This window comes from Nesoenas mayeri, assembly GCF_963082525.1.
Source record: "Nesoenas mayeri genome assembly, chromosome: 7".
Taxonomy (NCBI): Eukaryota; Metazoa; Chordata; class Aves; order Columbiformes; family Columbidae; genus Nesoenas; species Nesoenas mayeri.
Window position 1 is genome coordinate 35,552,626 of NC_137551.1, and position 56,258 is coordinate 35,608,883.

The 56,258-nt window shown below is 42.2% G+C and overlaps 2 protein-coding genes across 2 annotated transcripts in view; both read left to right on the forward strand.

Moving 5' to 3' along the window:
* LOC308042678 (scavenger receptor cysteine-rich domain-containing protein DMBT1-like) overlaps nt 1-4,774 on the forward strand; it is a gene marked incomplete at both ends in the record, with an annotated part of 5,718 nt that extends 944 nt beyond the window's left edge. Inside the window, 6 exons of the mRNA XM_080348273.1 lie at nt 1-81; nt 293-501; nt 1,560-1,732; nt 2,130-2,527; nt 3,667-3,938; nt 4,602-4,774. The exon at nt 1-81 is cut by the window's left edge and continues 73 nt beyond it. Of these exons, the coding sequence (XP_080204399.1) occupies nt 1-81; nt 293-501; nt 1,560-1,732; nt 2,130-2,527; nt 3,667-3,938; nt 4,602-4,774 (1,306 nt within the window). The remainder of the gene's footprint in view (nt 82-292; nt 502-1,559; nt 1,733-2,129; nt 2,528-3,666; nt 3,939-4,601) is intronic.
* An 8,310-nt stretch (nt 4,775-13,084) lies between these two features.
* LOC308042679 (scavenger receptor cysteine-rich domain-containing protein DMBT1-like) lies at nt 13,085-55,333 on the forward strand (the record flags this gene model as incomplete). Its single annotated transcript, XM_080348274.1, has 17 exons — nt 13,085-13,460; nt 14,019-14,330; nt 15,518-15,829; nt 16,873-17,301; nt 18,388-18,699; nt 19,653-19,964; nt 20,924-21,235; nt 21,730-21,771; nt 22,215-22,526; nt 25,004-25,176; nt 25,708-26,096; nt 27,097-27,368; nt 46,689-46,769; nt 48,145-48,240; nt 49,223-49,321; nt 53,076-53,399; nt 54,993-55,333. The coding sequence occupies 17 exons, from the start codon at nt 13,085-13,087 to the stop codon at nt 55,331-55,333; spliced, it is 4,494 nt and encodes a 1,497-aa protein (XP_080204400.1).
* Between the last annotated feature and the right edge of the window lie 925 nt (nt 55,334-56,258).

The following is a 56,258-nucleotide window of genomic DNA, read 5'->3' on the forward strand; positions in this document are numbered from 1 at the left end:
TTATCCAGATAATGCAGAGTGTTTGTGGCAAATACAAGTAGTGAATAATTTCCGTATTATGCTCACATTTGGACAAGTTGAGTAAGTAAACCACTTGCTGCTTGGGCAATAAACGGGTCCCAAATCTCAACTAAACCCACAGTAGCCAAGCACATTTCCAGTGCTTATAAGGGAATTATAAATACTACATGGAAATTGTGTCAGTGCACTATATTAGTTGATTGGTTGTTTGGCATTTAAAAAACTAAGTTTACCAAATGCATTTTAATATATATTAACGTTTCTTCCTCAGGTTGCAAGGTGGATGCCAGAATGACTATATTGAGATCTATGATGGGCCACCCAATTCTTCTCCTCTGCTTGGAAGAATTTGTTCTGGTTCTTATCTCACATACACATCATCCTCAAATTTTATGACTGTCATATTTAACAGTGACTCCAGCTATTCCAGTCGAGGGTTTTATGCTGAGTATCACACTTTTCTAGCAGACCAGAACATCAGTAAGTTTCTATTCAGTTTGTAATGCTGTCTTTGCTTAGAAGAATTACACCCTGATTTTATTTTCCAAACTAGCATTTCTTAATGTTGTTGAACAGCTTGTACGTGGCTGACATTCCTACTTTAATTTCATAACTGGTTGTTGACCAGTCACTTTCAGACGATATTTTATTTATTTAAAAAAATCTTCAAGTATGAAATTAATTGCCTTTAGATGTTTTCTACAATGGCCAGTCTAAATCCTTATTTCTTCTCATCACATTATTATGTATATATATTTTTTTTACCTTTTCAGCCAGTTTTTCATAGAACCATAGAAATATTGGTTAGAAAAGACCTTTGGAGGCTTCCTACCCCAACTATTCAAAGCAGAGCTATTGCCAACACCAGATCAAGTCCATTATGACTTTGTCCAGCTGGGTCTCTAGAAATGTTCCAAGCCACAATTTCTCTGTATGACCTGTTCCAGGACTGGCCTGCAGCCCTAGTGAAAAAGTTTGTCTAGCATGCACTCACAACCTCCCCAGGCACAAACAATGGCCATCGTCTTTGGCTATGTTATCTTTGTAACTTCTTTTAAAGAGGCTGTGTGTTGCCAGTCGGCCCCTGGCATCAGATATCTCTCTCTACCAAAGGCCTAACATTCCCTGGGATCATTGCTTTTCATGCCATGGACTCAGTCAACCATCATGGAGATGGTTTCAGGATCCATTCCCACTCAAGTAATGTTTCTGCAAGCTAGAGTGCAAAATAGCTTTTGGATTCTTATTCAGGAAAAACTCCCACTTCTTAGCATTTTTGTGTGAGTGCTGATACACGCTCAAGGTCTCAGTAAAAGCCTATTGTAAGTTATATGTTTTTGTAGGAAAGTAACTTAAGGTCAGCTGAAGTTTGTCAGAGACTGTTGCTTATTTGTATCTACGTCTAAGGTGTAAAACTATGTGGTTTGGCTTATGAATCCTCTCCCCTAAGTGGCAGTAGCTATCACATTTGTGAAGTTGTAACATGCAAACGTTATCAAGTACCTGAAATGACTAATAATTCGTATTTTCTTCCCTAGCCCTTGTGTGCTCACCAGCCTACATGCGTGTAGTTGTAGACAGACGCTATCTCCAGTCACAGGGCTACTCAGTGTCGAACATCAGCTTGTCTGACTCTTACTGTAGACCAACAATTACATCAACTGAAGTTATATTCAATGTTCCATACAACAGCTGTGGTACACGTAGACAGGTTGGTGTCAACACATTTTGGAGAGCTCTCCAACTCTGGGCATGGATATTGAATAGACTCTTGGGAAATTGTCATGAATTGCAAGGGGTGTTGTAGCTCACAGATATTCAAAACACAGAAAAGCAACATGTGTTTCTGGAGGCAAATATTCGTTAAGCATTCCTAATTATCCTTCCTATGGTCTAGGTAATCCCTGTATCTGTTTCAGGGGGATGCTTTAGAGAAAAAAGTACAGAAGACAGTTAAGTGAACAAACCTATCCAGGAAGTTTGGAACTTTTGAGTATGACATGTTCTTACTGACTAATACTAGGACCTGGCAAATACAGAAGTTTGTGGTACAGATTGTGAACATGACTACCTGTGATAACCATGTACTTGTCTAATGTGTCAAATAGGTCGACAGTGAAACCATCACCTACTCCAATGTGATAAAAGTACTTGCTTCTGATTACATCATCAAGAGGCAAAAGGACCTTCGCTTGCTCATCAACTGCAAAATGCTCCAGAACACCTGGGTGCAAGCAGTGTACATTGCTGATGACAACAATAATGCTGTTAATGTCACTGAAACCCAGTATGGCAGATATGATGTAAACCTGACATTCTACAATTCCTCGTCTTTTGTGTGGCCAGTGGATGACTTTCCATACTATGTTGACCTGAATCAGAATTTGTTCCTTCAAGCTTCTCTTCACAGCTCTGACCCGAATCTGGTGCTGTTTGTGGACACGTGTGTGGCATCGCCAGATCCTAGCGATTTTAGAACAGTGGTCTATGAATTGATCAGAAGTGGGTAAGAAATTTCCAAAGAATTATTTTAAAAGTATTTCTATGCATAGTTCTGAAAGAGCTCCATTTAGGAAAGAGGTGATTTAGGGTCAGCGTACATTGGTTGCAATTCTCAATACAAATAGACTTCTAAGAAAGACATTTTTGCAAAGCCTGAATAAAATATATGTCAAAGAAATGCCATTCAGAAATTGTAGTCAACACTGGAGATTTCACTCAAGGAGGCAGTGGAGAAACTGCGGCCTCAATTTGTTTCTGAAACAGATGCATTAAATGTAGGGATGTCAAGGGCTCTGTATTAAAAGCAAACTTATTTACAAAATCTAAAATCAGTAATATCCATCTATAAATTTCATATGTGTTCAAATATCACTGCAGTATAAAATAAACTTAAGTATAAGAGGACTTAAAATCCTTGGGGTCTTTGTTAGGGAAATGAGCACAATGTATTCAAACACAATTAATGACAACTTTGAGATATTCTGGGGAGGGTGAATTATTGTGATATTTTTGCAGGGTACTTAAATTAAACCAGAATGACCAGGATCTAAGTTAGGTAACTTCTGAAACTAGTAATTGTCAGGAAGTGAATCTCATTGACAGGAAAGTTAATCTAGCAACTTGCTCTGTGAAACATCTGGAAATCTGACAGATGTGATCACTCAAGCAAGGTACTCTGCAAACATTGAAGGACTAAAGAGCAGGTTTATTGACCCAAAATAGATGTCTATTAGAATTAGTTTTGTCCTTCCAGAGTAGAAAGGGGCCCTTTCTACTTCTGCAACAACCTGCAGGGGCCTCTTTGCAAACAGGTAGACCAGTTTGGAAATGCAAACCAGGTCCTCACCTGGAACACAGAAACCGGCAGAACCACTGATTATTTTTCAGTTATTTGTGTTTACACAAATTTCATTGAGCTATGAAATTTCTGTGCTGTATACATGATTGTGGTAGAAATCACTGCCACTTTCCCTTATTTTTGTCTCTTAATTTCCCTTCTCACTAAAAACACTTTTAAAAAATCCTTTTGTCTTGTACTCTAACCTTCTATTTTTATATTTGAACTCAAAGCATATTGCACAGAGATAGTGTAATGCTGTTTTTATTCACAATAGATAACATGTCAATTTTGTCTCTTTCCAGGTGTCCTAAGGATCCCACCTACTCTTCTTACTATTCACCATACAGCAGTGTTTCCCGATTTGCATTTAACGCTTTTTCATTTGTTAACCACTATCCATCAGTTTACCTGCAGTGTGAGCTGGTGGTGTGCAGGCACAACGACTACTCATCCCGCTGCTATCAGGGCTGCATTAGTCGGTTCAAGAGGAATGCAGGTTCTTCCCAGGAAAATATGAATGTTGTTATTGGACCTGTTCAGCTTCGAGAAGCTCAGGCTGAGAACAGGAATGTTGGTAAGTTTAAATAACTTCAATAGGTGTTTATTAATATGTGTATGTTTGTGTCAGTTCAGACACAAAATCCAGTTCTGTAATATGCCTCAGCTCATTTATTCACAACTCTATTACAATTCTTACAGGGAATTTAAAAATTAATTTTTATAATTTTGTTTTATGGTGTTTTAAAATTACTTGCCTTCTGTCATAATTTAGATCCAATATTTGTTCTGCACACTTCAAATGGCGATTGGTTTGGTTCTGTGGGAACAGGGATAAGATAAAACTCATCTCCCTGCAGGATTTATGTTAATTTTTCAAAGGTCCCTGTGCCTTGTTGACATCTCTGATTTTTTAGCAACCAATCAGTAGGTCCCCTTGGAAATGTGGTTTTCCAGTGTCCAGTATCTGCTGTTTCCACTATCAGAAAGCAGCACCTTATGGTCTTAAGAGTGTAGTAATTGCAAATTCTTAGTTCCTCTTTTATTTCTTGTCATAATCTTTACTTGTTTGGCACAACCACAGAACCATTTGTGAAATAAATGTGCAATAAAGCAGTTTGGCTTCTGATCAGATCCAGATTGCAACATTTTACTTCAAGTCCTCATTGCCTAATTGGCTTTGAGATGAACCAGCCTGCGAAAACAAACATAAGCCTCTCTCTTTCTCTTTTTTGCACAGAGCTGGCCTCTGACATCCAGGTGAAAGAGGAGTCCCAGAGCCCAGCGCCTGCTGCCAGCTCCCACGTTCCTCTGGCTGCGACCATCGTGGTGCTGGTAGCTGCTGTTCTCATGGTGGGAGGATTCCTTTTGAAGCGTAAACTGCAGGAACCCATCCCATACCAGATAATGTGAGAGGCAAGCCAAGACTTGCAGGTAGAAGGATATTTTCACCAGCCATCTGCTTCATTATTTGGTTTTACAATCTGTGTAGAGGGTAACTCTTACCTGACTATTCCACCATCCAGATCTTGTTTGAAGAATGTGCTGCATCAAGATAACAGCCAGTGTTACCATGAACTGAACTTACAAAGGAGACTGACTTTAAAATCCGCAAGTCCAAATATACCTGGTCTAAAGAAAGGCTGATTCTTCCATCCCAGCATTCAAATGAGCTGCCATCTTCAGTGTGGGACATTTCAGAGCATCTCAGTTGAGTTTCTAGTTGAGTGTTTGTGTGAGAAGACTGATTTAGGTGACTTGAGAAAGAAGAACTGAGTTCTTTTGCCCTTGCTGATATGCAGATAAAACACCTGTGTAGCACCATGAGTTACCCTGGAAAGTAGTCCAAGAAAAATGTTACTTTTCACTTAAAAATATCTCAATAATAATCCATAAGCAAAAAGACACAGGGACTGCACATAAGGAATTGCTCCTGTAGACCGTTCCTTATTGTTGGGGGGTATGGTTCTTCTCAATTACATGTTTCTCTGAGAAATTGAAGGCCATTTATAAGTTTTGGTATAGAGGATGGATATAATCAAATCTGTTATGTAAATGTGTCATTAAAAAAAGTGGGAAAGAAAATGTTTTTTTGAGCAATACATTTGTTCTGTACTTGCAAACATGCAATGTATGTGTCTGAACTTCCACCTAACGTATCATCAGGTTGGAGAACCTGGCTTCTGACGAAATGACCTTGCCAAACCATGCTTGTGATCTTCTTACACATTTCTACACCCATAATGGGGAGGGAAAAAGAGAATGTATGTAAGTTGCCATAAGGAAGTGTGACTTGTCTCTTATCCCCATGCAAAATCAAAATTAAAAAATTAATAAAGAAAGAGCCTGCTTGGAAGAAACCACTTAGTACAGGTGGAAAGGTCACTGTTATTTGATTGAGAAATGTGCCTCTTCATATTTTCTTGTTTTCTAGCCAGCGGTGAAAGAGGAAGGTTCATTGGGAACAGTATAATGTACTATGTGTGAGGTGAGCCAGAGATAACGCAGTGACGTGTGAGGAAGGTGAGCTGTACTCTAGGGTGACATTGTGTCCTGACAAGGAGGATGTGGGCAGCTCTGACAGGAATCATCACTGCAGCTTGTATTATACCATTTCTTCATGCAAGCTGCCTTTTCCCGGTGACTCCACGCAGACATCTCATCACCTCTCCATGCTGTGGAGAATGGACCATACAGGAGGGACTGGCATTGCCCACAGAATCTAGAAATTGAATTTTGTTGCCCACACATGAGGAATAAGGATTGAGGAGGGTCTTCTCTTCCTCTCTGTCTAAAGCCACCTTTGAAGGGCAGAGAAATCCAGGAGGCTGAACTGGGTTTCATCTAGTGCTGTTGTGTGGCCCAGAGGTTGTCCAGGCTTGGAGGAATCCAGTGACCTTTTCAGCCCAGGAAGACTTGCCTGGACCTGAGCTTTCCTGTCTCTCTAGAAGAGGACCTTCTCCTCTTCTGTTTCCAGACCTACTGTTTTCTCTCCTGCTGTGGCTTTGCTGCTGTGGTGTTACTATCCCACCATTTTTCAGGGCATAGCTTGATGGCACCTTTTCTACTTCTCCTAGTCTCTGAATATTATTGTGATCAGACCAGCAGAAAGATACTAGACCTAGGATGTTGGTGCCTTCAATCTGCAACCTGCTTATACTGTTCAGAGCTGAGTCAAGTAGCTGGTGTCTCAGAATCATCCTCCTTGTTTTCTGTCACCTTCCTTGATCCACAAGTATTATAAAAGTGCAGGATTTGATAAAACTGGATGTGGTGATGAGGAAAGGGTCATACTCTAAAGTACATGTGCCTGGTGAATGGTGTCTCTGCCAAGAACCTTCCTTCCCACCCGCTGCCCCAGCCACCCTCGGGAAAGCTTCCACCGCTAAATCCGGTGGATTTGACTCTCAGTAGTAGACAGTTCTGATCCACTTGGATTCTCACCATGAAACAAATGCAAATTGATATTCAAGGACTTGCTTCACATGACACATGCAACAGAGCCCAAGAGGCCATCAAGGAACTCAGCAAATTAGACTAAGTTGCCTAGTTACATCTTAATGCATGGATGGACTATTGTTTCTTTGTCCAGAAATCTGCGAAAACCCTCATTCCACTCTAGATACTTCCTTATAGACACAGATGAAAGCTGATGAATCTTCTGTGTCCTTTCAATCATTTTCATTTGGACATCACAAAAGCAGGTATGTCTGCAGAAGTGTCCTTACAACAGTCGGTAGAAAATAAAGTGTTTTCAAAGTTCAGTGGAGCTTCTGTCACAGACTAAGGTGCTGAGAAACACTTCAAGCTGCCAGAAGAAGCTGTATAGAGCAGAAATTATTACTGCGAGAGACATAACCTAGCCAAAGGGAAGGATGAAAAATGTGCTGTATGGTATCTGCATGAATTAATTAATTGAAATATAATATTTACCTGTTCCTACTCTGCAGAGATTGTCTGATAAACAAAATCTCTAGAAATATCCAGATCTTTGAAGTTTGTGGTAAAGAATTAATTATTGAAGGATATGGGGAAGAATTAATCAATCAGTGTTGGTCATTTACGTGGACAGTTTGATAGGTTTGTTTGGTTTTTTGTTTTGTTGTTGTTGTTGTTGTTTTTTGCTTGAACCATCCAGGAATCACTTTCCTGTTCCCCTCACTCTCCATTCTTTTCAGTTATTACGAGAGTTTGGAGAATCACTATCCATCACTTACTTGTGCTTCACCGATTGCAGTGTTTGATTGGTCAGTCAAACATACTGGATTTTCTCTACTTCTTGCCAAGATGTCAAATCCAGGAGAATATGAATAGTGAATACCAGGTGTTGCGTACATTTCCTTATTCATGTGCAAATGTGGTTGTTTGTGTAGAGAAGAAACATATTTACCCTTCTCAGTGTTCACTTTCAAAGCTTCCAACATTATCTTTGGCCTCTTGTGTTTTCCTTCTTCCATTCCAATAATGCTGGCCTTTGTGGAAAGGCCTTCAAGCCATTTTCCCTTGGTCTTCATCCTTGATGGCTATCCCTGGAGGCAATAAATCTGTATGTGATATATATTGTGCCTCAAATTTTAACTCCTGGTGATGCCAGCCAAGCCATGATGGCTGTAGAGGCTGGAATCAGATGAAGAACAATATCCTGGCTCTTGAGTGTTAGGATGGTCATCAGCCTTTTCTCATTAAGTAGTTAAAACACAGAAACACAGGAAAGCAACCACCCTGGCAAGAAAATGATGAATGACAATTAAGCATTGTTTCACATTGTAGGAAAACTTTGGATTCGTTCTTCAAAGAATGACATGTCTGTAATTGTCACTATGCAAAATTAAACACGGAATATGTCAAGAAAGATTCTTAACAGAAATCTGAACCTGTTTTCTTCTCATTTTGTGGTTCAAAGGATCAAAGGAAATTTTAGAATAAAGCTAAGTTGCAACTTATGGAATTTACTTAACTATGCATAAAATCCACCCATTTTTCTGCACAGTTTTCACAAAAAGTTATCAGCTGACCCTGATTCTCCTGGCACTTTCTTGAAATGTAACAATCTCTCTGTGAACAGAGTGTGGACTTGAACTTGTAAGTATCAAAAGGGTCTTATTGGGGCTGGAGGTGTTGATTTCAGCTGCAGGGTTCTTCAGATGTCTCACAGTGATTTGTTTACAAATCTTTGCTCAGTCTCCTTAATTATCTGGAGCAAATTACCCATGTGTTGAGGCAAAGTTATCACACACACTATGGTGTGAGCTCCTCTGCACTTAGAGCTGTGGCTCTCAGCAAAGAAAGTGGCAAGCAATATTTCACACCTCTCTCAAGTCAACTCCTCTTGCTGACACTCCAGCTCTTACCCTAAGGTCCTGGACTGGTATCTCAGCCCAGGACCACTGATTGCCTCCTCTCCTTTCCTCACATCTCCAGTGGCTCCTACATCCATCAAGTGACTGCATCACCGTCTACCTTAACCTTCTTGTTGTTGTTGGCTCTGCTGCTGACAGCAAAGGTAGTGATGTTGTGGTGGAGCTGGCAAATTTGATGGGATGCAACTGTCTCGATTAAGTGTCTCTCAGGTATCTTCACGTTTCATTCAACAACCACAGTTCTGGTGGGTTATGTTCAGAGACCCACTAGTCATACTTGAATAGGGCCACCAGGTCTCATCTCATTTTATTTGAAATATGCTAAAGCTGTGAGGAACTCTTGGCTACCCAGGGAGTTGGAATCAAGTTATGAAGCTCTTTTATTAGTTCTTTGGAGGAAATACGTTTAAGTTTCAATATTCCACCACCTTCCCCAGACCTGTGAAGGAATCTTCCCATAAAACAAAAATGCTGAGATTCATCATCCAGAATGAAAATGTATATCTTTGGATAGGTGCTCATTTGCTTTCTGCAATAAGATGATTGTGAAACCTATAGTGACATAAATATTTCCTTTCAGGCAATGGAAAATTACACTCTTGGGATATAATCCTTCTTCAAAACCCAGGAAGTTACAAAATCTTGAATAACAAATCAAACATATTTTTCTTTCGGATCATAGGACTGTGGTTGGTTTATTCTCCTGTAGAAAGAGAAACCTATAGAGCCACTCCCCTTCAGAAATAGAGATTATATATTCTGACAGTCCTTTCTATCAGCAGAACTGGATGAGATGGGTACCACTATGATTTTGACATGGCTGCTCTTGTTAGGTCCAGCAGTTCTGGAGGTCAAAACAGGTAAAGCACTTAGACTTGTTCCAGGGCACATAAAATACATCTAAAAAGACTGCTTGGGTTTTTTTCTGTTGGTTCGGTGAATAGAAATCATATTCATGCTGCTATCAGTTTGGGCAAAAGTTTAAAGAGGAAATAGGATGAAAGAGATAGCACAAGGTTTTTTCTACTAAAATTATTAACTAATCATGATAGTGAATAAGAATTATTTAAACCATGTAGTGGAGTTCATTCTGCTACCACATGATAATACTTGTCTTAGTGCCTTGTATCATTATGATACCTCTGTCTGTGAGTAAGTTATGAATGAGTCATTCTTCCAGTTCCAGAAATTTGATCTAAGAATTATGGAAGAATTTTTTAGAAAAATTTAACTATATATATATATATATATATATATATATATATATATTTATTCCAGAGTATATGCACGCATACATGCTATATTTTTAATATTGCTTGTATTATTTGATTCTTATTAATTTAATGAAATATAACAAGAAGTTGGTTTTCATATTCTAGCACTGCAGATAATTGAGGGACATCTAAAAATAATTAAAGACGTGAACCGCATTTACTTAAATTTTTTTTTTGGTCATTGACATTTTCATTACATCATTATTTTCTATCTCCTTAGTGACTTAGGTGACTTTGAGCTAAATAATTCTATGTATATCCTAGAAAAATTGCCAATTATTTTTTAATGAGTTATTTAAACATGACTGTGAGGACTTATATTGCCATCATCCAACTCAACCAGTTTTCTTCATCTGTCCTCTGCTTGCCTGGCCATAAGTCACCTCACTCTTGCTGCTCCAGTTCTTCTCTCTGCTCTTGGCTCCGTTCCCCACCCTTGCCTCTGTTTCCTGGGTCAGAGCAAGTGCTGTATTTGTATTTTCACAGGCTGTTGGCTTTTTGACACCTTCAACGTGGGAGGCAGGACACAACCTGCTTAGTTACATGTCCAGCTCTCACAGGGATGACAGACCCTGAATGAAAGCAAATAAAACTGATTCAGATCGGCTTTAATTTCCTAATCCCATTCTGACTTTTTGCCAGGTTTGCTGTTTCACTTCCCAAAAATCCTATGAGTATGGTTCAAAAATGTCCAAATAGATATTTGAAGAAACAAATAAGATATAAGTCAAGGGGCATTTTTGTATCTTCTCCCTGGCAGTTAAATGCATACAAATAGCGACAAATTTAATTTGGACACTGCTTTGACTCTTCTAGTCCAACAACAAAAAATTGGACATGGTGAAAAAATCCAGAGATGTTATCTTCTTAGATTTGTTTTGCTTTGGGTGACTTAGTGTTTAATAACAAGCTAAACATGTACTTGGCAGAAAGGCAAAGTATAACAAGTGTAGTGTGTGTGTTTTAATTTCCAAAGTCTAAATACTGCAGGTCACAAGTTACAACATTTATTTGCTCACTTAGTGGCAAAGTCTTCAGTAAACTTCTTCATAAAAAACGTATCTCTAAAATCAGTATTTTCATACTGTTCACTGCAGAATGTCTAAACAAGATAGCTCAAACTGGTAGGCAGATGAGCTTTACCTGAATGAATGAAGTAATCAGATGTATACATGATAGATCATGAGGTATTTCTCTATTTCAAACTCTAATAACATTTTACAGGCATATAAGAAATAAAGCCAGTGGATTTCTATTGTATTTTTAATAATCCTGCTGAAAGCACTGTCCATTCTGTTGAAAACTTAGTGGAATTCTCCCACTAAAATTCCTCTTAAAAACTGCAGCATTTGATTGTGATGTGTGGACTCTAGGTCCTTGAAATTCTCCAAAAATTTTAGAGGAAAAAGATAAATTCTACTTAAATTGAATAAATCAAGGAGAAATATAAAGAATAGCTATTGTTTCCTCTAAACTTCTGTAGTTTTTCTGAAGGATTTGTTTGGCCTGATTCTGAGATAACTTGAAACACTGCTAACAAGCAGTCCGTCAGTAGTGCATAATATCTTGTGAATTGCCGTTTACTTGCCTGGTAATTTTGATATGGCAGCACTGTTGCAGCCCCATGAGGTTTAGGTTTCCTAAACCTAAACCTTGGCTGTCCAGGGTCCATCTTGTAGTGTCCCCGAAGCCTCAGTGATCTGGTTGAGCCACCGTTCTGCTTCCCATCCTGCACCCAGGTCAGAAGAGGCTTTGTACATCATATAGAATTGTTACCTGTATGTAATTTTGATAGGACACAGGTTGAGGGCAGGAAAACTATGCTGTGTGGTCTAAATTACAGCAAGATTCAATATAAATTGCTACATCTCCTTGGTCTTTAACATTTAAAAAAAAAAAAAAAAAAGAATAAAAGAAGTACATCAAGATGAAACGTGTTCTTCAAGCATGTAATTTTCTTCCTGCTAACAAACTGAAAAAAATTACTGCTATTACTGCTTTTTTTTAATACACTCTCACATTTCATTCAGATACAGAAAATATCAATAGTACCACCATGCTAATGTCTTGAGTTGTATCTGTGTTTCCATGTTTTCTGTCTATGTGTTACTTTTGGGATGTACTAGTTCATATCTCAGCTCAGGGGTCTGAAGCTGCCTGGTGGTAGGTGGGACACATAGGAGCACGGTGCTATGAACCACATGCCCAGGGCATGGCACTGGTCTGCCAGTTGTGCCCTTGGTGCTATCGGGCTTCTGCCATGAAAACCCAAAGACAGCAAAGCTCCAAGGTGGATTGCACCAGGTCCCAAAAGATGTACCTCTCCAGGGAAACCATAGCTCACCTGTGTTTGTTTGTCACTTGCATTGTCCAATTTAGTCACTCACTAAAACCAGCCATTTAACACAAGACGCATAGAATCATGGAATCAGAGCATGGTTTGGGTTGGAAAGGACCTTTAGATGACATTTGGTGCAAGCCTCCTGTAACGAGGAGTGTTATTTTCAACTAGAGGATGTCTCAGAGCACTGTCTAACCTGTCCGTGAATGTTTCCAGGGATGGGACATGTACAACATGTCTAGGCAACCAAGAAATAAGCACTTCATTGCCTGAAGACAAAAGGTTTTGGAGATGTGTTCGAACACCGTGTTTTTCTTTCCTCCCACCATGGAAGAATACCTTGCAGAGAACCCCAAGCTCCCCACTATCCATGTGTCTGTGTGGTAGGAATATCCCCATGGCTGGGAGAAAACCTGTCCATGCTCCTTCATACACAAGATCCTCACTTGATTCTTTCTCTTCCTCCGCTACAGATGCCACAAGCGTGAAAACTGTTCCCCCACCACTACCTACACCAGAAGACACAAAAATGGCTGCAAGGGCCTTAGTCATGACTGATCTTCCAGGTGGGTTTGAATTTCTCATGGTTTTTGTAGCTACTTTTCTTTTGGTGGTACCAGTTATTGGCTCCCCTTTGGGGTCTTGATCTTATCCTTGGGAGAATACAGCCTGGGAAATACACAGTCTAATTTAGCAGAGGGTAACAGTCCTGGTGGCCTAATACTCCTAGAGCATTACCAACGCCCCAATGAGTGAAGGTGCTGGGCTGCTAGAGGATTTTCTCATGTGTTCTCTGTCTCCTCCTTTCCAAGGTGCAACCCTGAGCCTGGTGAACGGCAGGAACCGGTGTGAGGGACGCGTAGAGATTGATTACTACGCGGGCACGGGCACTGTCTGTGATGACAGCTGGGACCTGAACGATGCCCAGGTCGTGTGCAGGCAACTGGGATGCGGCTCTGCTGTTTCTGCACCCTCAAATGCCTACTTTGGACAAGGCACCGGCACCATCTACCTGGATGATGTGCAGTGCATAGGGAATGAGTCCTCCCTCTTCCAGTGCAGCCACCGTGGCTGGGGTGTCCACAACTGTGGCCACAGTGAAGATGCTGGTGTTGTGTGCTCAGGTACCGTTGCTTCTCCTTCCTAAATACCAGAACACTTTCCAAAAGTGGCCCTTGTTGGCTGCAGTTAGCCATGTCTTGGAGGCACAGTCAAAGACCATGCTTTTCTTTGCGTCTACCATGGAAGACCATCCTGCATAAACCCCCAAGCTCTCCATCACCGATGTGTCAAGGTGGCACCAACATCCCCAGGGCTGGGAAAAAAAAAACCTGTCCATGACTTTTCATCCACAATGTCCTCACTTGCTTCTTTCTCTTCCTCCCCTACAGATGCCACAAGCATAAGCACAACCAGCTTCCCAACAACCATTCCTCCAGGTGAGTCTGTATTTGTCTTGGTTTTTGTAACCACTACTTTTGGTGGAACCAGTTAGTGGCTCACATGCTGGGTCTTGTCTTCTCCATGGGAGAGCAGACCCAGGGAAATACACAGCCTAGTATAACACAAGGTGGCAGTCCTGGTGGCCTAGAACACCTAGAGCATTGCCAACGCTCCAGTGAGAGAAGGTGCTGGACTGCTAGAAGATTTTCTCATGTGTTCCCTGTCTCCTCCTTTCCAAGGTGCAACCCTGAGCCTGGTGAACGGCAGGAACCGGTGTGAGGGACGCGTAGAGATCGACTACTATGCGGGCACGGGCACTGTCTGTGATGACAGCTGGGACCTGAACGATGCCCAGGTCGTGTGCAGGCAACTGGGATGCGGCTCTGCTGTTTCTGCACCCTCAGATGCCTACTTTGGACAAGGCACCGGCACCATCTACCTGGATGATGTGCAGTGCACAGGGAATGAGTCCTCCCTCTTCCAGTGCAGCCACCGTGGCTGGGGTGTCCACAACTGTGGCCACCATGAAGATGCTGGTGTTGTGTGCTCAGGTATCATTGCTTCTCCTTCCTAAATAGCAGGACACTTTCCAAAGCGGCCCTTGTTGGCTGCAATTAGCCATGTCTTGGAGGCACAGGCAAAGACCATGCTTTTCTTTGTGCCCACCATGGAAGACCATCCTGCACAGACCCTCAGGTTGTCTGTCTCCCATGTGACAGTGTGGCTCCAATATCCCCATGACTGGGAGAAAACCTGTCCGTGCTTCTTCATCCACAATGTCCTCACTTGCTTCTTTCTCTTCCTCCTCTATAGATGCCACAAGCACAACCACTGTTAGCACTCCACCATCAACTAACTACACCAGGTGTATCTTCTTATTTCACTTTTCAGATGCATTACTTTGGAGGTGTATTAGTTACTAGTTTATACATTGGAGTTGTATCATTTGCATATTGTTATGCTTTTGGACAAATCATTATTGTACTAAATGTTTAAATCCTACATACAGCTCCTCTGTGTCTTTCTGATTCTTTTCATGGGGCTGGATTTCAGCCTACATTGATATTGTGGGAAATCTTTTCTTCTTTAGATTTTATGTTATTTGGGCTAGATCCTCTTTCATTCCCTCATACACACATATCAATATGAAATATATTCTTCAAACATGTCATTTTCTTCCAGCTAACAAAGCGAAAAAAAATTTATAGCTGTTTTCTTAATACAGTTTTGCTTATATTTTGTTTAAATACAGAAATGCATTTTCTCTCCTTTGCTTTGATAGAATCATCATAGAATAGTTGGGATTGTAAGGGACATTCAGAGTTCATCTAGTCCAACCCCTGCCATGAGCAGAGACATCTCCACCCATATCAGGTTGCTCAGAGCCCCGTCCAGCCTGGCCTGGGATGTCTCCAGGGATGGAGCATCAGCCACCTTTCCTGTTATGCTTTTATTATTCTTTATAAATTTCCCTTCTTGCTGAAATATTTTGTGCTTAGCCTGCCATCTAAATTTTATGTAGAAATTTTGCATTAAATATATGTAGCTGATTTTAAGATCTGGAAGACAGGAAGAAAAAAGGTGTGTAATCACCTCTGTCCTCACAGACATTTAATATTGGGCTAGGCAAAATCCTGCTAGGATTGATGGGGTAAGAGGACCAAATAGATGTCTTCCTATGGTCATTTCTAGCTTATTTGTTCAACTGTGCTTGTGCTCAATTCCCTTTCTCCCAAAGAGACCTATCTCCAGCTGGTGAATGGAAGGCACAGATGTGAAGGTCGCGTTGAGGTCTATTACAGAGGAAGCCTGGGGACAGTTTGTGATGATTTCTGGGACCTTCGTGATGCCCAGGTTGTGTGCAGGCAGCTGGGATGCGGCCAGGCCATCGCAGCTCTTGGAAGTGCTTACTTTGGCCAAGGCTCAGGTGACATCCTGCTGGACAATGTCAACTGCAATGGAACCGAGGACTCCTTGGAGCATTGTGCTCACCTGGGCTGGAGGAGGCACAACTGTGCCCACTACGAAGATGCTAGTGTTGTCTGTTCAGGTGCTGTCAACATTTTTATTTTCTAAATACTTTTGCTATAAATTGCACTCAATTTACTTGAGTCAGCATGTGGGTATGCAGACGTTCTTCTGAGATACCATTTCATTCATTCAAGAAATGTGGTACAAAGTTATACCAGATGTAACACATGTGCATGTATAATCTTTCTATTTCATTATGAAGAATTTTCTATCTGTGGAAGGTTGTGCACCCTCTGAAAAGGCCTGTTCTCAGGAAGCAGAGTCTGATCTTCCAACAATCCAGTCTTTTTACTCCACTGACCCTGCAGAGCCAGGACAGACTCATGATTTTCTCGTTAAATATACAAATTGTGCTCACTCACTCCATGCAAAGCAATTAAAAAACCCAAGGATCAGAGATGCATTGCAATAAGCAGAACTTTTGTTCTGTCTAATCACCCAGGAGTGACAAGGAGAATAAGGAAACAAGTTGAAATCAGAGGCAAAGCTATGTCTGGTAGGCAATTTTAATCGGGGAGGAATGGGGCTACGTGACACTCGTCACAAGCCTTAATGCATTCATTATGAGCAATAACAGTTTGAGTCACAACCCAAACTGTCATAGCTGACAACTCACTTTGCATTGTTTCTGTATTTTTCAAGTTTTTCTTCAAGTTTAGGTCCATCAATATTCTTTTCCTTTACAAATATCCATCCTTTTTGAGTACTGTGTCATCTTGCTGTTTTCTGATTTTACTTTCCCCTTACTTTTTAAGAAAAGGTAATTCATTTGTAGGTTATTTTTTCCTGTATTAACAACAGATCGTTATAAATTGAGAAATCACTGATGATAACAAAACTTGCTCCGATACCTCTATTACCATATGTGTGCTATGTTCAATGTCTGTTTAGGTGCCATTTATTTCTTGCTTGCATCCGTAGCTCCATTAGCTACAACAGACTGACCATATTCAACATGGCCATGTTCATGCTGGTCTGATCCATAATCATAGTTAACACACAGATGTACCCATTGCACAAGCTGATCCTCATGTGGGTGATGTTTTTCTTCCACATTCATAGGAGAGACCACCACAGCACCGACAATCTCCACAGGGCCAACAGACTCAACACTGGACACAATCTTCACAGCACAGGTGACCTCCACAGAGGACTCAACCACTGCAACACTAACAACCTCTCCTGCAGAGACAACCACCACAGCCCCACTGACCACCACAGTGGAGATGTCCACCCTAGCAGAGACGTCCAGCGCACCACCACCAACCACCACAGTGGAGATGTCCACCCTAGCAGAGACATCCAGCACACCACCACCAACCACCACAGTGGAGACGTCCACCCTAGCAGAGACGTCCAGCGCACCACCACCAACCACCACAGTGGAGACGTCCACCCTAGCAGAGACGTCCAGCGCACCACCACCAACCACCACAGTGGAGACGTCCACCCTAGCAGAGATGGCCACCACAGCAGAGACCAGCACAACAGGTAACTCTGTCCACTGTCACTCACTGATCTTCTTAGTGTACTGGAGGGATTCTCCCATTCCTGGGTCACTCCAGTTAGGACACTCCTGACAGCCAAGTCCACAGAGAGGATGCAAGCAGAGCATGGAGAAGAGCTGGTAAACTGGGGGGCTGAGGCTTGGGGCCAGAACCTCTGTAGCCATTCCTGGTGAATGAGACTGTTCAGTGAGGGATTTCCTCTCGCTGCAGCTGGGGAGACTGTGACAAGGGACCATTCTGCCTTTGCCCCTGCAGTTTCTGCACGGATAGTACCATAGGTATTTCCTAGACGTGCTCTGGGATTTGGGATATGACTGGAAAAGAGAAACCTGCTGCATCAAATGTTTTGTAATGCAAGTTAGACCTCTATGGGTCTGAGAATCCTGGCTAAGGAGGACAAGGCTCTGTGAAACAGAGAAGTCATAATGCTCATTTCAATCAAATTAAAAACCTCCACATAAGTGCCATGGAACAGGGATTTCTTGAAGATGGGCTACTACAGGGTACGTGACATGTGCTGAGTGTCTTCAGAGCCTTTTTCATTGACACCAAATTTTTACTTGCATCCGTAGCTTCAGAAACCACCACAGACTGGACAGATTCAACAGGTAATTTTTGCCCACCAGAGCCATCCCTGGCCATGCAGCAATCATGCAGGTTCCCTGTGGCAGGGCCCCGTCTGGCCACTGTGAGTGCTGTGCATTCTCATCACTCATTAGTTCTCCAGCCTTGTTTTTCTGTTTCTATGTTGACATCTATGTCCATTACCACAAACCTGCTGCACTTGCTGCACTTTCCTTTACACCCTCTTCTTTCTTCATGCTTCACATTCAGCCCCTCCTGAATGGCCATATGCAACATGAAATTCATGCCCAAAAAGCTTGTTCCCAGCCTTGCAATGAGCCCCAGGCCAGCATGACAGGGGAGGAGGGGGGACAAGCTGGACTGATTCTGCCCAGCACAGGCTGCTGCTCCCCTCTGTCTGTGACATATCCAGGGAAAGAGGGAGTGAGGACCATGAGTGCTGTGTGGGAGGGACCCTGACCCAGCACCACTTGCCTCCCCACAGGCACCAGCCTGCGCCTCTCCGGTGGCAGAAACAGCTGCGAAGGACGTGTGGAGCTGTACAAGGACAGCAGCTGGGGGACTGTGTGCGATGACTTGTGGGACCTGAGTGAAGCCCAGGTGGTGTGCCGGCAGCTGGGCTGTGGCCAGGCCATGGACGCCCCAGGCAGCGCACACTTTGGCCCCGGCTCTGGGCCCATCTTCCTGGACGATGTGCAGTGCAGTGGGGACGAGCCCTCCCTCCAGATGTGCAGGCACAGGGGCTGGGGTGTGCACAACTGTGGGCATGGCGAGGATGCCAGCGTCATCTGTGCAGGTGTGTGGGCAGCAGAGGACACACCAGCTTTCCCAGTGATCCCACTGGGCATGCTTGGGTGCCGTCCCTTGGGAGCAGCCGTGCTTCCCTCCCTCGGTAGCGCTGCGGCAGAGCAGTGAGGTTGGTGTGTTCCGCTGCCTGGTGCTGGGAGAATGTGTCACACAGAAGACACCTTTTTTCACACAGAGGGCACAGCAGGCTCTCCATGCTTGCAGGTGTAGGCACTTGCTGTGGTGGTGAAGAGCAGGATTGTGGTGTGTGGAGGACGGGCCAGCCCTGGGGGCACATCCAGTTTGAGTCTGGATGGGGGATGGAAGGAGAGAGCTTTGTGCTGTCATTACCATTAGTACTCCATCCAGCCTTGATTTTCCATGTCCTTTGCCATTGCTATGTCTACCTCCCTCTCCATGTCCATTGCCATCTCCATTGCCACAAACCTGCTACATTCACTGCACTTTTATTCACAGCCTCTTCTTCCTTGCAGCTCCACATTCAAACCCTCCTGTTGAATGGCCGTACACACCAGGTAATTCATGCCCCGCCAGTATGTTCCCAGCTATACACTAAGCCCTAGCCCAGCTGGGCTGTGTCTGCCCAGCAAAGGCTGCTGCTCCCCTCTGCCTGTGACATCTCCTGAGTGCATGGTTCGTCTCCCTTAGGGGATGGGGAAGACTCCAGCCATACAAAGGCTTTTTCTGCAAATGTCCCCATACCCCAAGCACCTCTGTCCCCAGGCAGCTCCCAGAGATCCCTCAGCATGTTCCTGATCAGATGCACCTGCTCTCTGAATTCCCAAGGTCATTGCTCTTTCACTGGCCTCCACTGGTCTCTGTGGGTCTACCCCACACCACCTCATGGTCACTGTGAACAAATCTCCAAAATGGACAGGGTGATAGGGACCGTGGGTGTTGGGCTGCAGGGACACTGACCTAGCACCACTTGCCTCCCCACAGGCACCAGCCTGCGCCTCTCCGGTGGCAGGAACAGCTGCGAAGGACGTGTGGAGCTGTACAAGGACAGCAGCTGGGGGACAGTGTGCGATGACTTGTGGGACCTGAGCGAAGCCCAGGTGGTGTGCCGGCAGCTGGGCTGTGGCCAGGCCATGGACGCCCCGGGCAGCTCACGCTTTGGCCCCGGCTCCGGGCCCATCTTCCTGGACGACGTGCAGTGCAGCGGGGACGAGCCCTCCCTCCAGATGTGCAGGCACAGGGGCTGGGGTGTGCACAACTGCGGGCATGGCGAGGATGCCAGCGTCATCTGTGCAGGTGTGTGGGCAGCAGAGGACATTGACTCTCACAGAGGACCCACTGGGTGGGTTTGGATGTCGTCCCTTGGGAGCAGCAATGCTTCCCTCCCTTGGTAGAGCCAGGGCAGAGCAGTGAGGTTGGGGGCTTGTGCTGCCTGGTGCTGGGAGCACATAACACACAAAAGCCACCATTGTATATGCAGAAGGCACAGTAGGAACTCCATGCTCACAGGTGTAGGTGCTTGGAGTGGTGGAAAAGAGCAGGATGGTGGGATAGTGGCTTGTGGAGAATGAGTCAGCCCTGGGGGTGCATCAGGGTTTCCTGGGTGGGAGATTGCAGGACAGAGTTTAACACTCTTGACACCCATTAGTACTTTAGCCTTGCTACTCTATGTTCTTGTCCACTGCCATGGCCATGGCCACAAACCTACTGAATTCACTGCACTTTCATTCACTCCCTCGTCTTCCTTGCAGCTCCACATTCAACCCCTCCTGCTGAATGGCCTTACACACCAGGTAATTCATGCCCACCCAGCTTATTCATATGCTTGCGCTGAGCCCTAGCAGGAAAGGAGAGTGGAGGGGAGAGGAGGGGAGGCGACGGTCTGGCCTGAATTTGCCCAGCACAGACTGTTGCTCCCCTCTGCCCATGACATGTCCAGGCTGCGTGGTTGATCTCCTTCAGGGGATGGGTTACACTCCAGCTCTACAAAGGCTTTTTCTGCAAATCTCCCCATGCTCCAAGCACTCTGCCCCAAAGACAAGTCCCAGAGACCACCAGCATTTCCCTGGGCAGGTACATCTGCTCTCTGCACACCCAGCGTCATTGCTCTCTCACTGCCCTCCACTGGTCCGTGTAGGTCTACACCACACCACCTCATGGTTCCCGAGGCCAAAGCTCCAAAATGGACAGGGAGGTGAGGAACGTAGGTCCTGTGTGGGATGGACCCTGACCCAGCACCACTTGCCTCCCCGCAGGCACCAGCCTGCGCCTCTCCGGTGGCAGGAACAGCTGCGAGGGACGTGTGGAGCTGTACAAGGACAGCAGCTGGGGGACCGTGTGCGATGACTTTTGGGACCTGAGCGAAGCCCAGGTGGTGTGCCGGCAGCTGGGCTGTGGCCAGGCCATGGACGCCCCGGGCAGCGCGCACTTTGGCCCCGGCTCCGGGCCCATCTTCCTGGACGATGTGCAGTGCAGCGGGGACGAGCCCTCCCTCCAGATGTGCAGGCACAGGGGCTGGGTTGTGCACAACTGCGGGCATGGCGAGGATGCCAGCATCATCTGTGCAGGTGTGTGGGCAGCAGAGGACACTGGCTTTCCTGGTGGTCCCAATGGATGGGTTTGGGTGCCGTCCCTTGGAGGCAGCCAATGCTTCCCTCCCTTGGCAGAGCCAGGCTTGAGTGGCAAGGTTGAGGTTTTCTGCTGCCTGTGGCTGGAAGAAGATGTCATGCAACAGCCCCATTTTTGCACACAGAAGGTACAGCAGGCTCTCCACATGCACAGGTCTAGGTTCTTTGCGCACTGACAAAGAGTGCGATGGCAGGATCATGGCACAGAGAGAATGAGACAGTAGTGGGGGCACATCAGATTTGTGTCTGAATGGGGAATGGCAAGACAGAGCTTAATGCTCTTGTTAATCATCAGTAGTCTAGCCTTGCTTTTCCATGTCCATATCCTTGTCTTTTGCCATTGCCATGGCCATCTCTATGTCCATTGCCATCTCCATTGCCCCAAGCCTGCTACATTTGCTTCCCTTTCATTCACTCCCTTTTCTTCCTTGCAGATCCACATTCAACCCCTCCTGCTGAACGGCCATACACACCAGGTAATTCATGCCCTCCAAGCTTGTTCCCAGCTTTGCACTGAGCCCCAGTACAGCACAAGAGGAGACGAGAGGAGAGGGGATGGGCTGTCCTGTGTCTGCCCAGCACAGGCTGCTCTTCCCCTCTGCTCATGAGATCCCCAGGGTGCAGGGTTGTTATCCCTCAGGGGATGGACAACACTCTAGTCGTACAAAGGGATTTTTCTGTAAACGCCCCCATGCCCTAAGCACGTCTGCCCCCAGGGATCTCTCACAAATCCCCAGCATGTCCCTGGTCAGGTGTACCCAGGGTTGTTGCTTTCTCACTGCCCTCCCCTGGTCCGTGTAGGTCTAAACCACCCCAGCTCACAGTCCCTGAGGACAAAGCTCCAAAATGGACAGGGAGGTGGGGACTGTAGGTCCTGTGTGGGAGGGACCCTGACCCAGCACCACTTGCCTCCCCGCAGGCACCAGCCTGCGCCTCTCCGATGGCAGGAATGGCTGCGAGGGACGTGTGGAGCTGTACAAGGACAGCAGCTGGGGGACTGTGTGCGATGACTTTTGGGACCTGAGTGAAGCCCAGGTGGTATGCCGGCAGCTGGGCTGTGGCCAGGCCATGGACGCCCCAGGCAGCGCGCACTTTGGCCCCGGCTCCGGGCCCATCTTCCTGGACGACATGCAGTGCAGCGGGGATGAGCCCTCCCTCCAGATGTGCAGGCACAGGGGCTGGGGTGTGCACAACTGTAGGCATAGCGAGGATGCCAGCGTCATCTGTGCAGGTGCGTGGGTAGCAGAGGACACGAGCTCTCCCGTGAACCTCATGGTCACCCATGTCCACATTCCCACTTTGCCATGATCCTTGTCTTGTTACCCTATGCCTCAGTATGGGGACATGTCTACACCTCAGTATCTTTCTTCTGAAAAACAAATCTCACTTGTGTTTTTTCTTCCTTCACACCTGCAGATCCTCTGGACACCATGACACCTTCATCAGGTAATGCTCTTCTGGAGCTCTTCTCACCCTTCTTATTGGTGTCTTCCTCTCCGGGTTTTTGAATTTGTTTTTTGTATCTGTGGCAATATCACTTTAAACTTGTGTGATAATTCTTAGACCGCCTGTGAAAACCCCTTGCACTTCTGCGATTCTTATTGTGCAGTCATAGTTGTTGACTGTGGACATGCCATTTCCCCACTGGGCTCTTCAGCTGGGTCAAGGCTTAGGAAGTGTTGTCTAAATCTCTTTTAGCCACATGTATTAGTACTGGCAAAGTGATGTATGTACTTTCTTCAGAACTGAAGATCTAAAGGATAGCAACATCAAACCACAACAGTGTTATTTGGCTGACTATTTGTGTGTGTGGTAAAGTTTCCTTATTGTCATGATTTCTATATAGCACTCATAAATCATTTTTTTCTCCTGATTTTTTTTATTTTCCATGTTGTCTTCATCTGCTTCCCTGATGGCATAACTTCCTTTGTCTTCTTTTAGAATTTCCTTAAGAAACATATTTTCTTTTTCAAAATTATACCTGTTCAATTGAAACATTCTTCATTTGCTTCCAGAGTCACAGGTCATTTATCAGAGAGGCAGTGTGCAGTGGGTATTTTTTGGCTCTTCTGCTTACTTATAGCTCTTATGGTCTTCAACTTGCTATTTTTGCATTAGAAAGCAGATGTTAGATTCAGAGCTTGACCATTCACAGAAAATAGCATGGAAGTTTCTGAGGGTTCGTCAAAGGGACTGTGTGTGCATACAGCTGATGCTCCCAAGCTTGGGATACCCAAGAACCCCAAAATCCTGAGGCAGGAAGGAGTGTGCTGGAATATAAAATATGGGGGTTGTTGCCTTTATGTGTCTTATCTTGCAGGAATTAAGTTCAGAACTTGTGCTCTCCTTCCTATAAGGAAACTTTTAGGATTAACTATGTGTTTAACATCAAAACCATACATCATTCATGCTGGCAGGAACACAAAAGCTTTTTGCAGCTATGCTTATAGGAGAAATGAGATCTATTTAAGACTTCCATTTTTACTGTCATGACACCTCCCAGAATCAGATCTCAACTACAAAAAGGAGAGACCGGAGCAGAAAGCATCACAGTATCACTGCCCAGCCTGAAGAGGGTGGCCTGACACCATGGACGTGGCAGGGAATCCTGAATGCAACATGAAAGAAAACCTAATGCAAAACCAAATATTTGTTTTGATTTGAGTCATGCAGAATATCATCTGCAGTCAGCGGGAGACCCGCTTCTCAGGAGCTGTGGATGAGACATGTACAGCTCAAGTACAATGTTGTGGGGGCTACTGTAAGTAATTTCTCTTCCATTTCTTTCTGCAGCACCTTATTTTTGTGGTGGCTCAGTTTCAAATTCCTCTGGGATACTACAGAGCCCATTCTACCCTAGAAGTTATCCAAACAACGCTGACTGTGTGTGGGAAATACAAGTAGAGAACAATTTCCGTGTTATGCTCACATTTAGAGATATTGCGTAAGTAAAATATTGATTCCCTGGGGAAATAATGAAGTCAAAACTTACCTGAGAAGCTTGAAAACTTATTTGAAATAAGAAAGCTTCACAATTTTAAAGATATTTTCAATAACATCCAGCAGTTGGAATGCTACAACAAAATCTGGAGTACTGTGGTATTTTCTGCTCACAGTTTTCTGCTAAAACTATATAGAAAATGAATAAAACCTCTGCCATGAAAACTTTAAGTCCTGATTCTATCACACGCTAGGCAGTTAAATCAGAGTTTCTGAAACCCATTTGACAAGGTGCTGACATTTGTTCACCAGGATGCAAAGCATGGGATGCCAGGATGACTACATTGAAGTCTATGATGGGCCTCCAGACTCTTCCCCACTTCTTGGGAGACTTTGTTCTGGTTCCTTTCCCACGTACACATCCTCTTCAAACATGATGACCGTTCACTTTCACAGCGATTCTAGATACACCTTCAGAGGGTTTCAAGCTCACTACTCCTCCATTTCATCAGATCACACCACCAGTAAGTTCCCATTCAGTGTTTCTCAATGGACAAGGCTGTCTATTGTTTTTGTTTGCAAATGAAATATTTATGTATATTTAAAGATGTTAGGGAAATGAAATTATGTGTGTGAAATCTGATGGGTTGGGTGTGAACTGCCAATGTTCTAAATTAAGAATAAATCACAATGTGGATCAGTTACAACCTTTAATCATTAACAGGTTCCTGAAGTCACTAATTATATTTTATCATCTTTTCCTGCCAGCCCTTCTGTGTTTGCCAGACTACATGCGTGCTGTGGTTAGCAGAGACTATCTCCAGTCCCAAGGCTACTCAGCTCAGATGGTCACCCTGAGTGACCATCGCTGTACACCAACAGTCACGCCGCGCGAGGTCATATTCAACATTCCCTACAACAGCTGTGGGACGATACGAGAGGTACGGTCACTGTTGTGCACGGGGAATTGCAAGATCTGATTTGAAAAGAGTCACTAAAGGGACATTGTGGTCCACAGTGCTAAGACGTGAACCAATGAGACCTGAGGGGTTTTAGTGCTTTAGGTCTTCATGCCTTAGGTAATGTCCATGCTTAACAGAAATAAGCTTATAGGGAGGAAAGTATAGGAGGAAGTTACATGAACTTTCCATGATTTAAAGCAGGCATAGTCCTGTAAGTGCTGTGGAGATTTGGGATGATTTTGTTCTACACAATTGGTGTTTTTACAGATGTTCAACGAGTTGGTTCTGCCTTGGGTTTAATGAAGAGTTTTTCTCCACTGATTTCTATTTAATTATACACTTCAGCAGGTTTATTTAAAATGTGTGAGCAGGAAAGACTAACATCAAGGTTCTTGGTTTAAAGAGTTTAAGATGAATCTATATTTTTTAATTGCATATTACTCTATCAAAGCTTAGAACATGGAATGTGACAAAAATGCAATTCCTCATTTTAAATTACATGTTAAACAGGAGAACAATGATACAATCAACTATTCCAACACGATCGAGGTTACATCTTCTGGGCACATAATCAAGAGGAAAAAGAACATTCATTTACATATCAGTTGCAAAATGCTAGAGGACACATGGACACAAATAATGTATGTTGCTGAGGATACTATAGACGTGAATGAATATCAGTTCGGAAGATATGACATGAACATCACTTTTTATGATTCCTCCTCATTCTTGCGGCAAGTGCACGACTCCCCATACTATGTTGATTTGAACCAAAATTTGTATCTTCAAGCTTATCTTCACAGTTCTGACCGAAATCTGACGATATTTGTGGACACTTGTGTGGCATCACCTGATCCCCATGATTTTAACACTCTGGCCTATGATATAATCAAGCATGGGTAAGAGCTTTCTGAAGCTGTTAGAAGCATAGCTGTAATATGCTTTCTGAATTTATTTAAAATAATTGAGCAAACCTGTGTTGGTTTAGATCTTGTTATCAACGGACTGCTAAAATCAGTCTTTTTAATTGCTTTTTTAATTTTTTTTTTTAATATTTTTTTTACAATGTGAGCCTGGAAATAAGAAATACAATTTAGACCTCACTAACATTTTGTTTCACTTACTTCATTTTTGTCCTACATGCAAAATTCAAAGTAGTGGGAGTGAGGTAGATGAGATAGTGAAAACTGGCAGGAGAAATCTGTCATCTTAGGCATTAAATATTTTGGTAAAACCAGGTCAAGCATTAGATTCAGTTTTTTATGTCTTGTATAGCACAGACGTGAGTAAGAGGGGAAACCTCATGGTGGCCCCAGCTTCCTCACAAGGGGAGCAGAAGGGGCAGGGCTGAGCTCTTCTCTTTAGTGACCAACAACAGAACCCAAGGGAATGGCAGGAAGATGTGCCAGGGGAGGGTCAGTTGGACATGAGGAAAAGGTTCTTCACCCAGAGGTGCTGGACACTGAACAGGCTCCCCAGGGAGGTGTCACAGCCCCAAGCCTGACAGTGTTCAAGAAGAGACTGGACGACGTCCTCAGACACATGGTGTGAACTGTGAGGTTGTGCTATGCAGGGACAGGAATTGAACTTGATCCTTGTGGGTCCCTTCCAGCTCAGGACATTCTAAGAGTCTGTTCTCCCCTCTTCTCTACTGATAGTCTTTTTCTCTTGGGGAAAAAACAAACAAACAAACAAACAAACCAAAAAAGAGTTGCCAATGTTCCTGCTGCTTCATAGAACTTAAATAAGTCTATATTTTAAAAGTCTATACTATGTCATAAAAGTTTCATCGTGTTCTTAGTGCTGGCTATGATGATTTTCTTTTAATCTATTCTATTTTTGTGGGAATGTCCATGTGTAAATCCATGAAGACTAATTGTCCTTTTCATTTCTTTGTAGATGTGTTAGAGATTCTTCCTATGCCACCTACCAGTCCCCCGACCACCACTTGGCTCGGTTCAAATTTAATGCCTTTGAGTTCATCAGGCACCACACGTCCGTGTACCTGCAGTGCGAGCTGGTGGTGTGCAGACTCGGGGACTATTCCTCCCGCTGCTACCAGGGCTGCACTAGCAGGTCCAAGAGAGAATCAAGTTCTGCTGAGGAAAGGGTGCAAGTGGTTGCTGGACCAGTTCAACTTCGAGAAGGGGGTGCTCAGAGTAGAAATACTGGTAAAGTGAAATAAATTTCTCTCATGTTTACTTTGAGACCACTCTGGACTTCAAGAAAAAACATAGCTGTGCATGCAGTTTATAAAATCGTGTTACCATTACCTCATCATTTCACTTTGCAATAAAATAACCTCCCTCCTAACATTCTGCTCTGTGATATCTCCCAAGTAGCAACTGATAGAGCAAGAGGAAACGGTCTCAAGTTACAACAGGGAAGATTCAGATTGGATATTAGGAAGAATTTCTTCCCAGCAAGGGTTGTCAGGCATTGGAACAGGCTGCCCAGGGCAGTGGTGGAGTCACCATGCCTGGAGGGGTTTAAAAGGCGTTTACACGAGCTACTTAGGGACATGGTTTAGTGCCAGAGTTAGGTTATGGTTGGACTTGATGATTTTGAGGGTCTCTTCCAACGAAAATGATTCTATGATTCTATTATAAGACAATGTCATGGATTCCTCCCGGTGATTGTCCCTCAGTAAAATCTATGACTGTGGTTTTCATAGTAATTGAATTACTATGCTGAAATGTTTGTTGCCAGTTTTTTCACATTTCTGCTGAGGATTAATGTGAAGGATTATTTGGTGTTAGGTGCTGTATGACTTAGAGCAAGTGAATCTGTACACAGTAGTTTGCTATCTGCTTCATTTCGAAAGCACTCGGAAAGGGTTATCGGGCATTGGAACAGGCTGTTCAGGGCAGTGGTGGAGCCACCATCCCTGGGGGGCATTTAAAAGACATGGAGATGTGGTGCTTAGGGACATGGTTTAGAGGTTGACTTGGCAGTGGCTGGATTAGGGATTGGACTCTATGATCTTAAAGGTCTTTTCCAAACAAAACTACTCTACGATTCTATGATTTCTGACATCTGCCTCTGAAATCTGCTTTTGTTAACTTTGCCATAAAATGGAGGGATTGTTTGGTTGACCCAATTGTTTACAAATCTCTTCTTCTTTCAACACCTTGCAAAACTCCTGTTTTCACCCACCTATATAAAAAATATAACTGCTTTGGCTGTCCCAAGGGAGTGGTAGCATGTAACCCATTTTAGTGCTACAGCTCCATTGATCTAATTAGCTCCAGTCTGATTGTGTAATGTGGTGGCCAGGAGGGAGCAAACTCGCAGCCTTCTTGAGAAACATCCAATTCCCTCCATTGTCTTCTGCTCATGAAGTTTGCTTAGTTAAGCTGTCATCCCTGCTAAAGCAAAGCCTGATCAAATAGATCAAAGCAGCGAAATTGCAAGAAGTTAGCTTATTTCTGACTCTTACCTAGGAACTATCCCTTTTAATGCAGCAGCTCTTTGTGGCCTGATCTTTAATATACTGAGACCAAACCCTCTCTGCCTCCACTCACAGGGCTGGACCCTCCTGTGCCTCCCGCTGCTGCTGACAGTCTCCTCGTGCCGCTCGTTGCTGCTGTTGCCATCCTGGCCATTGTCGTTTTTGTTCTCGCTGGTTTTCTTGTGAGACCTGCACTGAAGAAACCTCTTTTGCACGGGATAATGTGAGATCAAAGGTTGGCATCATCCACTAAATGACTACAGGGTAAATGTCACGTATTATGAGCCACCAAACTGCTTCACTGATGACAGTCATATATATGCCATTTGCCAGAAGCTGCGATATCTTTATCTACAATCAATCCTGTTAGAATGCCTTAGAACATCTTTGTAATCATAACATCCCTTAAAAGATTAAGAAATAATTTCAATATCCATTTCATGAGTTGTTTGGTACAATAATTTTATCATTTTTCTCCTCTTCAATTCTTTTCCCACATCCTTCTAAGACCATTTATCTAATGCCTTGTAATTTTGTGAGTTGGAGAGAAAATATGAATGAGGCATCAATAAATATTTCAAGGTTTATTAAAGGGGAGGAAGATTTAATTTGGAGAGAAGCAACAGGTCATTTCTTGAAAGGAAATGTAGAAATTGATCTTACCGCGGCATCTGGAATTGTGGCTATACAATATTCTAATAACTTGTTTTTGTTTTTTAATGTTAAATTTCTTCTTGGAACAGCAATGGATCTGTGCTTATTTATAAAATGCAGAGATTTCCAAGAAATCTGTGATGTGAAGAGTGTAATTTAAAGTCAAAGGAAGGAAAGTTTACAAAGCAACAGTTCTATTTTGTCTTTGAAATTAATGTTTCTGTGATTAAAATAGAAACCAATGTTTTAGTGTGTTGAAGAGTATGGTCTGTTGGATTAAATTTTTTCCAAGTGATGTAGTGAGCCCCTGCTTCTGAAATACTGCATGGGGAATTTCTAGATATCTTAATGTAAGCTTCAAAATGAATGAGCTCATTCTTTTTCTTTCTGCACATGCAAATTTACAGAAAATATCTGCCCCGGGAAGCCAGATTGCTGACTCTTGATTCAGAAATGCCTTTTCTTTTGGTTTCCCCTACTTTATGCCTTCTGTTTTGGTTTCCCCTACTTCCTCCACATGGCCACATTGTGGCACTTGTCCCCATGAACACCATAGAGCTGTGAGGTCCCTGCTGCTTCTGCCTCCATCCTCTGTGCCAACCACCCCAGTGCCTCCTCCTCCTCATCGGCCACGGGCACTGCTGCTCACCCAGAGCATCATATCAGCTGGAGCTTCCATCTGCACCTCAGCTCCACCACCTCAGCCCAATCTCTTCCCAAGAGACATGTCCCTAACTTGCCAAATCTCTTCTCATGCTTAACAAGGCTCACAGTTGAAATCAGCATCACCGTTGAAAAGGCTTTTCACGATATCTATCCTCAGTTTTCACTGTCGCTGATCAAGCCCTTCAGCTCTTGGTCTGTCCCTCCTGGCAATGGGGAGTCATTTTCTCTCCTTTCTCTTTAGGTGCATTTTACCTAGTTGAAGATTGATGTTGGATTTTGCACCAAGTTTTCACTTTTCTAGATTAAATAAATCTAAATTAAAAAGATACTGTGCTGTTAAAGGTGTTTTGTTTGCAATATTTAAGGCTGAATCACACAATCTTATCTAAAGGCTTGTCAAATCAGTTGGACGCCTTCCCATTGACATACATCCTAAACCTGGAAAAAACATAAATCTCATTCAAGATATCAAACCTCAGTCAGGAGAATTTTCAAGTCTCATTTAAATGCCATTTAAATCTTGAAAGACATTTTGTGTGTCATTTCCAAAAGCAGGAGTTTTGTTCAATTTTTAGTACTTTTGGTTGCTGATGACAACATTTATTTTTCCCCATGGGTGTGTGCTGCTTTGTTGTGAGGACTTTGGCTTCTCAGGGCTTACCCAGCCTTTCAGAGTGTATTGTGCAGACTGACATATGCTGGCAATGCAAACAGCCAAATACCACATAAATATTTACCATTGGTGCATGAAAACATGAAAAGCAAGATCTGGTGAGTTTTGCCTTTCATGTCCTAGTTGAAAGTACAGAGAAATAAAGCCAAAATGCAAACTAAAATTGGAGGGTTTTTTCCCTTTGTTTTGTTATTTTGTTCAATTTTGTGGGGGTTTAGTGTTATGCCAACTATTACTAGTTGGTGCATGCAAACACAAGGATGTCAAGAACCGGGAGCACACAGATGGCACAACATTTGCTCTTTTTAAATGAGCTTTCTGGAGGCTGCAATTGTTGTCACCTCCTCCGCCCTTAGACCAGACACACCAGCCATCACTTGGTGTGTCTGTCACTACTCAACCGTGTAGTATGTACTTTTTTTGTCCACTCAGTACTATGTACTCAACCAACAATCTCAGCACCAACTAAGCGTCTTGTTTGCAACATCATGTTAAAATCCCTTACAAATGTCAGCCTGTGTAGTGCGAGCTGTGTTGGGAGAGGATAATAATTGAATTATACCATGTATATACAGACTATGCAGCTACAGGTGTTCGTAACTCCAACAAAACTACACATCCTTGAATAACTCCCCTAAAGTAACATGGAAGGAGGGCTTTTTCATTGAAAGAGAATGGACCCATAGCAATTTTATTTCAAATGCACACACTTTTTTTTGTATAAAATATTGAATAGAATATTGGGTTCCTTCCAGTGTGCCATTCCCAGCATTGTCGTACAACCCGTTTGCCCAGCAGTGCAGTTAAAGCAAAGCTCAGGAACAAAGACCTGTTTGCTTGTTTGTATGCTGAATTTCCTGTGCTTTGGTGTCCTGTTTATCTTGCTGTTCTAATTTTGAAGTATGAAGCAGATAATTCAACTCTCTAGTCCTCCTTCCCAGGAACATGCTATAAAAATATTTGTAGTTGGGTATAAATAAATGTTGTTTTGCTTCTGGATCCCATAGCTAGCAAGTAGATTTGTTTTTCATAGCAAATCCCCATGTTTTGTGGATTGAGACTAAAAAAAGCTAATTTGGGTTGGCAGGGTATGAGTAAGAAACACAATTTTTCTTGTGTAATTTTCATTACTTTCTCCCCGTGCCTTGCCATAGAAGCGCACAGATATTCATTGATATCAAGCCAAATTAAGCCGCTAAGTGTAACCCTCTGCTCACACTTCTGACTTAGGTGTCTTTTAATGCCCGAGGCTGAAAGCTTGCACCAAATTCCAATTAAATAACTAAATTAATATGCTCTAGAGATCACTTTCACTTCACTGATTGTTTTTTTTAATAACTCCTTGAGACTCACCAGCCAAGGCCAAATTTTTTAAATAGGATTGCACTAGAATCTACCTTGAATGGGCAATCAGGCAGCCAGCCACTGTGACTGGGTTGCTGAATTTTCCACCACACTTAATAAACTCAGAGAAAACAGCAAAGGCATTTATTGAGCCTGACCCAACACTGCCCTTCACTTGTGACAAGATGATAATAATAATAATAAGAAGAAGAAGCAGCAGCATTGCAACCCTTTGCTGTCCAGCATCTCTGAAGCCAAGCACAACCAACCTTTTGCACACTTTCTGTTCAACTCCTTATGTTTTTCTCTATTTTGGTAGCTTTGTTTTCATGGGGTTTTAAAACGTTATTATTATCTGTTTTGGCAGTTACCATCTAGCTGGGAAAAAAACTAAGGAGAAACTAAAATTCTCACAGCAGCTCATGTATTTTAGGAGATTTTCTATCTCAGGCTCACGAACTATGACACAAAAAGCATATTTGAATAAGTCTTGCCTAATTGAGGAAACATGTGAGTGACCCAACTGGGTTACTGACAGTGACATTTGTTTTCATTTCCTAGAATAACACTTGGTTCAGCTCTTTTGCCCTGAATCACCTGGTACCCATCCAAGCAGATTTTCCTTGTTCTTTCTGAACTAATTAGTCACAGGTTGTAATGTAGAAATTAATTGTGCTGCTGCTGTTCTAAAGAACTTGCCCAGCTTGAAGAAGGTTGTCTTCTGCTTGTGTATTTTTGTTCAGTTTTCAGAAACTGTAGTTTCAGAGAGGTGGCTTCTTTCTTCTTTTCTCTTTCTGTATGAAGACAGTGAGAGCCATATTTTGTCCTCAGACACATCCACACAAACCTGTTGAGTCTAAGGAAGTTTTCTGTGAGTATCTAAACAAAATAGATAAAATTTGGAGTTTTGAACAGTTGCAGAGTGTTGCATTGGAGTCTTAGAGGCTGAAATCCATCTACTAGGATGGGGATTAAGTCTCTTCTGTTTTTTCTGTATGATTTTTTCCTTTCTTCCTTCCTTCTCCTCCTCTCTCATCCCTGCTCCTACCACATAGTTAACTTCCCAGTACATGTCAAAATCTTGTTACTCCTTGCTTTATCTCCCTCATCCCTTATTGCTTTTTGATTTAGGCACTGAATAAAATTAGGTACTCAGTGCAAAGACTGAATTTTCTTCTGTGCCTGACCAGCTGCTAGAACAAGTGAACCCTGACTTGAGGGCTTCTCATTTGCTGAAGTTATCTGGTTAGAAAAGGTTTATACACAGATCCAGTTGAGGTGTTTGGTATTAGCTACAAATGTCTTCCATTGCTAAGCCTGGATTTGAGCAGAGCTTTGTTGTATGAGATGTTATGAAAATTGAGTTATGCTGATGTGAAGTCTCTTCTCCCAGGCGAAGAAGTGGTGAGGAGCATGACTTCATATTAATATAGCAAATCCATGCCTTCTTTCCAAAATAATGGATTCTGACATTGTTGCAGGCTCAGAAAGACAACTGTGAATCCCCAGCTACAGGACAGTGGCCAAAACCTGTTGCTTCAGTTTCTTCTTGAGCTCCTGAGCAGCTTGGGCAGAACGCCTTAGAAAGCTGCACACTGTGCATGTAGAGTAAACACTCAATCCGAGCCTTGCCAGTGCGAAACAAGCCTTCTTTGTTTCATAAAAGTTCACTGGGTTTCTCTAAGGAATGTATTGTTGAGGAAGACAAGTGGACTTCTCTCTGCCAACATTGCAAGGATTAATTCAGGCATCACATTAGATGCTTTCTGAAGGCTATGAGGTATGACAGCTGGGATGATGCTTATGGAACAAGCTGAAAATTAACTGTTTGAAAGTGAGACTAGAATTTGTACAGTCTTTAGGGGCTTCTGGCATTGCATTTTGGAAAAAAAGCATTTTGTTTCCTAGGCTGTCCATTGCTTTGGTAATGCTTAGAGCTGCTCTGGTGCCCAGGGCCTGGCTGTGTGAGCCACAGAACATGGGGCTCAGCTGCTCATGGTACCTCTGCCCCAAAAGGTTCTGAAGATGGGGCTTTTCTTGTTGGAATTCACTTTGTTTGGGTTCCTGGACAGCACAAATGCACCAGGGCAGGAGGTGCTGCAAACCCCTGCAACCCTCTCAGCCCACCCCGATGTACCCTGGCCAGGGCCACCACCATGGACATGGGCTGGGGCTTCTGGTCTGTGAGGGGACACAGGAGCACAACCACTTCAGCTTCAGGACAGGGGAGAAACTGAGAGGTAAAAAAATGTCTGCCATCAATTTTTGCTTGACAACACTAATTTTCTCCATGGCTGCACACAGCTGGTTCCTTTCAGGCCAGTGGCTGCCACTGGATATGCCAAGGGGAGGGTTTAACCACTGGTCCATAGAAGAGAAAAGCTTTAAACAGTAATTAAAGTAACCAAAAAATCAAGACATTATAAACAAAGTCTTGCCAAAAAAAAAAAAAGGCAAGAGAATGTTTTTAAAATTTAGAAATACCTCCATGGTATGAAGTCACTAAATTCAAACAAAATAAGGCTGGTCAAACTGCAGAACACACACCCTTTAATTCTAGGTGTTTATAAATTTCAAAACCTGCTTTATCAGGGTTATAATCAGGGTTATAGGGAATGCAGTGTACATGAGTCTCGTGCTGACTGGTTAGCATTGTGGAGGATGTCTGCAGGGGTCAGGTACTGTCTCTTACACTATGCAGAGCAACGCCCCTCTCTCTTGTGTTTTCCTCTAAAATAAATATTGGCAAATTTTGTAGCCTGCATCAAAGCCCACTCAAACCAGTAGATGTCATTGGTTCACATTACAAATCCCCAGTCTCTATGAGAATGGGTTTTCTCCGTGAGGAATGATGAGGAAAGCCTCTTTACAATGAATTTTTTCTATTACAAACTCAAAGTCTCAGTGATTTCTTCTGCTAATTACCTGAGATTCACAAGCTTGAGTATATTGTGACTAATGTTATTGACCTTTAGCTCAAGTAGGAAAACACAAACCATTTCTACTCTCTTTGCTCTAGAGTGTCCACTAGGATTGATGTACCAAGTAAGAAAACTGTGATACAAACTTTTTAAATCTGATTGACACAGGATTCCACAATCTGGAATGAGAAAAGGGAAGCCGTGTGTCCTCCATTGCAGAGATATTCTTGATCCATATTACATCCCAAACAGCCTCCACTCTTGGAGATAACAGCTCCTCAGAGAAGCAGTGTTTGTGTTATCCTCCCATCACCCCATGACTTTCACCTTAGCTAACAGTGTTATTTGTTCATGTCAAAACACTCTTTAGAAAATAATACATTTATATAATCCATCTAACAATAAGTTCTTCCTGCAGTAATCTCCCTTTATACATGCTGTGTTGGAAATCTATCAATTTTGTGCTTTGATTCTCTCCTCATGCTTGGAAACAATCAGATATTCAAATAAACCAAAAATAAGCTGGATTACAAGCAGATTGATCAAGGAGAAATGTTTTCATGACTAGAGATTCAGCATTGTTACGTTAATTTCCTGAGGAAAATCAAAGTTTCCCATTCTCTTTGCTCTCTCGGAAGTGCCACAGGGGCTGATGGACAGCAGGAACCATGCAAGGGCCCCGCTGAAGTCTTCTACTAGGGCTTTAATATTGCATCGAAAGTCCTTGAATTTTATGCAGGCACAACACCCAGTGTTTTCTCTGGAGAAGCATTTGTGAATTTCCATACTTTTTCTTTCCTTAATTGAGTGGTACTCATGAGAAAGAGTGCCAGAAGGAGTCAATTAATTACAAGCAATGGAAACATTGACTCAGGGTACTCCTCACTCCTCTTGTGTGATGTGAGCTTTGATGACTTTAATTTGGAAGTTGATTGGGTTGGGGTTTGGCCATTTATGTGCTCGGTTTTGTTTTGTCTTAGTTCACTTTTTAATCAGTAATGTATTGATTATTTTTAGGTAGAAATGTCTTTGAATCAAAATCCTGAGAGCAGGATTATCTCAGAAGATAAAGCTTAGATAGAACTGTAGCTTTCATAAATGGATCTTATTCTTGAAGGAAGCTGACTTTGACAGGGTTAACATTTGATTAGACTATGTGCTTCAGTCCCTGTTTCTTAGTGCATTGTTTTTACTATCAAAATCTACTTAAGACAAATTTAAAGGCAGTATTAATCACATCAGACTCCCTGGCACCCCCTGTGCACTAGAAATCCAATTCCACTTTTGCGATAATAAAAGCTTTAAGTGTGCACTGTGTGCTGTGTGACCCATGGTACCTGCTGGGATGGAAAGGACTTGCTAGAGGCAAATTTATTATTGATTTATTATTGTCCATGTGAACATGAAAACCAGGAAAACTGCAAGAATGCAGCTCATGCCAAGACAAACAACCTGTGTTGACACAAAATTTAGCTGGTAACAGGATGAAACGGCCTGTCCTACTGCCTGTAGAGCCAAGATCACCGATACCCAATTTACATTGGCATAGCCTTCATTTCTGACAAAGATTTGCCATCGCAGGATTCACAAGGGTGGACCGGGGCATCCAGAGGCTGGATGGTGACATCCTTATCCCAAGGCAATTCTCCTCTGGGACTTGGAATTTGGAACAAGCACTCACTATTCAGTTTTGTCCATAGAATATGGCTTCACACATAAAGTTTCCACTTTGCTTTACAAATAAATTCACCATAAATGCAGGGAACCTCTTTGAAAGTTATATCATCAGGGATGTGATTTACTTCACATGGACTTTCCTCTTTTCTTTATATATTCTTCAGTGAAATACCTTTCACTTCAAAACTTACCAGGGTTTAATTTAGTGGAATGGCTGGCAGAGCAAAAACAGGAAAAAAAGATGCATTGAAAGAATACACATTTGCAATTAAGAATATGTCTGGGCAGCTCAGCAACAAATATTAGGGCACTACACAACTTCAAACAGATGACATAGGTAACGGTAGCAGTGAATATACAACGTCATGGGCCTTAACAGGACCAAGCAACCAGATATATACCCAGGGTCTCCAAACCTCCACAGAATATTGCATTTCCAAATGCTAATCATACCGCAAAGCTGTACAACAGCTTTTCATCATCCTTTATCACACACACATATCATCCAGAGCCCTGCTAACCTCAGGCATGCAGAGGTATGTGTGTGCACCAGGGCAAGGACTACTGTTATCAGGGAATTTCTGCTGCCCCTGAGACAGCAAGGCTTGGGGCTGGGAAAAGCAGAAAAAAGGTAGCCTTCAGCTCCCCTACTTGTTCACTTTTCCTGTTGCTGCTCTTTGACAATATGTTATTTTACTCCCATGTTCATTCTCAGTTTTTTTCAAAGTAGAAAAAACAAGGAACCTTCATTTACATTCCTCTGAACTTTGTCCTTCTTCTCTGCTTTTAGAAATAAAAGACAAATCTGATGAAACAATGCAAGAAATTTCTTCCAAAATCAATGTTTTGCCTTGCCCTTACTATATTTAATGAAATCATTTTTTCATCAGGCTTCAAAAGACACTATTTTTTTAAAAAGCTAAGCAGGTCCTTACCAATGGTGTTTCATGACCCAAGAGAAGTATTTCCCTTGTCTCCTTAGGTCAGTACTCACAGAGCAGATGAGTTCATTTGTGTGGGGATCCAGGTTTCAGCATGATGATCCATCACCAGAGCCCCACTGGGTGAGACCTCCTGGGATTGTTTCTGTAGGGCATTGCAAACACCCTCACTATGGCAGGACACTTGACGTGGCCATTACCAGACTGTTGGGAATGTGATGGGTTCGGCAAAACCTAGGATTTGTTACATAAGAAATGTTCTCAAAAGTGCAGTAAGTATATTTGAAGAAATAACAAATAAGTTACTACAGCACAGAGCAAAGTTTATAATTTTTTGAGTTCACACACATTAGTAATTTTTTTTTTCAGGGAAGAAGAAATACAGGTAAGTATTTCTATAAGAAATATACACACAGAAGAAAGGCAGTCAGCCCTAGTTGATTCCGTCAAAGATATTTCAATGGCATTCTTTACAAACAGTTGATATGAGAGCTGTCAGGTGTGATGGTTTATTACCTCATTAAGTGATAATGAGTGAAGAGTTGTAAAGGAAGATGAACCAGGTGTGTGCCTGAAGTGGCTCAGAGTTTCTCCTGATCTCTATTGGGCCAGAGGCATCTCCTCCAATTTTGATAGAAGACAGGTAAGGAATGCAAACATCTGCCCTGCTGTTTGTAGCTGTCTCTTCTGCATATGTTTATTTTCACCTCTGCCTACTTTTAAAGGTTTTTGCTAAAGCAGAGGCCTCTTTACGGACTCTACAAAAGCACTGTGATGTTAGACCATCTTATTCAGAGGTGTTCTTGCTCCCTAAGGACAGTGCCTCGCTGCCCTCCAGTGGCAGGAGCCTCCAGAACAGCTTTGCGTTTTCCTGCTGATTTTAGCCCCCAAACTGTATTAGACCCACATACTCATGAATATTGTAACACTACAGCTTTCCATGAAAATTAGATGTTTAAATGCCTTTGGTGAGCTTACTTCTATTCACTAATGATGGAGAAGTTGCCCCATCAGAGCTACAGAGCAGCATGGAGAACTTGCCCCTTAGTATAAAGTGTCTTAGGGAGAATATGTCACGTTTACAAATGTATGTGTTTCTGTGCATACTGACCTTTGTGTGTTCGTATTTCACAATATGAAATAAGCACTGACATCCATTTGTAGTTTGAAAAAGCTGACAAAAGCTATTTCCAGGGAGGGGAAGTTTTGTCAGTGCAGCAAAACTTCATTCCTTGAAGAAAGCTTAACACCCAACCTAGGGAAAATATTTCACTACAGACAAACACTGTTTGTTTTCTATGAGTGAATTTTGACAGATTTCATTAAGAAGATGTTCTGGAAAACACCTTTGCTATTTCAAGACCACAAAGGTCAACCCTACTGTCATCACTGCTGGTTCTTGCCACATAGGATTAGTCTGCTTGCTTAGCATTGCACTCAAGACTTACTACGTCCTTTCTAATAGTGCCTTCAATGTCTATGACAGGAGCTGCAGTATTTAATGTGAAAACTGGTCATTATTTTGTCACCTATCACTACAGATTAGCCCTTGCTAGCATTCACACATACGACCATTACTTCTTAGATATGGTGTAGAATAGCCTTAGGTGAGATCCAGCCTCATTAGGCAAGAGATGGGGAGTGGAGTCCTCACCCCTGCATGTGTTCACTGGGACTAATATCTTATTTGGGATATGTTTTATAAAAAAGGCTGAGGAATGCTGAAAAAGCAAATTTTGATGATTCCTATTCAAGATATTTCCATTCAGCCATGTCCCCCATATTTTCCCACCCCTATACCTAGGCTCCAAACAGAGTTGCACTGAAATGCCACTGATTAAAAGCCTAGTTTATAAATAAAGCAGATGCCGACAACTAGATAATGTGAATTATGGCCCTACTTTCCATTAATAGCCATGCTCCAACTGCACAGGATATCTTAGGCAATTAGCTTTGCTGCTGAGTGTGCTGTTTGGCTGAGTCACCAGATTGACATGTTAACTATTTCTACATGATTCTGCAGTTCCTAGAGAGGATATCTTTGAAAGTCCAGCAACAGCCAAAGAATAAACATGTTCATTATCAGATAGTTACGAAGTGCACTGAAACGGTATATATGTATCAGACTTCTGTGTCGTCTGTGAACATTACTCAGATCCAAATCTTTAAATCCAATGCACTTAGACTTGGGTTAAATCACAGGGCATAAAGAATTTGCTTCTTTTTGGCTTGAGAAGAAAACTTTCATGAGATTTCTGTTGGAGTTTTGGGCTATTTCTGATTTATTTATTTTTTTTATTATTCAGAAGTAAAAAATATTTGTATAAAATTGAGTAATTGCTGTCAGGAAATAAAAGTTGTACATGTGATACTGTTCAGGCCCAGCTTAGAGCTATTTGAATTGCAATATATTGATAAGGATCTACGATAAACCCACTTAGTCACTTCAGGAAATGATATTGACTTAAAGTAATCCCCACATGGAACTGGGAGTTTAGATACTTGACTGTTTTTGCTCAGTAAGTTATTGTGAAGGTAAGAACAGGGGTACCTAGACAGATATCATACATTGTACTGTGTTAAGAAAATAAGAAAAGCATTCATGGAAAGAAAGAATTTATGTTCGTTTCTAAGTCAACCAAGAAAATTAAGCTTTGTTTGGTTTATGTCTCTAGCTGAGACCCATCTTCTCCCTGCTAGTACAGGGTGAGGTAGAGCTGGAAGCATCCCTTGGGGTATCAGAGGCCAGAGTAGTTTTGATACCACCACCTCACGCCAGGGAGAAAATGGTGTGGCTGGAGGTATCCTGATGGAGCCATGGGCTCTAGCTATTGCTAGAGGGCAATCTTTTGGCAGTTGTACAGCATGGCCATTCCAGGTGGGATTCCTTTTTTTCAGGCAAGTCACCTAATCTGAAAAGCTATCATGAAAACAGGTGGCAAAGGACAATATCTGTTATGACCCAATATCTGTCATGACCTGTTGTATATTTCCTCTTCATGATGACTTCTTTTCATGTTTTCTCCTAGTCCTTTATTAATTTGTATTTATACAAACATTGCACTATATTCCACCTCTCATCCTATGATTTCATGTCTCTTGCAAGTAGAATAAAAACCTGCTTCTAGTTTCTTCTTACCCAACCACACCTTGGCCAATACCTCTTACAGACATTTTATTGCTCTGTAGGTTGCAATTGAGAGAGAGAGAACTGCAGATCTCTAACACACTGGAGGGATCTAGTTACGGGTTAAAGAGAATTCAGAGAAATACAGAAAAGCATGGAAATTGCTTCTTAGAGGAGTAACCTGTAGCAGAGAGAGATAATTTTGTTGAGACTTCCCTGACATTTTTAGGATGCTACTCTTCCTTTGATACAATTCTCACATCAATTTAATCTCATTTAGTAAATTGTAAATTGGAAAGAGACTTAACTAAGTGGTATGAGAATCCTTACCAAACAGCCTAATCTCCAAAAGTAAATCATTGCTTCCTGGAACAACCACATCATCAGGACACAGCCACAAAGGTGCCTGGGGAGTGTTTGGGAAGATCTTGGTAGCCAGTCCGGAACAACTCTGTGATCTGGATCTACTTATCCGGATGTCTGGATGTACTCTGTGAAATGAAAATAGTCAGTAAATCACTTCCTTGGCATTGATCTGGAAGTTGAGGAAGACAGATCAAATTGCACAGCACACACCTTTGGTGTAGACCAGAACCCATTTAGTATAAATTCTGAAACTGCTTTGAGTTAGAACAGACAACCACAATGAAAATGGACCTTCAAGTGAGTCTTACTTGGCTGCTCCTGTTAAGTGCTTCTCTTCTCTCTGAACCAGGTACTGTGTCCGAAAACTTTTCATGTTTCCAGGCAAATGTTACAGACAGAATTAGTTACAAATACAGACCAGCTTGCTGGGAAGTGGTGAAAAAGAGTATCCTAGACTATTGCAGGCAAGATTTGTTCCATAAAATTGATGGTTTAATTTGCCTTCTAATTCAAAGATTCATATCAAATCCATAGGCTAAATACATCATTATATATGTATAATCAGAAATAGATATACATGAAGGCTGTAGGCTGAAGAAAGCTGAAGAATATTTTCATTGTTTCTCTTCTGCAGAGTGGAATAGTTTGGCTAACCTGTTCTCTAAATGTTGTTCTTACATCCCAATTTTGAATTTAAATTCTTCTACACTTCTGTCTTTCTCTACATTTTTAAATGTAGAATAAGAAACAGAGCAGCCTGCCAGACCCAGGTGAAAATATACTTTAATGCAGTGCCATGTTCCTTCAAACTTCAAACAATAGCTCCAAACCTTCATCATAATCTTGCTGGTTTGAATTAGATACTTTGATCTATAGTTATCAGCATAGTCACGGTGAGTAAAGTATTGTCAATCCCTTACAAAAAGGGATAATTTTACAGAGTGTAGATTAAGAGGTTGGCTACATTGAATTATTTATACGATAAGAGCAAAGGCAGCCCAGAGGGAAGCTCAGCATCAAAGGGGACTAAGCTGCATTTAAAGAAGGTGGTCAAATCCCAGCACTTCAGTAATGTTATGGTCTTTATTCTTATTCAATAGGCTGACTCTTGTCTTTGATTTGACCTGATGTATGTACACTGGATTAACTTTGACTGAAAAAATCACTTAGGATATTGTCTTGCAAACCCAAGACTTTAATATCATTAAAGTAAAAATCTGTGAAAGTGAATGTCTGAAGATCAAATGCCAATTTTTATATATATATATATATAATTTTTTTTTTTTTTTAAAAAAAAGGAAAAATATAAAATCCCCAAATGAAATTTCTCCTGATTTTGGTGACTGAAAAAGGCACAGCTCTGCAGAGCATGCTCATTCTGAAAGAGCAAGGATATTATTTTTGAAATCTGTCATTTGAAAACATTGCTTTGACTCCTGGAAGCCTAAATCCTTTTTCCTTTCAATGAATATGTAGATTATTAAAGGTATTTATGTAACTAAAACTACAGATCATCAAAAGCACATGATAATACTGCATGTTTGTACCTTATTTTAAAAGACCAGTTAATCCCCTAGGATCTGAATTATGATGCCATGGTCTGGTTTAATCAAACATACATTTTTAAATACCTTATGCAGTATATAGTATATTCTTCATTGCAAAATTGGACAAAATTGGGCTTCCCATCTCCTAGAAGACCATGTATTCACTGGAACTGAAAGATGCACACAAGGATTTCTGGGGCTGGATCCCTTTGTGCTTTGTGCTGCCATGAAATAAAGTCCTCTACAGTAATCTTCCACCGAGGACATGAGCATGTCCTTCCAGACACAGGCAGGAACCACAGGATTGTTTTAAAAATGCACCACATACCAGCACTTACTGTATCTTACTCTATATCAACACGTACGGGGTGCCATCTCACAGTAAAACATAATATATACCTAGAATTGTGATATGTTACATTAATGCTAATACGTTTTCTTGTCTGCCACAGCAAGTGGTATGTGGTGGAACTCACAGGGAGGCTCAACTGGAGGTCAAAACTTAATATGGAATAAATTTTCAAAATGGATAAAAGACCTATTGAGACGCAAAGGTAAGAGGGTGACACATGGTCCTGACTAAGAACTTACCTGGCACCCCTGTGGAGTGACATGAGGTGAGCTGGTTATCTCACCAGCACAGCCAATAACCCACCATGACAGACCAGGTCCTGTAGGCAGCAGAGCCACGTAAACAGGGCTGAATTAACCATGATTTGGGCTCTGCTGTTCAGCTCCCAGCTTTCCACACTCTGGACATTCCCCAGTAAGCTCTGGCTACTGGGAAGATAGAAACACTGGGCAGCCCATCACTGCACAGACGAGGATGCAACCTTACACATAAGAAGTGTAGATATCCTGGCAATAAACAAATTGAGATGTTCACCTGTCTTTTGCTTTAGTTTCAGGACAGCCACAAATACGACTGGTCTCTGGAGGAGACCAATGTGCCGGGAGGGTTGAAGTTTATTATGAAGGGAAATGGGGGACAGTCTGTGACGATCACTTCAGTAAGAACAGTGGCGATGTTGTATGCAGGCAACTTGGCTGTGGCCACGTTGTTTCTGTCTTTGGATGGTCTTACTTTGGCCGTGGCACAGAAGACATCCATCTGGATGATGTCCAGTGTGAAGGAACCGAATCTTACCTTTGGGACTGTCCGCATGCTGGCTGGAACACACATGACTGTGGACACAATGAGGATGTTGGAGTCATCTGTTCAGGTGAAAAAAACAAAACAAACCCAACAAAAAAAATTATGCATTATTAATCATTTATTTGGATTTTCCTGTTGACCGTAAATGCAAGAAACAGAGTTTGGAAATTAGGCTAGAGCTGAACTGTGTGCATGTGGAGGCTTCTTGTGTTTAAGCTGGTCTGTGTGATCAAGGAACAAAGGATGTCATGGATATGATACCAAGATTATTAGTGGCAAGCAGTGAGTATAAAAATGGTGAAAAGACGGTAGTTCAGGAATGTTTTAGTCAACATCTGATTACAGGCCATTCCCAAAAAAAAAAGAAGGGCAGCCAGTTAAGAGGAGAAGCACATCCAGAAGTGAACCAAGTATGTCTGAATTGAAAATCAAAGTTAATACTCCTGTCATAAACATATCTGAAATCAATGTTTGCATAGCTAGAAGCAGCCTGTTTTGAAGCAATATAAATAACTGCACAGTAGAAGTAAATTTTGGCTTTTTTCCCATGTTCACAGCTGCTGCACGCTCCACAGTTGCACCGACAGGTAAGGCAGGGCTCTTGAGACAGAAGTCCATTAGCTCTTCACAGTCTTTCCAAATGCCCAGGGATTAATATTTAACTCAAAAATCATGTGATTGCATCTCCTTGGCAGACGGTATTCTAGAAAGGTACATGCTCTGAATCACTAATTATTGCCCCAAATTACTATTTATTCATCCACTGTAACATTATTTCTGTTCTTTGGATTGCTCATAGGAGCTGTATTAGCCATTTATCTACTACTAATTAGGGAAAAACATAAGGTGAGTCTTAACACTCCAAGTCTAGGTTTCTGACTTCTGTTTTTTCTGTTGTTCCTGAAATAATGATAACGCCCTGGAAACCTTAAAGTACAGATGTTACTCTTGTTTCCTAGGGTTTTTAAGTGTTAAGTACTAAAGCTTGTCATAATACACAGCCACAGAGGAGTGGCTGCTAAAATACAGGTTTTGATCACATGTAGCCCAGAAGTGAAGGAGCAGTTCACAAAATCATTTTTCTCAAGACTTGAACCTGCAAAACCACATCGCAGTAGTCTTGAACTGATGCTGCATGTTCTGCACATCTCTGTCTCGAATGTTCATTTAGAACTGCTCTTAATCAACAGAAATATTGTTCTATCAGAAGTTAGTCTTTTGCATTAAACCAGTGTTGCACCAAACCTGGTGCTTAAATCATTTCACCAGTGTCTCAGTTCTCATGACCATTCTTACAGTTATCTAATAATTTATTTCCTCTAACTTCCAGCATCCTCAGAGAACCCTCAAACTTCCACTTCTGCATCAACATTTTCCACAGACAGCACTGTTGTGACAACTACCACAGAAACCCCAACTTCTACTGACAAAGGCAAGGGGGAAAAAAAGAAACTGCAAAAGACATATGTGGAAATTTTGAGTGATATATGCGATTTGTTTAGAGCAGACAAGAGAAATACCGGGAATTCAGTGAAAATATACAATAACTCTCCATGTAGTTAGCCTTGGAAGAGCCAATCATCTTCATTTTCACAGGAAAATGTGGTTGGAAAATGGGCATGTGATTAAGCCTATCTGCATATACAATTATCCAGAGTGCATGTATGTATGGTGAGATCTTTACCATCAGTTCATCTGAGGCACCTGGATATTTTCTTGACCTTCAGTTCTTTTAATAATCTTGTATAATTTTTCCTGGTTCTCAAGTTAGTGCAAAGGTAGAATGGAAATGAGGTGTGTTTATATGCTGCTGAGGGGTGCACCGGTTGCATCAGTCTCCAATTACTTATTAGAAGATGTTCTTCTGAGCCACGTTACCAAAACCCAAAGTCCAGGGAACTGACTTTTTTTTCCATGAAGCCCAAAGTATTAATGACTTCACAAATCCTTGAAATATCTTTTTTTTTCTGTGGTGGTGATTCTGTTTAGTGACATATTTCCCCACCCCATGGCCACCTCTGCACTCAACTCAAGCCCAGCAGGGACTGAGGCATCGGCTGCTCCAGGGACCTCGGTGTCCCTCAAGGAAGATGAGGCACATTTGTGTGCTGAAAGTCTCCTCCACAGCACATGACAAATCTCATTCTTTGTTTCCCTTTACAGTGATCCCTTTGCATCTTTCCAAATGACTGTTGCATCTCTAGCAGTAGAAGAATGCAGCCAGAAATATCTACTGTCTATATTATTAAATAGTAAATGAAGGTGAAAGTTTCAGCAAAAATTAAGGGCTATGCATTGACTCACTGTCCTGCAAAGCCCAATCTAATTACTTTCATCAAGATTTCAGTTCATATGTCCACTCCCGATTACTGACAGTCTCTCTTCTTTTTATTTTGTCAGCTTTCTCTTGGCCTCAGTTATAGACTTTGAGTCCACTGTTGTCACAGAGGAAAATACTGAAAGCACAGTTTATATAGATAAGAACAGACATTTTGCAAGTGCTAACTAAAGCATATATTCCCTTAATTTGGGGTTTGCAGATGGATTAAGATGTGACCATGTAAATCTGTAAAATATTCATAGCAGACAACTACAAATCAAACATTTATGTCAAGGAATAATGTCCTTACAACAACTTCACTTTAAAAATAGCAGGCTAGCAGGAAATATGCGTTTAATGATTAATACTTCTGAGCTTGTAGCTATAAATACTACACTTTCAATTTTATAGGGCGAAAGTCCAGATTATTGTGATTCATGTGTCTAAGATTCATAAAAACATTAAGGAGCGCAGTCAGGCATTTGTTCTTACCTGCCTTGGTTGGAGCTCTGCCCTCTCCTGTTATTTAGCAAACCAAAAATGCCATTTTTTTATCAAGCCTGACACCTTAAGCAAGTCACTAACTTCTCAAATCACACTTAAGTTTTTAATTGCTGCTTACAACCATTTAATTTCTCATCCTTATAGTCTCCTCTGGCAGCACAGATGCCTCTAGTACCACCGCGGAGGACAGCACGACATCAGAAACCCCGACTACACTGCAGACAGGTAAAGGGCCTTTGCACAACATCCAGCAGGTTAGAAAAAATATGGTTATAAGTTTTGGTTTGGAGGGAACATCAGTGGAGATGCCAAGAAAATTACCATCTCAGTGCAGCTTATGTTTGTCTGTGAACTTCATCTGTGTGGTACCAACCTGCTGGCTTTCTGGCAGCATGGGCTGGCTATCGCCAACACTGTTACCACTGCTGAAATTTGTATGTTGCTTGAAAAAGCTGAAGGGTGGTGAGAGCCTGGCCCAGGTTGCCCAGAGAGGTGGTAGATGCCCCATCCCTGGAGACATCCCGGGTCAGGCTGGACGGGGCTCTGAGCAACTTGAGCTGGTGAAGATGTCCCTGCTCATGGCAGGGGTGGCACTGGGAGAGCTGGGAAGGCCCCTTCCAGTCCAAACTATTCTGTGATTCTGTGATTATATACTTCAGCTAGGAGTTGCAAATGCAATGCCTGCTTCAGGGCAAGCTGAATAGTGCAGAATTTGATCCATAGAATCTGGAGGATATAATTATTTTTATTTCTTTAAGAAACATGACTCAGGGGAAAGCCACTCAGCTTATGTTTCTCACCATTTATAACAATACCTATGTGGATTCTAAACCATTTATAAGCCTCTATGCTTGGACTTTCTTATCAAGCCATCCCAGGAGGACCAGCAGATCCTGTAATCCCTCTTAAGGATTTTTCAGCTCAGATTCAGCCTCTGTCAACCTGGGCTGTTGCAGGCTCAGCTCAGCAAGCTGGGATGGGAAAGCTGGCTCTACCTCCAGCCTTCCTCCCTTCTTCATCACAGCTCCCGTCTGCTAACAGTGATGCTTCCACAGGGCAAGGAGATCCAGCAGAGAACTGCAGGAAAAATAGATGCTGTATTTCAGCATCAGTCCTGATGGCCTCTTTCTCCTTTCTCTACTGACTGCTCTACCTCTGGGAGAAAGACTTTCAGTCAGATAAACCAAGAATAGGTGTAAGAAACATTTCCCTCTTTTCACCAGAATATCCTTTGTTATTTTACTTTTTGAACTTCTTAGTTCAAAGTTGACGAAATATGCCCTATTGCAGTTTTGGGAAACTACTGATAAATGTTACTGCTAAGTTACAACATTCCTTTCCATTTTTGCTTCTCACATTCTTTTTGCTTTTCTTACTCTCAGTAAGAGAAGTCTGAAACTTTTGTGAGGCTTATAATGCAAAATATTAATGTGAAGATCCATGTTTGAGCCATGTCTGTGGATGTGGGGCACAGCTAATAAACAGACTTCCTTTTCCACAAAGCCTGAAGGCAATTAAATTGACCAAGAGCAGATTTCAGTCACTCAGCGTTACCTGAACTCTCTTTCTCTCTCATTTCCATGTTTCTTCTTTCTCACAGTCTCTGAAACTACTGGAGAATCATCAATTTCACCCACCCCGCCTATAGGAGATGGTGGTACCTCAACTCCAGAAGTCACTTCCACACCGACTAGAGGTAAGAACAACCATTATGCCATAACATCTCACAATAATAGTGTTTAAGTTTGTTTAAAATAGATTACATTGGTAGGATTACGGTAACTGCATAAAGTTTAAGATCAGCCAACAGCTAGCTAATCATCTCAGTGAAGAAAGAATCCAACTTCTAAGACCTTCATTTCTAAAATCCTGGTCACAGTTTGGGAGATATGTACTTATGAACAATTTGGGGCTTTAAGGTGCTTATCCTATTTGTATCAGCACAAGTTCCCAAATATCTGTGGTTTTGTGGGGGTAAAAGTGGATACTTTATGCTGGAGAGCATCAATTGTTAAATCAGATTGTGATATCATCACCTTAAAAATTCAATAATCTTTGACAATTCTTTCCCAATCCTAAAGACGGCGATGCCACCACCTGACACAGTACAGAAACTGGTTCTTTGTACCTTCCCACTCATGCCTGTTGGACTCTTTCACCAAGGAGATGGATATTTTTCTCCAGTAATGTATTTCCTCAACTCTTTCACAGTCCCTTCAACATCCCTGTATTCCTCCTTTGAATCTGCTTCAACACATGAAGAAACTGAGGCAGTATCTACACCAGGAATCTTAAGCAGAGCTTGCAAAGTCAAGGTTATAATTGTAAAACCAATTTTGAGTCTAAGTGAGCTAAAGAAAAGTCATACTGTATGGAAAATGTATGCAATGAAGTTTTAATAAAGAGGAATAAGAACATGCTGCTTCATTCTCCAGTAGCTAAGAAGCTAAAAAAATCCAAACTTTAAATATTTATCATGGCATTATGTAGTGATAGAGGCTCAGGTAGAAATACAGAGGACAAACCCATGTTTGCTCTCTTCCTGTATTTTTACACTTTTCTAGCAAAATGACAAATCCAGATTGTTTTAGGCAAAAATTTAATTCTGGTTCATATTATGTTTGGTCATTATTGTTCATTATTCCTATTTTGGTTTTTTTATCTCAATTTTTCAACAGGTTCATCCATCACAGAAGGGGATTACTTGACCCCATCTTCCCCAGTCACAGACACTACTGAGCCATCAACTCCAACACTGATAACTACATCGAGCAAAGGTAAGAAACAGTCAGATACAACCTGTGTGCCTTGTGTTGTTCAGGAGCAGAAATGTCCCTGTCCTGCATCACTACACAAGGCACCATCTGGGGCTCAGAATGTCCCTGAGCTGCAAATAGGTGGCCAACAGACAATCCTGGGCATATTTGTGTGTTTGTCCATGCATCTGCTCCTCCTCAGCACCTCTTAGTGGTCCCTGTTGGGGAGGGGAAATTAAATTATGCAGAGCTTGGGTCCAGCTACTCTTCAGTGCTGATTGTGCTGCAATGTGTGTGCTCATGTCCCACATGTTCCTCATTCTCTTATTCTGGCATCTATTTTGTAAGACACTTTGCAAGTTTCTAATGAATTAGCTGTTTTAATGATTCTATGAAATAATTTCTTAGTTATTATAAAATCTTATGACTAGAATTTCACCAGACAGGGCCATTTTGCATCAGTCACAACTGAGCTAGGATCTTCCTATCCACCGTATGCTGTCCTACCTCCTATTCTAATGAAGCATTCATAGCACCAACAGGCTTCAAACTCCTATGCAAAACTCCACCGGGGGAGATGGTTTTGTGTGTACTTTGCCTCTGAACTTGACAGATATTTTCAAGACACACAAAAACATGCATTGGACACTATATTTGAAGTTCTTTTGCCCATGGACATTTTCTGTAGTGCCTACAGTGGCTGTTTTAGCTCTGCAGACTCCAGGGAGCAGAGGATCTGGTGGCCATCCTCTTTGGAGCTCTTTTCAGGATAGTAAAAGATGCTTCTCACAGAAACTAAGTTCAGCTCTTGAAAGTTTTCCTCAGAGTTCATTATTTTTCAAGCCTATTATATTCTTTATTTGTTCATCCAAGCTCTCCTCGTTATCTCTTTCTTCCTTAAATGTGCAATGACTGAGTGAGTAGCTGACGTCTCTTTAATGCCAAGAAGAATAAGCAGCTGCAAGACTGAGGCTGGACTGCCTCACTGGAGTGTAAATATTACCAGCTTTCAGTTTTTTCTATGATCTTTCTGTGCCAGCTGAAAGGATGGTTCTTGCCTTTGTGCATTGGTTTTCTCTTGCCAATGAGCAGCCCGTTCCGCTTGTCTTTATTGAATTTCAGCTTGCTGACTTTTGTCATTTATTCAGTTTATGAAAATCACTTTGAATTCTCATCGTGTCCTCCAGAGAGGGCACAGATCTTGCCTTTCCTTCTGCCACTCTGTCTGTCCTGTTCCAGTTTCAGTGGCAGGAGCTGAGGATCTCATTACAGTACAGTAGCTCTGTTTAACACCCCTACCATCTGCTAGGCCAAGATGCTGCATAACATGACAAACAATTAGCAAAGTAACTGATAACTCCTCTATTTACAGCCTTTTCTTTTAAACACTGCTTGTCTTCTACAGCCTTATCTATGCTGTCGAAAGGTCAGAGCTGTGACTCAATACCAGTAGTAGCAGCACTGGAAAGTGTAATACAGATTTGCTTACTGTTCCCTCCATCCATTCAGCTTATTTTGAGCAATATTTGCATGTTCCAAATCCAGGATCTATCCACCCTAATTTCTACAAATGTTGTCTTAGAAATTCAGAGGCAAATCTTCAGCACAGTGAATAATACACTTCAGTCAGTGATTTTCTGCCTTTTTTCCTGCCAGTCACTTCACTTTCAAAATGAAAACGTTCCTATTTTGAACAATATTTTACAGAGCTTTGATCAGGCTTTGCCACTTGCCTTACTTAGACTGGGCTCTATTCCAGCTAAATGAAAGGAGTTTGCACTTCTCTGCACACACCAGTGAAAATGAGAAATGAATGTGGTCACTCAGGATTTACTTTTATTTGTCCAGCTTTCAGAGTTTGAATGTGAATTTCTTAAATGAGTGATCTGTTGACTGTTATTCAGGCTTAAGGAGCATAATACACAGTGTATATATGGTTCCCTAATAATACCCTCATTACTATAGAACTATGTGCTTGTAACTATTAAGTGCTTTGCCTGTGTCTACTTAACCAAGTACTTGAGCAAACAATTTCGTCTTATTTATTCATAGTGTGTGTAACAGGGATGCTGTTGGATGGTTAAAGGGGAAAAAAAAGGCTCCTCTGTAGCTGTAAATAATGATCTCATTACTTTTATTTGTACAAACTGTAGGTAAATTATCCTTTGGGTTAAAAGCTCAGAATCACTAAGCATTTCACAATTCCTTTTATTATAATATGTACTTAACTAAGGATAAAATATTGATTTTGAAGAGATGTGAATATCATTTTCTTTTATTAATTTATTGAAAGTGAAAAAGTTGCCTTTCAGCTGTCCATAGACACTTTCACAAGAATAAATACATTAAAGAATTTAGGGACTATTACTTAATCAGTCCCTTATTTTGTGAAAAAGAACCCCCTAAAATTTCAGATTGTTCATATTTCAGATGAATGAAACACTTTGTTTACTTAGAGACTTGACTGGGAAAGAGGCCTACCTCCCAATACAGCCATTTTTAACATCACCTGAATCACAACAAATTCATTTCTGCCTGTAATTTAAGTCAAGATCTGAATGTAGAATTTTTAATATGTCTCTTTCTTACAATTCCCACCTGGATTTAGACAGCTAATGTAGTCCAGTTCTTAAACTTTTGAATTGCCTATTGCTGATGAATATTCAACACCTGGATCACCAGGTTTTTTACCTTTTGTCTCAATTATCATCTTTTCTCCCCGAAATCATGTTTGGCAGTCTTGCAGAAGTTTAGACCTAGATCTTGGGAAATGAGCCAAGCACGTTGCTGCTGGCATTTCTTTACAGCCAACATTTGCAGAAGCAAACCATAAACATGGTACTTGGGTGGAAGGAGCTTTGATCATGGTCAACAAAAAGGAATTAAGGAAAAAGAGACCTAGGAAACATGGCTCTCATTCTGAATGGATGTGCATTAGTTGGTAACAAACGGCTGCCAGGTGACAGCAAAATGTCCCAAAATGAAAACCTTGTAATCACTGACCCACCAAGGAGTAAGACAGGTGTGTATACTTGGTGCAGTTTATGATGGCCACAAAGTAGGAAGAACTCAATTATGTTGTCAGCGGTGTCTCTGATTTCTTTCTCTGAAAGAAAAATACACTCCAGGCCCATAAAACTAATTTGGAACTTCAGATCTCTAAAAGCCTTTCTCTCTGAAAGTGAGATAGATGTTTGGAGTATTCTGTAAGTACGCAGCTCTCAGAAATGAGCCTGGCCTGTAGAAATAGCTCTGCTACTGTTCTGGGGAAATGATGCTGCGCCGACCATCTGTTATGCCAGAGGGTTTGCAAGGATGGGAAAAGCAGCTGAACCAGGCATTACTTAAAGGAAAAGAAAAACAACCCTTAAATTGCAAGATATCCCAAAAAAAAAAGGTTTGCTCTGGGTATTTGTGTTCATTCTTTAGACAGCACTACAGTATAGATGAGAATGAGGGTGAAGAAATGGTAGAAAACCCTCCCTCTATTGCACAAAGTGGGGAGAGGTGGCAGCTAGCTACATGGGGAGGATCATGTTCAAGATCAACAGGTTGTGGAAGGGGGCTATGCCCATGTCCATTGGGTACTGGAGGTAGAAATATGGGTTCAAGTGTTCATAATATCCCACAACAGCACTGAAATACAGGGGTAGATCCTTTCTCAGAGCAGCCTATCTGCTCCTGTCTTCCCTGGAGTGGTATCTGGCCTGAAGACAGGCTGTGCCACCACCTCAGGTGAACATCACTGACATAGGTGTGGGCTTTTTCTCCACAGCAGACACCTCCACTCTGTCCCTGCGACTGGCGGACGGTGACAGCAGATGCTCGGGCCGCGTCGAGCTTTACTACAACAGCAGCTGGGGAACGGTCTGCGATGACAACTGGGAGCTGGTGGATGCTGAGGTGGTGTGCAGGAGCCTGGGGTGCGGAGAGGCTCTGCTGGCTCTGTCTGAAGCCCAGTTTGGTCCAGGCTCTGGGAACATCCTCCTGGATGATGTGCAGTGCAGAGGGGACGAGGACAACCTGTGGCAGTGCTCTCACCAGGGCATCACTGTCCATAACTGCCGACACAAGGAGGACGCCAGTGTCATCTGCGCAGGTATGCTAGCACGTGTCCCATAAACCATCACTTTATGAGCAATGCAACTCTGATACACAATTTGTTTCTGTTGGTGGAATGGTTTCAGGCATGAAACCAACAACTGTGAGAACTACTGTGTTTTACCACATTTTTTTTTTCCTTTTTAGCTCATTCTATTGATTCATTTATGTTGAGTTTTACATGGGCTTTATGGTTTATATATATATTTAAATATATATATATATATTTAATTTTAATTCTCAAACCCTTTGGCAACCTGGAACATCATTGTCAGTCTTATCTGATGCCATTTCCTACTCTATTATCTGACGGCCTTATGCATTACCAATTGAGTCATAATTTTACACCATCACTATTGCATTTCAGTCCTCCTAGCACTGATTTCCCATAAATTATGAAATATGACTAGTAAATCAATTTTCCTTTTCTTGTATTTACTAGGAAATTATTTTTAATAACTTCCTTTAGGATTTTTTCCAAATCAATTCCCAGTTTTCCAGCAATTCTGTATTCTGACTGCAAATATGTGTGTGGTTGGAGAACTGGAGTCAGTGCAACCTCTCTGCCACCAGTGCCATGGCAAGTGGTGGTCCATGGGCAAAGCTCACCCATATGATGATCCATATCCTCTATGAGCCCAAAATTACCAAGATTTAATGTAACTGGCTTAAAGGGGCAGATGGGACTAGACACAAAGAATGCTAGTTTACAGCTTATCCTGGGGATACCTTTCCCTGGGGAAAAATTAAAGCAAATTTTTAATAGAGTTAGGTTTTTTTAGTAAAGGCCTCAAGTGGAATTAAACATGTGGCCTAAGCGCATCTTTGGTGGGTATGTCTGACACCAAAAATAATTAAAGGTTACACCTGCAAGGTAACTGCAACCATTAACACCTCACATTTTAAAAAGGGTTTGCAGTCTTCTGCCTTTTGGTGATGATGCTTCTAGAGATGAATGGGGTGCTCTAAATCACTACTGGGTTTTGTTTGTTGGTTTGTTTCTTCACATAGTAACTGAAAAATGTTATTAAGTATCTTCTGTAGTAAACTAAATATGTACTTTTCCATTTCCTTTCCTAGAGCCAGTTACTCCCACAGTCACAACAGAGCCTGTTCCAGCTGGTGAGTTTTCCCTAAATGGGTCTCGCAAAGCTTTCACAGCTGATGTATGTTATATAGTAACTTAAACACTGGTAAGAAGGTAAAAAATTTATAGGTAAAAACTTAAGAGCAAGTAAATGTGTGTAAGCAGAGTTTCTGAGATATGTGAGGCTTATCTAAGAGTTTTGCTGTTAAAGAATGCTAGTATCAATAGGAATAGTTATGTTACCTCCAGACATACACATCAGAGCCTGAAAGAGAGAAAAATATACGTATTTACACTCAGGTGTATATGGCACACCAAGAGACTAAGGATTTATGACAGGTGATGAACAGACACAAGGTGGCTTGTTACAGTAAGATAAATTTCATTATTTTGCCACTTTTTGTACACCACCACAAAGCTCGCTTTTGCTATTTGATAAATGCACCTGGAAAGCCCATTTCTGAGGCTCCTGGGCGCCCACATGTTCCCCTCTGCTTTTCCAAGATATGTCCCTGAGACTGGTGGATGGACCGGACACGTGCTCGGGACGTCTTGAAGTCTTTCACAACGGGAGCTGGGCCACCGTCTGCGATGATGGCTGGGACATGAGCGACGCCGCGGTTGTGTGCAGGCAGCTGGGCTGCGGACAGGCGCTCTGGGCCAAATACGATGCCTTTTTTGGGCAAGGCACAGGAGCTGTTCTCCTGGATGAGGTGGCGTGCAGCGGGGACGAATCCTCCTTGGAGCAGTGCTCTCACCAGGGGCTGGGCACGCATGACTGCTACCATAAGGAGGACGCTGGAGTTATCTGTGAAGGTGCTCACCTTTTTCATTTTATGTATTAACTCTCTGTTATTTATTCTCTGCCCCATGTCAACAGATGTACTCGTTGCACAGGGCAAATGGCATGTAAGAAACACCAACAGCTAAGCAGAAACATCTGTAGATTTCTCCAAGGCTTCAGAAAACATCGCATCAGTCACAGTTTTGGGGAGAACCCAGACTGTGCTGCTGCTTTTAACACTTTATAACTGAAACCATCAATCTTTTTTTCCTTCTTTTGGTGGTTTTTATCTTCTCTCTCGACAGTTCCTCTGGAGTCTACCACATCTGAAACAACAGGTATGGAGTACTTCAGTGTTTGTTCTGTTATCTCAGGTGTAGTCAAATACAACTTATCCCATCGCAGAGTGCTAATTAGCAGCACTGAGCCAAAATTCATGCTGTCTTGGAGCTGAGAGAGCCCGTAAGTCATCGTTAGCCCCAAAGAATTGCAAGTGCTCAGGTGGACACCAGCTCCTGGTGGGATCTGTGGACAGAAGTGTCCTGCTGCACTGAGCCCATTGACCTTTCTGGAGACACACACAACCATGCACAGGGTTTCCATCCACCCCCAAGAGTGGTGTAAATGCCACAAGTTGCTTTATACAAATTCCAAACTATGGGGTAAACTGCTATGTAGTTTGGTTTAGAATCTCGTTATACCTAATTACACCTAAATAATAATGTTGCTTTGCTCACTCAAGACTGGAAAAATTACCTTTCTCTTTGACAGTCCTGACTGAGTCCATAGTGGCTGACACACCAGGTATTTATTTCTGGTCACTTATTGAGCCGTGGTGAGCACAGCTGCTGTCAGACCGTGAAGGACAGCAGGATCCCCGGCTCACACAGTGCTCCCAAACCGAGTCAATCAATTAAATGTCAGGCACTCACATTTTGAGTCTCAAGTGAGGATTTAGCAGACTACCTGCCTTCCTGGCAAGGCTG